This window comes from Haliotis rubra, unplaced genomic scaffold (assembly GCF_003918875.1).
Source record: "Haliotis rubra isolate DU_JTF1 unplaced genomic scaffold, ASM391887v1 Scf323, whole genome shotgun sequence".
Classification (NCBI taxonomy): domain Eukaryota; kingdom Metazoa; phylum Mollusca; class Gastropoda; order Lepetellida; family Haliotidae; genus Haliotis; species Haliotis rubra.
The window spans coordinates 986,515-1,058,603 of record NW_025766995.1 but is presented as its reverse complement, the minus strand read 5'-3'; positions in this window follow the sequence as shown (position 1 = coordinate 1,058,603).

The following is a 72,089-nucleotide window of genomic DNA, read 5'->3' as shown; positions in this document are numbered from 1 at the left end:
GTTGCATTTTTGAGACCATTTCCTGGGTTCCATTCTGAGTTTGGGATGGAATGTCTTTGCTACTTAGTATATATTGCCTACAGGGTTGAGTTGAGTTGGGCTTTACGTCACATCGGCATTATTCCAGCAATATAGTGACGAAAACAAGTCTGCATTAATAAACATTGTAAGTACATAGACAGAATGAGTTTTAATTCAAAAACATATATTCATTACATTGTCATTTAAAGACAGAAAAAGGCATGGCACTAAATTTGAAGGCAGGCAATTTGTTAGTCACATTACACAGTTACAATTTATGATACAGATCAACTTCCCTCAGGTAGTTCACTATCAGATAAAATCACTGTACAGGATCAGCAGTGGAGATGAGGGCTTGTCAAGAGCTGCTTTAGCTGCTGTGCCGACGTGACCCGGCAACCAGCAGAGGACGGTGTCAAATTGGCCAGTAGAAAAGTCGTTGTAAAGTTCTAAAATGTTCAGAATGACTGGGTGACTTGAAATAACATTTTGAAGTGCTGAAGGCAAGATTATTAGGTTTCGGAATGATTCTGCTGTTTAATGTAGGTCAAAGCTGAGTAGATAGCTTTGGCCTCAGCAGTGAAATTGAACTGTTTTGGGGAATCCTTGAGACAGTCTTAGATCCGTCTGTGAAAATGGATCTATGGGTGTCATACTTGGAACGTAACTGGTTGTATTCCTGCTGGAACACCAACGGATTTGTTTCGGACGTTTTGAGTTTAGTGAGGGTAAGGTCGACCTGTTGTTTGACCATCTGTCAGGATGGCGAAGACAGGAGTCGGTAAGATGCTATGATATTGAGATTAATTTGAGCTGCAGATATGTGTGGTTGAATTCTGATTCCAAGTGGTGGGACCAGGCTTGGCAGTTTAGGAAACAGGTTTTCACAGAGAGGGTTGAAAACACAATTGTATGCAGGATTGGACTGATTTGAACGTAATTTAGTAACATACTACAGTGAAAGTTTAATGGGGCGTTGCTCAAGGGAAGGTTCGTTAGCCTCTGCATATAGACTGTCTACCAGAGAGTTCCTAAAAGCTCCCAGGCAGAGCCTCAGGCCTTGATGGTGGATAGAATCTATTTTTTCCAAATTGCTTTTGCAGGCTCAACCATAAACAATGGAGTCTGGTTTAGAGCGAACCAAAGATCTGTATAAGTGAAGGAGGGTAGTAGAAGAGGCCAAATTCCTGGGACTCACCTGACATTCTTGCCACACATAAACTATTTGAAAACCAAGTGCTTGAAGGCTCTGGACTTACTAAAAGTCGTTTCAAATACAGAGTGGGGAGGGGATCAGACTACCCTCCTTCACTTGTACAGATCTTTGATTCACTCTAAATTAGACTACAGCTCCATTGTTTATGGTGGAGCCTGCAAAAGCAATTTAGAAAAATTAGGTTCTATCCACCACCAAGGCCTGAGGCTCTGCCTGGGAGCTTTTAGGACCTCTCCGATAGACAGTCTATATGCAGAGGCTAACGAACCTTCCCTTGAACAACGGTGCATTAAACTTTCACTGCAGTATATCACTCAACTACGTTCAAATCAGTCCAATCCAGCATACAATCGTGTTTTCAACCCTCTCTATGAAATCTTGTTTCCTAAACTGCCAAGCCTGGTTCCACCACTTGGAATCAGAAATCAACCACACATATCTGCAGCTCAAATTGATCTCAAAAGCATAGCATCTTACGGACTCCTGTCTTCACCACCCTGGCAGACGGTTAAACCGCAGGTCGATCTTACCCTTACTAAATTCCAAAAGTCTGAAACAAATCCGTTGGTGTTCCAGCAGGAATACATCCAGTTACGTTTCAAGTATGACACCCATAGATCCATTTTCAAAGACGGATGCAAGGATGAGGGCCAAGTGTCCAGTGCTACAGTCGTTGGATCTAAGACTGTCTCCTCTAGGATTCCCGACAACAGTTCCATTTTCACTGCCGAGGCCAAAGCTATCTTTTCAGCTTTGACCTATATTAAACAGCAGAATCATTCCAAAAACTTCATCGTTTTCACAGATTCATTGCCTTGCCGGCACCCATGAAGGGCCACCTCCTCGTGGTGGGTGCTGGGTCACGCTAAGCGCCCTTCAACCCCCCGTTGTGGACCCGGGGGGATATGTGGTCCACCAACCCGTTTGCCGTGGGTTGTGCCCCTGTGTCGGTGGAGGACGGGAGTCTGGTGGTTGAGGGCACTGGTTCCAGGAACAGTGTTCCTTTGCCCAACACACCACTTCGACCCTTACTTCACCTAGACGGGTGGTTGAATGGGCCCAGTTCAACCAATGGGCTGGTCATGCTAAGCCCTGTACATGCATGTTTGTTATACTAAATTTAGAAACTCTTCAATTTTTGTCAGTTGTCTTAGTTATATGATAATATATTTGCATTTCGATCAAGTAACTATAATTTAGTGTTTTGCCGAGAGTCCTATGTCAAGAAGGCAGTGGCTCATGGGCCAATCTGGTGGATTAATTACTTGTTAATTATTCTGCTTGAGTATGTCATCCGGGTATCCTTGGTGCTGCAAGTCGGAAATCCACTTGTTATAAGCATTGTCTTTATGATACTCCGTGGTGGGTGGGGAGCTCGGATGATGAATCAATATATACTCGCCATGGAATACGAAACCCCCTCTAAGAAAACAAAACGTCCTCTTGACAACGATGATGACCAACGACCCTCCACTACAGTTGATTACTGGCCACGTTTCTTGATTGTTGAGACCTTGGATAAGACTCCCTTTAAACTGAATCCTTTTGCGATTTCAAAAGGTGTTTATGGCATAGCAGGAGAAGTGAAGACCGTTAAGCGCTTGCGTTCAGGATCACTTTTAATTGAATGCAACATGAAACCACAGGCAACCAACATGCTATCGACAGATGTTTGTTGGTGTTCCCGTTCTGGTCTCTGCTCATAGAACCTTAAACACTAGCAAAGGGATTGTACGAGACAGAGATCGTCTCTTTGCAGATATGACGGAGATTGATATTGTATCTGAGATGAAGGACCAAGGAGTGTTATTTGTCAGAAGATTTACCACCCGTAAAAATAATGAAACTGTACCAACAAACACTTATCTCTTTTCGTTTTCCGCGCCAAATCCTCCAAAATCAATCAAGGCTGGTTATTGCAATGTGAACGTTGATATGTACATTCCCACTCCTCTGCGGTGTTTTAAATGCCAAAAGTATGGACATGGTGTGAATAACTGCACATTGTCTGTTACATGTGCTCACTGTGCTGAAACAGAAAATGCTCCAACTGCAACGGTAGTCATTCATCTTTTTCTAAAGATTGTCCTATGTGGAAAAAGCAGATGGAAATAAACAGGATTAAATATACGAGAAATATCAGCTTTGCTGAAGCAAAAAGGTTTGTTCTTTCTACAGAACATACTGAAACCTATGCCTCCATCGCCAGCACATCAACCGTACCAACCCATAAAGAAAGTTCTTCAACAAACAATATTCGTACTTCCTCACACTCCTGCCAAACAGACTTGACATGGTTGAACTCTGACGCTCCCAAACGCTTTTCTCCTGATCAGTCTACTCAGACGGAGAAATCACTTCCTGCACAGCAGACCCTTTCGCAGGGACAATCATCTCCTATTCCACCAGCTTCTATTCCACCAACTAGTTCTCAGCGTGAAAGAAAAGAGAAACACACCGGAAAGACCAAAATCAAATCAAGAGTAGAAACTTCAAAACCAGATCGAGCACCCAAAGGGTCAGATCAGATAAAGATGTAAAATAAATTCGGGTCACTAGAGGATATGGATGTGTCAGATAGCATCCACCCAAGGGCACATAGCTTGTCGCCCTCCAAGACAGTGCGGGGTAGATCCCCAATCAACCCCCCAAAAAGATAGTTTTTTCCAAAAATATAATACAGTGGAATTGTAGAGGACTAAGGGTTAATTTTAATGAATTACAGCTATTAGTCCAAGATTTTACGCCTTCAGCATTCTGTCTTCAGGAAACCTATCTGAAACAGACAGATACATTTAATTTACGTCAGTTCGATACCTATCATTCTTTTTCACCTCCAGGTGACAGGGCCACCGGCGGATCTTCAATACTTGTTAAACAGGATGTTATCCATTGTCCTGTGGCACTTACAACTAATCTCCAAGCTGTTGCAGTTAGACTCACGCTTCACGTTACCTTCACATTGTGATCTCTGTATATTCCGCCTTCTTCAGTACACCAGCAGTCTGATCTTCAAGCCCTCTATGACCAACTTCCGAAACCCTGTATTATAATGGGTGATCTCAATGGTCATAACCCACTCTGGGGTGGTACAAACACTAACTCTTAAGGTTAAATACTGGAACATTTTATATCCGCTAATGACTTGTGTATATACAATGACGATTCCAGCACTTATTTACATCCTGCAACTGGCACCTACACTTCTCTGGAATTGTCTCTTGCAGACTCTACTCTTCTTAATGAATTTGATTGGTCAGTCCATACCGACCTCTGTGGAAGTGACCACTTCCCAACTATACTATCAGATCGTTCTCCTTCTGATTCTCCATCTTATACAAGATGGAATTTTTCCAAGGCAGACTGGTCCTTATTTCAGACTTTATGCACATCTAAACTAAGACCCGAATTTGTCAGTGATACTGCTGATCCTATTTAGGATTTTTCTGACGTTTTAAATGTAATAGCTGATGAGTGTATACCAAAGTCCTCTACAACCCCACATGTACGGAAACCATGGTTTAATACAGATTGTAGGCAAGCCAGAAAAGCGAGGAAACAGGCAGAGAATTTTTTCCGCCATCACCTAACTGTCCACAACTTAAATAAATTTAAAATACTCAATGCGAAGGCACGTCGTCGTACCTTTAAACAAAACAAACGACAATCTTGGAGAAATTATGTCTCCAAAATTAATTCACGCACGCCAGTGTCTACGGTATGGAACATGGTTCAAAGAATTAAAGCAAAGGTTCCAAATCTGCTGTCTAAAATTGCAAATAAACTTGGCGAAACTCTTGCCGAAAATTCTTCATCGGCAAATTATGTCCCTGAGTTTCAGAGATATCAGAAACAACAGGAAAAGACAAAAACTTAATTTCGAATCAAATAACGGTGAAGATTATAATGAAGTGTTTTCATTACATGAGCTACATACTGCTCTTGAGCAAGCTCATGACACTGCAGCGGGTGATGATAATATACATTACCAGCTACTGAAACACTTACCTGAGACCATGTCTGATGACACTTTTGGATATATTTGACCAAATATGGGCGTCTTGAGACTTTCCTCCTTCATGGCATAATGCCATTGTAGTCCCAATATCAAAACCTGGCAAGGATCATGCAGATCCGTCGAATTACAGACCGATATCTCTAGCTAGCTGTGTCTGTAAATCCTTTGTTAAGAATGCTATAGTAAATAAACAACATGCTGTATCAATTTTCTTTGATCTTGAGAAAGCTTATGATACGACCTGGAAGCATGGCATTTTGAAGGATTTACATGATTTCGGTTTGAGAGGCCTTTTGCCTCTTTTTATATCACAGTTTTTAGAAGACAGACAATTTCAAGTCCGAGTGTGTTCGACCCTGTCTGATCATTATAATCAGGATCAGGGTGTCCCTCAAGGCAGTATTTTGTCTGTCACGTTATTTAGTATCAAGATAAACAGTTTATCCAAGGTTTTAAACGATTCAATCGATGGATCCCTTTTTGTGGATGACTCTAATATTTCTTGTCGTGGTAAAAATATGCATACTATTGAACGGCAATTGCAGTTATGTTTAATTAAAATAGATAAAAGGCTTGAAATTTTCCAAGTCTAAACCTAATTGTCTACACTTTTGTAGAAAATATAAGCCGCATAAAGACCCAGAACTAACTTTAAATGGCACTCCCATCAAAGCTGTCAAGGAGGCCAAGTTCTTGGGTCTAATGTTTTACTCCCATTTAACTTTTTTGCCGCATATTAAATCCCTTAGAGCTAAATGCCTGAAGGCCCTTGATTTGTTGAAAGTTGTTTCCAACTCAAAGTGGGGAGGGGATCAAGCTACCCACCTCCACCTATATCGATCATTGGTCTGCTCGAAACTTGATTATGGCGTATATGGTGGAGCCTGCAAAAGCAACCTAAAACTACTTGATTCTGTCCATCACCAAGGCCTGAGACTTTGTCGTGGGTCCTTTAGAACCTCTCCTATTGAAAGTCTCTATGTTGAGGCTGATGAGCCATCTCTTAGCCAACGTCGTATTAAATTATCATTACAGTATATTACAAAACTCTATTCTACCGAGTCTAATCCTGCATTTAACTGTGTTTTCAATTCTCTTTATGAGGATTTATACAACAAATAGTCTTCTCTTGTTCCGCCTCTTGGGCTAAGAATTAAGCCATTAATTTCTGCTGCCGGCATTGAGCTGGAAAATATATCTCCTTCCCGTCTTTTTTCTTCTCCTCCTTGGCAACTGGTTAGGCCTGAAGTTGACCTAACTCTGACAAAGTTTAAGAAATCTGAAACTAATGAATTGCAATACAAACAAGAATATAATCAATTAAAAAGTAAATATAATACATACAAATCCTTATTTACAGATGGATCCAAGGATGGTGGCGCGGTGGCATGTGCCACTGTCATTGGATCCAGAACAATATCTTCTCGACTACCAAACAACAGCTCTATTTTCACAGCAGAGGCTTAGGCCATATTAACAGCTCTTCAATATATTAATAAACACCGTAAATATAAAGAAAACATAATATTTTCCGATTCTCTTTCGTGTCTTCAGGCTATTAAAACTATTTCTTGTAAACATCCACTTTTATTAGAAATTATTGAATTGTATAATGAGCTTGCTACTGGCCAATGCGACATCATCTTTTGTTGGTTACCCAGCCACGTTGGCATTTCGGGGAATACAATGGCCGATCTTGCTGCAAAGGCAGCACTCAACAAATCTGTGACACCACTTCTTATTCCATACTCTGATTACAAAGCTAGCATTAGAACTTACATTCGCGATCTGATGCAGAAGAAGTGGGACACCAAAGTAGGTATTAATAAATTACATGAAATAAAACCCTATATTGGTTACACCTACTTGGGTTGTCAGTCCAGATTTGAAGAGGTCATCATACGACGATGTTGTATTGGCCATACAAGGTACACTCACAAATATATGTTAAAAGGTGAAAATCCTCCGTTTTGTATCCCTTGTCATGAAAGAGTCACAGTCAGGCATGTCCTGCTTGATTGTGTTGAATTCTCCATCATAAGGGATAAATATTTCAATGTTAAAACTGTTAAGAATCTTTTTAATTCTGTTCATCTTCATTTAATTCTTGCTTTTGTAAAAGAAATTGATTTAAATAATGAATTTTGATAAGTATGTTCTGTAGATAGATGAGTTTTAATGATTTGTAGTGTAGATTATCAGCTTAGATTGTTAGTGGCTGTATCCTCAAAGGGGGTTGAAGTAGCGTAAAATTATTGTCCTCCTGAGAGGGTACGCAAGTCCCAAAACTTTCAAAGTAAAATTTTCACGTCCTGTGTTTTTAAACGTAGTATTCTTGTCATTTTAATTTGTGGCTAAATTTTCCTACAATCGCCAACAGCTGAAGGGATAGTGTAAATCCATTTAGGGTCCATGCAGGTAGCAAAAGTAATGTAAGTCCCCATAGTTCCTAGGATGGTGATCTACCTTCAGTTGTTGGTGATCTATAGCCCGTTTTTATATTGTCTTCATAAATAAAATAGTTTTACATGTTTATGCCAGTTTTAGACTCCATCTGTGATACTCTAGTTATTTTACAGTACTTCGATGACTGATTATTTAGCAACTTTAATTTATTGATTATGTAAAACATTTCTCGTCACGATATGGCTGAAATATTGCCGAGGTGACGTTAAATTCAAACTCACTCACTATTACTTAATTATTTTCATCTTTGGTAGTAATTCCTCACAGTCTAAATAGTATATTTTTGTAAAGGAAGTGCTTATAGGAAGTGGTTTTCCGTGGCAAAAGCTACCGTCTTTGAATAACAACTTTCTCTTATGTTGCAGATATATAATTCCTGAGCCTAAACATAGCATACTATGGTGATAGATGATGGTAGTACATTTTCAGATACAACCTTCACACCTCCATATGCTTGAATGTCTCACCCCCCTTTGCTATCATCATTTCAGATGCAAATGCCCCATGCAATCTTCTAACTATTAGAAAGTGCTTGTCTGTGGTGCCAGTAGTAGAACATTGCTTGTCTGTGGTGGCAGGAGTACTTATACTAGTCTTTTCACTTGGGGACAATTCTACGAACAATAACATTATCTATTCCACTTTTAATATAACTAACTAATGACTACATTACTACAATATATTGGGATTATCTTGATAGGGAAATCCCATTTTGTATTCTATTTCAAACTCTTGGTTCGTAGACTTGTTTTCTTCTGACTTGTTATGTAGTAGGAGAATATGATTGTCAATCATTTTTAAATGTCATACATCTGACGTCAGGAAGAACTCCTTTATAATGTTTTTACACATGTGAAACACTAAGTCTTCAAGCCCCAAAAGCCTCGTTCCCTACATTTAAGATGTTTAAAGATCTTCCACATATATCTTTGAAAGTTGCTTCAGCAATATTTGATAGTAAGATATCCCCAATAATATTGTACGGTGGTGAAATCTGGGGGCATTCATATCGTCCTCACATTGAGAAAATCCAATGTTTCTTTGTCAAACGTTTTCTGTGTGTTAATAAAAATGTTTCTTCCAATGCTGTACTCGGTGAAATTGGCAGGACCCAATTATGTGTTAAATATTATGGCAGATGTATCAAATATTGGTGCAGAATATTACATATGGACAATAATCAAAATCCCAAATCATGTTATGAAATGTTAAAGCTGCAAGGCGATAGTTGCAGCTGCGTCTACTTTTTATTCCGAACTGGATTTTCTTACGTTTGGATTACCCAGGAATGTGGGAATATAGAAACGTTTATAAGTGAATTTAGACAAAGATGTCAAGATATTGAAATTCAAAATTGGCACTCTAGAATAACATCATCTTTTCTAAAAGACTATGGAGCAATCAAGTCCGCCCTCGAACCTGAAAAATAATACATATTGGAACTTTGTCATAACAAGGGCCTTATACGCATTTTATGCAAATTCTGCTTTTTAAGCCATAAGTTAAATGTTCAACAACAACGTTATAATAATAATGTATATTCCAATGTATTGATATGTGACAAATGTTACACAGGATGAATTATATTTTTTACTTGTGTGTCCATTCTATTGTGTACAAAGAAAACTGTACTTACCTAGTTATTACCATACTGTGCTGTAAGCTTTTTTATTCCTCAATCGTGTGGTAAATTGCTACAATAAGAAAACAGATAATTACTTATATTGCCAAAACATATTACAATCAAAGTTCTAAACACATGGGCCAAAATACACACGTTTTCCTAGCCAAAGTTAGCAGAAAGAGATTTTATGAATGCTTCATGGCATAAACTCTGAAAGAGTCTGATAGAAATTCGAACCAAATTTACATTAAATGATAGAAATATGGGTTACAATGTACTGCAAAACACTATCAAACATATTGAGTGTGTACTTACACCATGGGGAACTGGAGTTTGGCATGCAATGCCTTAAAGCCAAATTACTAAAAAACATCGCGTGTGCGATCCATAACAAACTGAAACCTAAAACCAGGATCTTCCGGTGAGTTGCGACACAGAAGATTGCGCAGTGCATACCACTAAAATAAATTGTGCAAAACATACTGCAAATACATAAGTGAGTGAGTGAGTTTTACGCCACACTCAGCAATATTCCAGCTATATGGCAGCGGTCTGAAAACAACAGTCTGGACCCGACAATCCAGTAATCAACCGCATAAGCTTTGATCCATGCAATTGGGAACCAATGACATGTGTCAACCTAGCCAGCGAGCCTGACCACCCGATCCCATTAGTCGCCTCTACAACAAGCATGGGCTACCGAAAACCAAACCTAACCCTAACACGGGTTACTAAAATAGAATACATACAAACTTGTCACATGTGACAGAACACATACGTTTCCATCAAGATTAAAATTTAAACGACTTTTAACAAATGCACATCTATTGAAGTCAATAGCATTATTTCTAAAGCGTAACTTGCCTGTATGAAAATGAACTAATTACATTGGGTTTTATTCTGTCCATCCGCACAACATTGTTCTTATATGTTTGTACTTTTGACCATGTGGCCTTAAATACTGAATTAACTTCTTCTTCTTCCTCTTCTTCGTTTGAAGAAGAAACTCTTTTGTTGACATTAAAGTCTAGTTTTGTTTTTACAAGTTTTGATTGTACCGAGTACAATCATACTCTCTTGTCTCTGAATATCATTGCCTAAATATGTTGTTCACATGCCTTTCGATCAAAGTCAACCTTTCTCATTTATGATACTGATGTTTTTTGTTGAGTGCATGTTTATATATAATATAAATGACAATGACAAAGTATATACAATAAAGCGTGAACGACATCTTCATAGACAGGGCACATCGAATAAACACGAGAAAGAAAGATTCGCCAATCATTGTTAAATTTGTAAAACCAACAGACAAGAACTTTGTATCCAGGCAGGCAAGAGAGATGTTACACAAGGACTCACAACACCGAGTAAACGAAGATTTCCCTCAACACATTCGGGAGGACAGGCGTGCTCTCTCGCACTGGTTTACACAGGCCCAAAAAATCTGGGAAACGACCCAAAGTGAGACTAAACAAGCTCATCGTTGATGGCGAAGTATTCAAGTACGACAGGGACTCAAAATCTATCGTGAGAGTAAGTCCATCAGAGCACCATAATAACAGTCCAAAGTGAGCGGACCTCGAGAGCCCAATGTGTGGACCCGGAAGTGCAGATTCGCAAAGGGAGGCCACTCCCAACCAGGCAAAGAACAGTACACAAATGTGATGCGAAGGCCCAGGTTCACTGGATATTCTTTCGTGGAACATAGAGGGGCTGAATAAATATAAAGAATGCAGTGAGGTGAAAGACTTTATCAAAATATATTTTATTGTTGCTTTTCTTGAATCATTTTCACAAACATTTTCTATCAGTCTGCAGACTTTGCCAGGAAACAATATAAACCTAACACAAGGAAACTTCAAACCCAGCTTCCATGGCGGGACCAAGAATTAGGATGACTTAAATGTAAGAAATATGTTGCTCTTAGAGCTCACAGAGACTATGGCGTTGATTTTAATGTGTTCAAATCGCTAAGATCATCGTTGAGATGCCCTTTTAAAGTGAAAAGGAGACAATACTATGAACACAAGCAACACAAACTTGTGGAAGCCAGGAAGCACCCTAAAATGTTTTGGCACTTACTAAAGTGTACTAGGAAAACACCTGTTATAAATGTTAATATTGACCAATGTGACTGGGTCAAACATTTTTCCTCTTTGTTGACTTGTGATCAAGACTTACAGTTATCTTCATGTGACATTCAAGGTGCAGTGTGTAATACTGTGTGTGATGATGACTTAAATGATGTCATAACTGAACGCGAGGTGATCTCCAATATGGACAAGTTGAAAAACAATAAATCTCCTGGGCCTGGTGGCATAGCAGCTGAATTTATTAAATCATCAAAACCATATTCTGTTCAGCATCTTACATTACGTTTTAACCGAATATTTAATACAGGCTATTTCCCAGCTGTGTGGGGTACAAGTATTATATGCCCTCTGTTTAAGTCAGGATTAAGGCAAGACCCTAGTAATTATAGGGGTATTTCTAATAATAGATTCACTTTGTAAAGTTTTTACTTGCATTCTAACATCTAGGCTGCAGAAGTTGTGTGAGCGTAATAATACAATCAGTGAGTACCAGGCTGGATTTAGAGCTAATTATAGCACTGTTGACCATATTTTTTCATGGAATACTGTTGCACAAAGAATGCTCATAAGAAAAGGGGAAGATTTTATTGTGTTTTTATAGATTTTGCAAAAGCATTTGATACAAGTAATCATAAAGTTCTATTTGACTGTCTCCAGGATGCTGGAATAACTGGTAAATTATATAATATCTTAGTGTCCATGTATTCGAACTTGGTAACCTTTGTTAGGACTTCAAATGGCCTCACTGTAATCAAGGCACCCGTCAAGGCTGCATTTTGAGTCCCCAGCTATTCATGATCTTTATCAAACAAGCTCTTTTCAGTTCTAGAAAGTTTTGGAGGAAAAGGTGTTAATATCAATATTAATGTTGATAATCTCTATGCATTAATGTTTGCTGATGATTGTGTCAGGAGTTGCTGATACTGCTCTTCAGTTGCAGAAGAGGCTAAATGCACTAGAGTTATTTTGCAGGCATACTGGTATGAACATTAATTTGGACAAAACAGAGATTATTGTGTATCGAAACTCAGGATATTTAAGGCATTATGAAAACTGGTTCTTCGAAGGTAAACAAATTGAGGTTGTGTCATTTTATAGATATCTTGGCATAGTTTTTACTCCTAGGCTATGATGGACTAAGGCTCACCATTGTTTGCTCTCTCAGGGTAATAAAGCACTTGTATCTATCTATTCCTTTCAAAGAAATTTTGGTAATCTGTCAGCTCAGGATCTCTTTAAGCTGTTTGATTCTGTCATTTTGCCTATTTTGTGTTATGGATCTGAGGTTTGGGGAACATCATATTGTAAAATTATTTAAGGTCTTCAGATTAAGATTTGCAGACAATATCTCAGAGCTGGCAGAAATGTAAGTAGTAGTATGGTTCTAGGGGAATGTGGCAGGCTTCCATTACAATTTAATTATATGTCTAGAGCGGTTAAATATTGGGGTAGGTTAATTCAGTTAGAATCACATCGACTCCCATTTCAGGGTTATAATATGTTGAAATCGCTTGATGATTCGGGTAGAACTACATGGGCTACAAGTATAAAAAGTATCTTATTTACATTCGGTTTTGGGTTTGTATGGCTCTCACATGATGTCGGTGATAGCAAGGCATTTATGCAGCAGTTTAAACTTCGGCTTTCGGATAATCTCAAACAATCATGGCCTGCCACTATTCATAACCTTTCATACCGCCTCCGTGGTGTAGTGGTTAGAGCGTCCGCCCGGAGAGCGGAAGGTCGTGGGTTCGATCCCCGACCGCGTCATACCAAAAGACGTTAAAATATCGAGCCGTTGGTCCCTGCCTGGCGCTCGGCATTAATGGCTACAACTGGTCGGCTCGGAGTCACTATAATGTGTCTGAGTGGGGTATTCATGCTTCACTGCGGCATGGTATCTCAGTGGGTTAGCACTATAAAACCAGGTTAAGTCTGGGCTAGTACAAGCAGCCGCACATACACATACACACGCATGCACGTCGTCATATGAGCGAAATATTCTCAAGTACGACGTAAAATCCAGTTTCACCGCACCTCATAACCTTTCAGATTCATTTGCCTACAAACACTTTAAATCATTACTGCATGTAGAAACCTACCTATCATTATCTATCTCTCCCTACTTAAAATATCTCCTAGCAAAGTTCAGGTGTAGCAATTTTGGGTTAGGTATAGAGGTAGGAAGATATAAGAAGAAGATACTGTACTGAAGATGAAACACACGTCCTTTTTGATTGTAAATTATATAATGATGCTAAAAACAGGTTTATTACTCCATTTGTGTATAATACTGCCAGCAAACAAAACTTAACACACATACTTAACTCATTAAGCCCGAGAGACATGTCGCTACTCAACACATGGAACCCCTCGCTGATTGCCCGACTCGTGTGCCGGCACTAATTAGTGCTAATCACACCTGATTTCCCAGGCAGGTTTCGGGGATGACAGGAAACTGTCTAGTCGTACAAACAAGTCCGGATTGTATAATTGTGTCGTAAAAATAAATGTTGAAAGAAATCAGGTGTGAATACATATCATGTATTGCAACGTTTTAGGTAATTTTATTGGATGTTTCACTTGTAGACCTTTGGCGGCTTGTACATTTATGTTTTATCAACATATGCATGTATTCTTTGTATATAAGAGATGAGTCATACATAAACAAATTCTCTCTCTCATATCATTGTGCGAGGTTTAGTTTTACAAAACATCTATGACTATGACATACTGTAAAGAAGAATTTACTTGCATACTTTATAATCTTCTACTAATTAGCGTTTTTGCCGATACATTTCTAGTGTAAGGAAAGTACTATTACGCTAGTAGGTGACTAACATAGAGCACATTCATAGCTTGGCACTTTGTTTCATACAGATTCAATGCAGAAAACATACGCGATCATACGAAGATACATATGAAAAATGTATACGCGTACTACATATTCCTTGCATAGACATAAAACAAAGAGTCACGTGATAGGGCGTCATCAAATTTCCCGAATAGAACGCTCGGTATCTAAACTGTTCAATATAGTGGCTGGTCATTTGTTATCTATGACCAATCGTATCATGAGATACCTGTCATAGAGGAAGGACAGGTGATGGTCACTCAACAGCTTGGATAGAGATTGATTATTGGCTATATTGCTAACCAGTCGATATGCTGGATTTCGGCTTTATCAACTCAAGCTATCATGTAACAGTTTGTGTATTGTAAACATACATACTGGCAACGATGTATAAAATATACACATAAGACAAATAGGCGTAGATAGACAATTTGGCGAGTTTATTTGTCCTCAGAGATCGAAAACACATTTTAGTGTTTTTTCGATAAGTAAAACAAAGCGCTTGAAATCCACCGATTGAGTAGAGATAGTATTTATTTTCATGTACATTTTATGCACACAACTAGTACATAAAACATAATGGTTTGCTGTACATGTAAATATAATCTTCACCTTGATACGAATGAATATTCAAACTAAAGTACACGTATTACAGAATGACACTATATTGAATTATTATATTGTATAAACTTGCAGTTAAATCCCCCAAAATATTTATAAAGATGGGTGTGCATATATATTTATACCGTATGCAAACGAGGTCCATAACATTACAGATGTGCATGTATGCATAAACGTTACAGAGAGGGACGTGAGTCCATAAAGCAGGTTGTCCAATGCATCTGTTTGTTTTACACTTGTCACGGGACAACCCTTTCAACAAGGGCGTAATGCCAGACCTCATACGGCCAATTTAATGCGGAATTTTCTTAGGAATGCTGGCATCAATGTCATGGAGTGGCCTCAAGGTCTCCCGACCTTAATCCCACAGAACATGTATGGGATGTGTTTGGCAGAAGACTCCGTCAAGTAAGGAACCGTCCACAAAATTTGCAGGAACTTGGTGCCATGTGCCAAGCGGTGTTCAGACGCATCATTCAATCCATAAGGAGACGTTGCGTCGCAGTTGTGAACGCTCATGGAGGGCATACGCGCTATGACATGCTTTCATCAAGTTGGAACTTACCATTTTCGTAGTATTTCCGATGGAACTGGTTACATTATGAACATGATTTTTATGGTACACCGTCCCTAATGGGTACAGAATGGAATAAAATCATTATTTAAAACCTCTTTTCATGTATGTTCAACTTATCGACCTCCAAACGAGTGTGAAGTTTCTTTTCTGACTGAGTATACTATCCAGCTTTTATTGACGATGGATCAACAGACACTGAGTTCATTGATACACGTGATATTTACACCGGATTTGATAATTGCAGAGATCAAATACAAATGTTTTACATAATGCTCATGTAAATTGCATAGAAAACTGACAATTCAAATCAACATGGAATTTCAACAGCTTGAAAAAAATTGCTTTGTGGTTTACATGTAATGTATGGTTTACATGTAATAACTTATGATATTACTTCTGTCTATGTCTAAGATTTTTTTGAATTACCAACTTACTGTGTTTTGTAAGTATGTCCTTGAAATTTCGTATATTGTTTCCTATTTATTAGAAAGTTGAAGAAAATATAATCTTCAGTAACCTCTAAGCAATTACATCTAATTCACTCAATGTACACAAGAAGTAGTTTAGTATCCATTCCAAATGGAGAGTACCAGACACTTACCTCTATAAAAACATCATAATCTCCTTTCTCGCCGACATGTGTTCATTTGCCAAACGCTGTATAAGCCTATGATAATGATTAGCAATTGCTATCAATACACTTTAAATACTTCTTCTCATTGACACTAAAGGAAGCATACCTCGAAAAAAAACCTGATATTTGCTCAGTACTACAAATTGGTTGAAATAATAGTACAGTGCGATTTTTAAAAGTACGACACACATGTGCGTCTCTCGCTGAATAGAGGTGCTTTCCCTTGACGGATATATGTGGCTCTCGCTGTGAGAAATTGCCAATTACCTGCCCCATGAACACGTCACTCGCTTTTAGGAGCTGATTAATTTGTCCCATATGTGCCGCTCTCGGCCTTAATGAGTTAGCAGTAAAGTTAAAAATATTATCATAACTTTTTTAAATGTATACATAAACTTAGAGCTGCAACTGTGAAAACATAAATCTGTCACTTTTATGTGCGCTTATTTCAACCAAATTATTTTGTATTATGGGCCTTTGGCCTTTATACTGAATAAAATGTCTGTCTGTCTTTTTATATATATATATATGTTTTACGTCGCTTCACATATCATTCATTTTCACATTTCACATTAACATTATCATCTTAGCCTTCTAGTTGTGCTCTTTCCTTGCCAACAGTTTTACAAATGCTTCATGTTGTTGATAATCATTGAAGATTATTTGCTCGTAGTTATTTATTTAGCTCGTAGTTCACATATAGTATGTCTATTGTTAACTGTGTAGATGTTATTAAACTAATTTTGCAATGATGTAATGCTTTATGCCATTAGTTTTCATCTGACTTTTATCTGTTGAGTTTGGCTTTACTTCACATCGGCATTATTCCAGCCATATAGTGACGAGAACAAGTCTTCGTAAATAAACATTGTAAGAACAGAGTCACAATGAGTTTTATTTCAAAAACATATTTTCATTACATTGTCATTTAAAACCAGAAAAAGCCATAGAACTAAATTTAAAGGCAGGCAATTTGTTAGTCACATTACACAGTTACAATTTATGATACGGATCAACTTCCCTCAGGTAGTTCACTATCAGATTAGCGCTCACGCGGGAGAACAGATCTTTCAGATTTGTTGCATCATAATGTGAGTCCCTTGCAGAAGATAAGTCCACTCAGTGAAGCAGAATATGCCTGATGCTGAAAACATCATTGGGGGGTCCATCCCCATCCGTTTTCAGCAGATAGTCATAAGTAACCGACTGTGTCCAATACGACATCGTTGTACAATTACCTCATCACGTCTTGACTGACAACCCAAGTAGGTATAGCCAATTTTTGGCTTCAGTTCATACAGTTTATTTCTTCCTACTGGAGTGTCCTACCTGTTTTGCATGAGGTCAAGGGTATAGGTTTTGATTGCGGGTTTAAAATCCCTGTACAGGATCAGCAGTGGAGATTAGGGCTTGTGTTATCTGCTGTGCCGACGTGACCCGGCAACCAGCAGAGGACGATGTCACATTGGCCAGTAGAGAGGTCGTTGTAAAGTTCACAAATGTCCAGAATGATTGGGTGACTTGAAGTAACATTTTGAAGGCTTTGAAGGCAAGATAATGAATCTGTAAAAACGATGAAGTTTTTGGAATGATTCTGCTGTTTAATATAGGTCAAAGCTGAAACGATAGCTTTGGCCTCGGCAGTTAAAATGGAACTGTTGTCGAAAATCCTAGAGGAGACAGTCTTAGATCCAATGACTGTAGCACTGGCAACTTAGCCGTTGGTGTTAAGTGGAACAGGGCTATGGAGGATGCCCTGCCTCACCAGGAAAGAAGTGCCTCCTGTAGCTATTACACCGGGAGGAGAAAAGGAGTGGTAGAACTGTACCGACGGATGTCAAATTTATCAGTCCTTTTTAGGTAAGTTTCTTGGAGACAAAACGAGGATGGTTTGAAGTCTTGAATCAATAACTGTAATTCGTGATAATTATTCTGAAGTCCTCTGCAATTCCAATGAATCATGTTTTGTGGATTCATGGTGCTTCCACTGGTGACAAGTCACGTGAACGTGAGAAAGCGTTTGATGAACTCCTATTGGTGTCTGGTGGAGATGGAGTTATGGACCTCGACGGGGATCTCTTAAGTAGAGGTGGCCTTTGGCTTTGTGTTTGGCAGTTGCTCAAGCTGCTTTAGTCTCTCTAGCCTCTATTTTTCGATTTTGTTGCGCGCAGTTCCTGTTTCTGGTTTTGGCATTTGTTCTGGTGTTTGTGATTCAGAAGTTTTGGCTTTGGAGATGGAGTGGCTGAGATCGGCTGAGTTGTGTTGAGTTGAGTTGGCTGAGAAGGCATGACCCATGTCAGGTCGGTCTGACATGAGATAGATGCAGTAGTGATAGAAGGAAGGGGGGCAGCAGAAGAGTAGGTAATGGTTGAAGTGGCTGCAGTTAGACCTGCAACCCCCTTTTTAGCTTCATGAAAGGAGACATGTTCTTTGTGCTTGATCTTTAGGATCTCGGATTCGCGTTTCCACACTGGACAAAACTTGGAAGAGGCCATATGGTTACCACCGCAGTTTGTGCATTTTACTTCCTTAATACAGTCATTGCCCTCATGCTTGTCACTGCATCAGTAACAAACAACAGAGGACTTGGATCCATGTCCAAACTTTTGGCAGTTGTAGCACCGGAGTGGATTGGGGACATACCACACCAATGCTACAATAACCAGCTAGAAACGAGTCAGGAATCTTTGCTCGCACGAACGTAAAGAGATAGGTGTTTGTTGGTTGAACAACACCGTCCTTTTTTGAAAGTGAATCTGTTACCAGTCAGAAGATCTGATGTCCTACTATGCTGAAACTTTATGATAAGGGAGTCAAGTACACATGTTTTAAATAATGGAAAAGTAATAGTGTTTAGATATGACAGTTACTTCCTACTTCACTTAATTTAACATATATACTTTCAGTCATGCCTTCAAGTGACAGAAAGAACCGGGCCAAGGACAGACAAAGGAAAGCTGCTGCTCATACACCCACAACACAAGGCCTCTGTTCTGCCTCCATTGTCTCTCATGGTGCTATCTCCACTGCAAACATTAGTAGTTCCTTACAGAGTGCACCTGCCACTCGTCAAAGGACAGACGCAACCACCACCACCTCCAAGAGCACACCTGGTGCTCATCTAAGGACAAAGCGACCACCACCACGTCCAAGAGCACACCTGGTGCTCATCAAAGGGCAGACCCAACCACCACCACAACCACCACCTCCAAGATCACACCTGGTGCTCATCAAAGGACAAATGCAACCACCACCACCTGCAGGAGCACACCTTGTGCTCATCAAAGGACAAAGCAACCACCACCACGTCCAAGAGCACACCTGGTGCTCATCAAAGGACAAACGCAACCACAACCACCTCAAAGAGCACACCTGGTGCTCATCAAAGGACAAATGCAACCACCACCACCTCCAAGAGCACACCTGCCACTCGTCAAAGGACAGACCCAACCACCACCACGACCAAGAGCACATCTGGTGCTCATCAAAGGACACAGCAACCACCACCAAGTCCAAGAGCACACCTGGTGCTCATCAAAGGACAAATGCAACCACCACCACCACCTCCAAGAGCACACCTGCCACTCGCCAAAGGACAGACCCAACCACCACCACCTCCAAGAGCACACCTTTGTGCTCATCAAAGGACAGATCCAACCACCACCACCACCACCACCTCCAAGAGCACACCTGGTGCCCATTAAAGGACAGACGAAAACACTATAGTCCGTTTGGCTCAAAAGCGGACCGATGAATTGCAATCTAACTCGAAAACTAATAAACATAACATGCTCAGTGAAACGCTGATCATAATCAAAACATCATACCCACTCTGTGAGGCTTTTGCCGAATTTTTGTCCTAAAAATAATAAAGTTGTTTAACAAACTATCATTAAAATATTGACACAGTTCACTGTTTGTTACGAGGGAGGAATGCAGAGAAAGGGACAACCAAGTGTTCGTGAAGCACGTTCACAGACAAAGTTATTTATTCATTAACCTGTGCTGTGCTGTGCTGTGCTGTGCTGTCTCCATCCTTTCTCGTTAAACAACTTCTTTATTTACAGCATCGTTCTGTGCAACTGGGATAGGATAGCATGTGTCAATTGAGTCAGCGGGCCTGACCACCTGATCCTGTTAGTCCCGGTGAAGCATGGGTTGCTGAAAACAAGTGTGAACTCGGATCTAAAGGTTACCGATGTGCACCGAGTGAATGAGTTTTACGCCGCATTCAGCAATGTTCCAGCTATATGGCGTCGGTCAGTAAATAATCGGATCTGGACCAGACAATCTAGGGATCAATAGCATGAACATCAGTCTTCGCAATTGGGATACGATGATATATATACTGGATGTAACAATGTAACAAAGAAAACAACTCTTCCACGCCTGTCCTTTGTCTGCTCTCTGGCTTCATCAGCTTTCTGCCTAGCCAATTATGTTAATTATGTTGTTTTCTTTGTTACATTCAGTATATATATATACTTCCCCTTCTTCATGTTCCATTATGCTTGACAACGGTACAATAACCTGTATCAAAATGTCGCACTCACGAATAAAAAGAAGTTGTTATCCATAAAGTTTGTTCTATAATGAGTACAGTGATGTAACAAGGAATACTCAAGAGCCAGTTTCCGGTGTACCCCACCGTGATACTGCTAGAATAGTGATAAAATCAGCATAAAACGATACTCACACACTGTCGAGGCAGTTAAGACACTAAGTGTGTTTCTAGGTAACATTATATGATGGATAAGCCTTTCAGCTAACGTGATGCGTTACAGAGTGTGTACTTTTTGTGTACACGTTTTGTTGACAACAACGTTTAAAAGGGTATTACAGTGACCTGCTAAACGTTCCTCGACACATCAGACAGTTAAATATAATAAACTAGGAGACGATGCCTCAAACTGAACTAGCGTCCTATATCACTAACTAGCTGTGTTTGTAAAACCATGGAGCGCATGGTCAACAATCGATTAATCTGGTACCTGGAGACCTATAACCTCCTTAGTGACCTCATAAAGTGGTTTCCGAAAAAAATCGAAGTACCATTGACCATCTGGTGCGTCTGGGATCTTTCATAAAAAATTCCATCGTCAACAAACAACGTACCGTATCTATCTTCTTCGATTTAGAAAAACCATACGATACAACGTGGAAACATTGTATCTTAAAAGATTTACATGAATTTGGATTGAGGGGCAGATTACCTCAGTTCGTATCTCAGTTTTTAAACAACAGACAATTTCAAGTACGGGCAGGTTCCACATTGTCTGATTATTTCCACCAAGATCAGGGCGTCCCTCAAGTTTTCAAAATCCAAAACAAATTGTCTTCACTTTTGTCATAAATACAGACCACACAAGGATCCAGACCTATCTTTAGATAGTACTCCCATCAAGGTAGTAGAAGAGGCCAAATTCCTGGGACTCATATTCGACCGCCCCCCTGACGTTCTTGCCACACATAAAATATTTGAAAACCAAGTGCTTGAAGGCTCTGGACTTACTAAATGTCGTTTCAAATACAGAGTGGGGAGGGGATCAGATTACTCTCCTTCACTTGTACAGATCTTTGGTTCGCTCAAAACTAGACTACGGCTCCATTGGTTATGGTGGAGCCTGCAAAAGCAATTTAGAAAAATTAGATTCTATCCACCACAAAGGCCTGAGGCTCTGCCTGGGAGCTTTTAGGACCTCTCCGGTAGACAGTCTATATGCAGAGGCTAACGAACCTTCCCTTGAGCAACGGTGCATTAAACTTTCACTGCAGTATATCTCTAAACTACGTTCAAATCAGTCCAATCCAGCATACAATTGTGTTTTCAACCCTCTCTATGAAAACCTGTTTCCACCAAGCCAAGCCTGCTTCCACCACTTGGAATCAGAATTCAGCCACACATATCTGCAGCTAAAATTGATCTCAATAGCATAGCACCTTACCGACTCCTGTCTTCACCACCCTGGCAGATGGTGAAACCACAGATCTATCTTACCCTCACTAAATTCAAAAAGTCTGAAACAAATCCCTTGGTGTTCCAGCAGGAATACATCCAGTTACGTTTAAGTATGACACCCATAGATCTATTTTCACAGACGGTTCCAAGGATGAGGGCCAAGTCGCCAGTGCTAGAGTCATCTAAGACTGTCTCCTCTAGGATTCCCGACAACAGTTCCATTTTCGCTGCCGAGGCCAAAGCTATCTTTTCAGCTTTGACCTATATTAAACAGCAGAATCTTTCCAAAAACTTCATCGTTTTCACTGATTCATTATCTTGCCTTGAAGCACTTCAAAACGTTACTTCAAGTCACCCCATCATTCTGGACATTTTGGAACTTTACAACGACCTCTCTACTGCCTAATGCGACATCGTCCTCTGCTGATTGCCGGGCCACGTCGGCATAGCAGGTAACACAAAAGCCGATGCTGCAGCAAAAGCAGCTCTTGACAAGCCCTTATCTCCACTGCTGATCCCGTACAGTGATTTCAAACCCACTATCAAAAGCTATACTCGGGACCTCATGCAAAAACGATGGGACACTCAATTAGGAAGGAAGAATTAGTAGGAAGAAATAAACTGTATGAATTGAAACCAACAATTGGTTATACCTACTTGGCTTGTCAGTCAAGACGTGATGAGGTAATTTTACGACGATGTCGTATTGGACACAGCCGATTTATTCATGACTGTATGCTGAAAACGGATGGGGATGGACCCCCCATGTGTTTCTCTTGCGATGAGGTTTTCACCATCAGGCATATTCTGCTTAAATGCGTGGACGTCTGCAAGGGACTCACACTATGATGCAACAAACCTAAAAGATCTGTTCTCCCGCGTGAGCGCTCATCTGATAGTGAACTACCTGAGGGAAGTTGAACTGTATCATAAATTGTAACTGTGAAATGTAACTATAATAAATTGTAACTGTGAAATATCACTAACAAGTTGCCTGTCTTTAAATTTGATGCTATGACTTTTTCTGCTTTTAAATGACAATGTAATGAATATATGTTTTTGAAATAAAACTCATACCGAGTATGTACTTAGAATGTTTATTAATGCAAACTTGTTCTCGTCACTATATTGCTGGAATAATGCCGATGTGACGCAAAACCCAACCCAACTACGACAACCAACAACAACTACTCAAACTGAACTCCTCAGAAATGTAATTGATTAAGTCTGGATAGAAAACGCAAACATAAACAGACAATTGTTTGATGTTTTTTCTCCAAACTGAAGGTATGCCCAGAGTTTAATCATTTTGTTATGATTGTAGTGACTAATGGCCTCAGTAACTGATTTGTTGATTGTGTAATTGTTTAAGACTTACTTTAATAGCAAACTAGCTATTATTCCAGTTGAGTAACCAAAATGCCCCTCGAGGAAATGTATAACAGCAGTCTGGACTAGTCAATGCAGTGAGGAATCCGGTTCGAATGAATCAATTAAGGAATGAAATACGAGCGGTATCAACCAGGGCCCCGTTCCTCAAAGCGATCGCAGCGCTACGACAGTCGTAAGTCTATGTTAAAGTATGGGAGTTACGATCACCTTAGCGCTACGATCGCTTTGAAGAACGGGGCCCTGGTCGTGTGGCCTGACGTCTCGATTCTGCCAGTCGTCTCCTATGCCAAGTATGATTCGCTGAAGACCGATACTAACCCGGATATTCAAGTGACATCGTGATGTTTTGCTCATGATATGTCACGGTTATGTACACACAACATATACAGTGGTGTGAGACAACCAGCGAACTGAGATATTGAATTGATAACTTTCGATTTTTATTACAACTGAATTTTGGATTAGAGTCCGAAATAATCCTGACGCTACAGTGAGTGAGCGAGTTATTGTTTACATCGGCAATATTGCAGCCATTTAGCGATTGAAACAAGGTAATCAATTTAAATTATCTGTCGACAAAAGACAGTAAACACAAATGTACTATCACAGATATATATTTAACACTAGTAATTAAATCTAAAACACTTTAACTATAGATGACGATACAATATAGAAACAGGCTATATATCGCCAACAACTGAAGGTAGATCACCATACCAGGGACTATGATGACTTACAGTGCCTTTGCTACTTGTGTGACTCTAGTTGGATTTACACCATCCCTTCAGCCGCTGGCGATTGTAGACAATATTTAGCCAAACTTTAAGAGAACAAAAATACTACGCTTTAAAAATATGGTAGGTTTAAATGTAGCTTTGAAAGTTTTGGGACTTACGTATCCTCTCAGGAAGACAATAATTGTACGATACTTTAACCCCCTTCGAGGATGCAGCCGCTAACACTTGCAGTTCATAATTGATACTACCATCTGTAAAATACCATTTATCTATTGAAGAAGCCTGGTCGTGATAGACCACGCCCAATAATTGCTAAACTTGTGCTCACCGACGACAAGGTAGGATTGTAGGAAATATTTAGCCAAACTTTAAAAGAACAAAAAATACTACATTTTAAAAATCTGGTATCCTGACCTTACAGAGGGACAGTGGCAGTGGCTTGACCAGAATGCGTTTTGAAGGACACCTTTTTGACCTGGAGAACATACGGGGGATGGTAGTTGCGTCTTTTTCTGCAAATCCCTGAAACATGTTCAAGTGTTGGAACATTTCATTTGAGAAATTCCACTGAACCGAATATCACGACTTTCAAGGATCTTATCTACATTTGTTTAAGACGCTCCTCACCTGTGAGTTGTATGGAGATCTACTTTCATCTGGTGGCAATATATAGCCTGTTGGTACCCTGTATTGTCATCTATAGTTAAACTGTTTCAGATTTAATTACTAGTTTTAAATTCGAATTTGTGATAATGTATACTCTGCAAAAAAAAGAAACGCACAGGTGATAATGAAATTTAAAATTAACTTTATTTTATTTCTATGCAAACAAAACCCGGTTACTTTAACCAAACATAATGTATACTTGTTCATATCCATTAAGTATCGCTCAAACACACCATTTCATGAAATATTGTTGTTTGATGATGGTTTTTGAAAATATCATGAAATTTTCACGTGTAAATGACACTTCGAACGATATGCACGTGAAAGTTGCTTCACCTATGCACCAGTGTGTAGGGTATATGAGGAAGGCAGTTTAACGTGTTCAATTCACTTTCAACGCCAGTTTACTGACGAATTCAACATGCCACGACTTAGCGAAGCTGACCGGAACATCGCCATCGGACGTCTTGAGGCTGGCGAATCTCAGTCATCAGTTGCAAGACACTTCAACGTGCATCACACAACAATTTCCCGTTTATGGAGGCGCTACAATCAACTGGGCTCGACCCGCGACCGACCTCGGAGTGGTAGACCACGGGTAACCAATGCTGCACAGGACCGCTACATCCGGGTGTTCCATTTACGTAACCGGGCCGTCCCAGCAACACAAACAGCAGAGAACGTCCCAGGTCTTCGCCGCGTCTCCGCCCAGACCATCAGAAATCGCCTCAGACAGCACGGGATACGCCCTCGACGACCTCACGTAGGATGCACACTACGACCTCATCATCGCCTGGCACGTGTTCGATGGTGCAGGAACGTCCAGAGATGGAATTGGAGACATTGGCAGCGAATTTGGTTCAGCGACGAATCTCGTTTCCAACTTCAAAGACACGATGGTAGGACGAGGGTCTACAGACGGAGAAACGAACGTTACGCCCGTAATTGTGTAGTTGAAGCGGACAGATTTGGAGGGGGAAGTGTGATGGTATGGGGGGCCATTTCTTACAACGGGAGAAGTGACTTGGTGCACGTCCGTGGTAACCTGACTGCAATTCGTTACAGGGATGAAATTCTGCAACGTCATCTTTTACCTGTCATCAACCCTCAACGTCACGTTTTCCAACAGGACAACGCCAGACCGCACGTGGCTCGCATCACGATGGACTACCTGACGAATCAGAACATCACAGTTCTTCCCTGGCCTTCAAAATCCCCCGATTTGAACCCAATAGAGCATTTGTGGGACCAGCTTGGGAAACGCGTTCGACGTCGTCAGCCTCAACCCCAAACGTTGCAACAACTGTCTCAAGCCTTGCAGGAGGAATGGAGGAGGATCCCCCCCAAGCACGGATTCAAAGACTGATCATGTCCATGGACAGGAGGTGCCAAGCTGTGTTGCAAGCTCGAGGTGGTCACAACAGGTACTGACCTCCACGCCATCTGTACGCCCGGTGCAATGGTTTCAGAGACAAATGATAGCTGCATGTTGTAAAGCTGACTCTTGACAACATCCATGTGAAATTTTACGTTCGTGCGATCATTAGTTAAAGTTTTATTTGGAAACAAAATAAAGTGTTTACATTCCTGAGTTTTCACCTGTGCGTTTCTTTTTTTGCAGAGTATATTTTTTTTTTACTGTCCTGCGTCGACAGGTTTTTTACCATTTACCATTCATTGCTATGTATAAAATTAATTGTTCTCGTCACGATATGGCTGAAATATTGCCGATGTGACGATAAATTTTAACTCACTCACTCACTACTAGTTTTAAGTATATATCTGTGATAGTCTAGTTGGCTCTACTGACCTTCGTCGAGAGCTATTTATATTGATTACATTGTTTTCATCGCTATATGGCTGTAATATTGCCAATGCGATTTAAAATTTTAACTCACTCATCTGTGAGTTAACCCTGTCTCCCTCGAACCATTTTAGTGAGTGTTTTATCTACGTTTCTTTCTGTTTGATCATCAGACTATTGTTCGTAGCTTCATTTTGACTTTCTTCTGATATAGTGTTACCTTGTACTGACTTCAGGTCTTAGTTAATTTATAACTTCTTTCACTTATTCCCAGTTAGCTTTTTATATTCAACTTTTGAATCCAAACGTCACACAAATAAATGAATATCGCCATAAACTATAGTAAAAATGGACTGTGGGAAATGTGACGCTAATGGTTCTGACGAAAGATTAAGTTTGCAACAACAATATATCGATTTGTGAATTCACCAAAATGTAACGCATAAAACAACAGCCCTGTGATCAACAGAGGCATAACTTGCCACACTTACTGACACGAACTTTACCTTTAGGCTTCAATTAGTGTGGTAATAACACTGTTGTGTCTAATGCGACTGCACTTTACCCATATGCTTAGTGTTGAATGATGTATGTGATCCATTGGAAACACGACTTCAAGCTGAACGCAATCCTTTGTCCAAAACACATAATGATCATATCAACTCAGCCGTATAAACCTTAAAAGCGCTCATGACATATTTGAAAGGGAAATAAGAAAGGGAAATAAGAACGCATGATTAAAAAAATGAGTTGAATGTAGTGCACGCGATGAAGTAGATATCATCAGGAAAAACAAAGCACAGGCTTATTGCTTGTACTTACGAAATGATAAAATTCATGGGATCTATCCGACTCAAATAATATGTTTGGTATATTGTAAGTTGTTCACTGGTCTCGAGGGGGACATGGGCTGATGTACTCTCGATGTTTGTTTTCGTTGTTTGAACATAAAGGGACCAGTGAACAACGTATAAATTTATCTTACCGAACACCTGAATGGTAATTTTGAACTGTTTGAAGCATGGTTATCGGATCATAGTATGAAGTAGCAGACAACAAGACAAGAAAAACAATCTAGAGTTATCTCCCTACCATAGATTTGCATTCGCAAAACATCGGTAATTTCCGTACATCATACGTGATTCAATGCTATTCGAGCTAAAGAATACTGCTACGAAGTACCAAATGAGTTCGGCATTCCGAGCGGTGTACATAGTAAATGTTACTTGCTTGTAAGTGGGATACATTGAAAATGATAGAAGAGCGCTCAGCCAATCAGAAAACGGCAAATATGTGTGAGGCAAAATAATGACAGTGATAACATTAAGCTAACTTTTTTGGTTAAAAAAACCAATTTGATTGAGCGATGAATAAGATCAATAAGAACAGCAATTGCGTGAACTCATCATACTTATTTGATATGCAATTTATGTGTCGACATTGAAAATGGAACCATTAACCTTCGGCTCCTTTATCCACCGAACGACACAGGTATTCTTTTTGAAGAAACCTCCGTATTAATAGACGATTGCTTTGGGCAAATATGGACAACAAAGAAAAAAACATTTACCTACAGATCGCATCTTTACCTTATATGCATTAAAATGGTTATGGTACATATGGTTTTGTATGAATGAGTAATTATCGTAAAATAAACATGAATTTCAATTATTTTGTCTTTTATTTATGAGTCAAAGGATCATACGGGTCAAAGGATCAAGGATCAGATATTCACTTGAATGTCAAGGTCATCTGTGGCAAACAATTGAGTATGATTGCTGATGATGTTGGAAAGAAAATGCCAGCCTCCTGTCGAGGAAATGATATGTAGATGTTGCAAAAACTTTTTACACCTGTGGAATACCGCTGCCGATCAAATCTAGTCCTACATAGCTGCTGTCAACGTGCCTGGAATTAATAAACATATTTGAATGGTGAGTTCACAGGACAAAAAAGCCTTTGTCTTATCAAAGCAATATTACACTGATATAGCACACATCGAAAGTCTGTTTATAATTTCGGAACTCAGATCATGCAGATGTCACCGTTCTTCAGTCTCATCTCCATGCTGTGTTGTATCGCAGCATCCCACAAGTCGGTGCATGTGATACGCATTAAGGAGTGCGACGGCAAGAAGATATCACAGTGTGAACTACATACTTTCACAAATGTGACCAAGATCAACTGTTGTGCTGCATGTAGCAGAGAGAAGTACTGCCAGAGTTTTCACTTCTATCCTGATGGTCCAACGTGTGGCATCTTGCGAGAACATTTTGAACATGTTACTGTGACGTCAAGTGCTGTCCCTGGATATCAGTTTTTTCAGACTGATAAAAGTAAGTATGAAGTGTGATTTTCTTAAGATGATAACACGCTTGTTTTACTGGAATGACCCTTTATCAAACATGTGTGAACAAGTATTCAAATGAACATATTGAGTCAGTGTTATTACTTGTTTTCCAAAGGTCTCCGGAAGATGCGGAGGCATGTTACGGCGTGTGGAATATTTTTGCCCACATGTTTATCACAGCGGTGCAGTAGTCACAAAACTAAGGCCAAAAGTATGGTCAAGGTGTAAACACTTGCACATTGTCTGTTGTGTATGCTCACTGCGGTGAGAAGACACACAACAGAAGTTGTAAAAGTAATTACAAGAAATGAAGCAACTGACCAGTCTTCTTTCTCGAAAGAGTGTCGGATTTTTAAGCAGCAGATGGAGATTAAGAAGGTCAAATTCACCCAAAATGTTAGTTTTGCCGAAGCCAAACAGCTTTTTCAAAGAATTAACAGAAATATATGCTTAAAAAACCTCGTCTACAACTAAAGTACCTACGTTTTCGACACGATATGACTGAGATATTGCCAATGTGACGTTAAATATTAACTCAGTCACTCACTAAAGTACCTAAATCATCTTCAATCTGTCAAACTAACTTGACGTTGGTGAAAAACGATTCTCCGAAGATTTGTTTACCTACAGTTTCCACCCAAACTGCAGAGCCACTTCCTGGCATGTCCCAAAACCAATCAGTCAGTTTTTAATCATGATACATCATCCCAGTCAGCTAGAAGGTCTCAATAATTATGTAATCCCCCAAAAGATAGGTTATTCCAATAATATTCTACAGTGGAATTACAGAGGACTAAGGCATAATTACAATGATTTACAATTATTAGTCCGTGATTGTACGCCATCAGCATTCTGTCTGCAGGAGACCTATTGAAAAGAGACGGATGCTTTTTTCAATGCATATAATTATTTTATTGACTGTGGTATATATACTGAGTCAACAAAGAAACTTCACATTCTTTCTTCAGGGCACTATAAAAGAACAAAAGATGGTAAGATGGTTAAATTGTTATTATTTCATTGCTGAGATCTGTGTGATGTACTCGATACACTGACAGTGCCATAATCAGTTCCATTAGGCTACACCGCCGTTCCAAAACATGGGTATACAGAATGTCAAGTCACAAGAATAAAAATGCGACATCTCTCAGTTTAATATCGTGTATGGCCGCCCCGCTCATTCACCACTGCCAAACACCGTCTCCTCATCGACTGCCTGATGCTTGTGAACCCGTGGTTGGGGATTCTGCGCCATTGCTCTTGCAAGGCAGTGCCAAGTTCCTGCAAATTCTGAGGTTGGTTCCTACGACCACGAAGCCTTCTACCAAGTGCAGTCCAAACGTGCTCTATTGGATTGAGGTCAGGGGACCTCGATGGCCAGTCCATGACTTTGATTCCAGCGTTTTGAAGGAAATTTCACGTCAACATCGCGGTAAGCGGCCGAGCATTATCATGCTGGAACTGTAGACCTGGGCCATGAGCCGCCATGAAAGGAACGAGACCAGAAGGCGGGAACGGTTGTTCCCACAGAAAGCACCCCACACCATGCAACTTCCGCCCCCGAATCTGTCGACCTCCTGTGCACAACATTGGGCCATACCGTTCACGACATCGTCTCCAGACTCTATGCCTGCCGTCCGCGAACTTTGACGTTGATGAAATGGCGTCAATATTGGCCCACGATATGGACGTCGAGAATGGAGATTGGCAGCCCGCAACCGATTTCGAATGGTCTGTGAGGACAGTCGACCTTTAAACATCTCAGCCCTGGTTCGTGTAGCCGGCAGAAATCTGTCACGTAGGTGACGTAAGACGATTTGACGGTCTTCTGCTCGTGACGGCACACGTGGACGACCAGACCTTGTGCGATCAGAAGTGGTGCCAGCTTGTTGTAGACGACCTCGCAAGTCATACACAGTATGACGGCTGCATCCCATTGCTCTTGCGACGTCAATAACTGATCTTCCCGCTTGCAACATGTCAACGGCACGTTCACGTTGCACATTTGACAATCGTGGCATTTCAAGTACCGTTAGAACTGTGGTTTAAAAGTGCTTTTTCAATTCTTGAGGCCAATGCAAACACGTGCATATGAAGAAAACTTCGATGCGAAGATCACGTGATCGACTGCACGTGCAAAACCTGATTTGGCACTAATGTCATTTGCACAACGAATGGATGGGTTTGAGTGGGTTTTGCTAACGTTTTTAGCGAGTCGAAAAATAGGGATCCCAATTCGGGGACATTGCTGTATCATCAGAGAAAATTTATTCATTATTTTTCAAATTACATTTTGTGAAGTTTCTTTTTTGACTCAGTATATTTCAAATCACGAACTATGAAGGATCTTTTTAATAATATAAGTTTTTTTATGTTATTACTGCATTTTTAAAAGAATGAGATTTGTTAAATGATATGTAAATATATACATATTTTATTATTGGTAGTTTAAATTACTAACTGTGATTGTTAGTGGCTGTACCCTCAAAGCAGGTTGCGGGGTAGAATAGGTCTTCAGCAACCCATGTGCTTGCCATATAAAGGCGACTATCTTGTCGTACGAGGCGACTAACGGGATCGGGTGGTCAGGCTCGCTGACTTGGTTGACACATGTCATCGGTTCCCAATTGCGCAGATCGATGCTCATGCTGTTGAACACTGGATTGTCTGGTCCAGACTCGATTATTTACAGACCGCCGCCATACAGCTGGAATATTGCTGAGTGCGGCGTAAAACTAAACTCACTCACTCACTCACTCAAAGCGGGTTGAAGTAGCGTAAAAGTATTTTTAAAGATGGCCGCCATTTTCTTGAACTCGACCATCTGTCGACAACAATAATGCTACAGCTAAAACTATAGACATGTGGGGTGAAATATTCTCAGTATTCAATTGCCCATATTTTGATATGTATTTTGTGGGGATTCAGCATGATTATGTTTTTAAACATTGGGGAGAAATGTATGAAAAAATACAATTTTCCCCTAAATAAGCAGATATTTTGTTATTTTCTGGGAAAAATAGTGACCTCTGAGAGGAGAACTTACATAATTCTGAAAGCCTATGACTCTAAGTATACATTTGGTTCCATTTAATATTCAAATCTAAATTAAAATAGACTTTTAATCAGGTTTAAAATGCAGGTCCTATTTTTCACTGAATGGCGGCCACTCACCAAGAAATGACCATCACCCTTCGAAAACAATGACCCATGTTAAACTAAAAGCTTGAAGTAGGTTATGTCCCAACACTGGTCGCCGCAAAATGGCGAGTTATGAGTTATAGCGAGTTATATTAAGTAATGAGTTTTTAGCAGGAAATAAAACTCACTTTCCTGTAAACATCAGAACATTGTAATACATCCATATGCTCTCAAAACCTGTCTTATTGTGAGGGGCAAGCTCAAATATAGTGAAGCCATACACGACCAGATATCCTGCACAACATCGATCAATTCATTTCTGTTTTGAATTTCGCGCACTCTCCGTTGCAAGATAATTTTGATATTTCTCCTCACATTTCCAATGATATCAATAACAGGGCTTTCGGCTGGCCACATCATCGTGGGTAAATGTTTGTTGTTTTCCACTGCCTCGTGAACCTAGACGTGTGGGGTGTCGGTCGCATTACCTGAACAATCCACGGGCCCTGTGGCAAAATCTTTGCAACTACAGGCCGTAAATGTTCCTCTAATATATTTACATATTTTCGTATATTTATACTCAGCAGCGAAAAAAACACATCAGAACGAATTCAAAATGAGATAGGCACTGTAATCAAATCATTACAGGAATGGAGATAATAAGCGGATCAAAAACATTTTTGGGTACAATATCTTGACACATTAATGAATAACAATTTCAAGACATTACGTGAACGTTTGCAGTCAATTTAGACTCTTGACTTCAGTATCTAGTGTGACCACCACGAGCGGCAATAATTGCAGCACAGCGTCTATGCATGGAGTGTACCAATCGATTGATTAAGGCCATTGGCACCTGGAACCTCTAAGAAAGGCTTGGCGCAATAAATCGGCTGTGTTCGGCCTTGGGTTTAAATCAGGACTAAAGACGGAACACTGCATAATGTTGACACTATCCTGCTGTAGGAAGTCTCGACTAGCTCTGGCAGTATGGGCCAGGGCGTTATCAAGCTGAAAAACGTTGTTCCGGTTACATGCGAAATGTGGAATGACGTGGGTCTGAGACTTTGGTCGATGTAGGGCACCTCTGTGATGCTGCCTACAGTCACTTGACCAAGGTTCTGGAACGCCACAGGACCCGCTTCCTGGTTCAGGCCTAATCCACCCAATACCATGATGCTTGCACCTCCCCATAAGTATTTCCATAACACATTGGTCTGAGTAACGCTGGCCATGTCGTCGCCATATTTTTGTTCTGCCATCTGCAGTTGATACGCAATTCTGACTCTCATCTGTGAACAGAAAAGTTCTCCATTGCCTGTATCGCCAGTTGTGGTGTTGTAGGGCAAACTGTAGACGTTCACGCCGATGACGAGAGGTGAGGATAGGTCCACGGTCAGGTCTACGGCGATGGAGATTCCCGCTGTTAAGACGTCGGCGTACTGTATCAGTACTGATTGGTCTTCCGTGTGATCCCACTGTCTGGCGTGCTGTTTCGGATGCCTGCATGAAGGGATTCTGTACAAGCTGTCACACAACATGGCGCTCTTGTCGTCTTGTGGTCACCCTTGGTCTGTCTGTACGGGGGCGATCATTTGTGGTGCTGGTGGCACGTAAACGTGGCTGCAGCCTGTAGATGGTCCGAACGTTGACTTGGCAACGGCTTGTGCAGTGTGGCCAGCTTCAAGTCTTCCTAGCGCCTGGTTCCTCTCAGCTGTCGTGAGTTGCGGCATCCTGCTGATGTAATGTGAACGTTTCAACCAGGTTTGGGGGATGTAATTTATAGGGCTGGTGCTTGTGAACAGCACGTTCAGCATGAGTTGCATAAAAAAACATGGAGAACACCGTACCATCTCCGAGAACAGGTTGCATTTTTGAGACCATTTCCTGGGTTCCATTCTGAGTTTGGGAAGGAATGTCTTTGCTACTTAGTATATATTGCCTACAGGGTTGAGTTGAGTTGGGCTTTACGTCACATCGGCATTATTCCAGCAATATAGTGACGAAAACAAGTCTGCATTAATAAACATTGTAAGTACACAGACAGAATGAGTTTTAATTCAAAAACATATATTCATTACATTGTCATTTAAAGACAGAAAAAGGCATGGCACTAAATTTGAAGGCAGGCAATTTGTTAGTCACATTACACAGTTACAATTTATGATACAGATCAACTTCCCTCAGGTAGTTCACTATCAGATAAAATCACTGTACAGGATCAGCAGTGGAGATGCGGGCTTGTCAAGAGCTGCTTTAGCTGCTGTGCCGACGTGACCCGGCAACCAGCAGAGGACGGTGTCAAATTGGCCCAGTAGAAAAGTCGTTGTAAAGTTCTAAAATGTCCAGAATGACTGGGTGACTTGAAGTAACATTTTGAAGTGCTGAAGGCAAGATTATTAGGTTTCGGAATGATTCTGCTGTTTAATGTAGGTCAAAGCTGAGTAGATAGCTTTGGCCTCGGCAGCGAAAATTGAACTGTTGTCGGGAATCCTTGAGACAATCTTAGATCCGTCTGTGAAAATGGATCTATGAGTGTCATACTTGGAACGTAACTGGTTGTATTCCTGCTGGAACACCAACGGATTTGTTTCGGACGTTTTGAGTTTAGTGAGGGTAAGGTCGACCTGTGGTTTGACCTTCTGTCAGGGTGGCGAAGACAGGAGTCGGTAAGATGCTATGATATTGAGATTAATTTGAGCTGCAGATATGTGTGGTTGAATTCTGATTCCAAGTGGTGGGACCAGGCTTGGCAGTTTAGGAAACAGGTTTTCATAGAGAGGGTTGAAAACACAATTGTATGCAGGATTGGACTGATTTGAACGTAATTTAGTAATATACTACAGTGAAAGTTTAATGGGGCGTTGCTCAAGGGAAGGTTCGTTAGCCTCTGCATATAGACTGTCTACCGGAGAGTTCCTAAAAGCTCCCAGGCAGTGCCTCAGGCCTTGGTGGTGGATAGAATCTATTTTTTCTAAATTGCTTTTGCAGGCTCCACCATAAACAATGGAGTCTAGTTTAGAGCGAACCAAAGATCTGTATAAGTGAAGGAGGGTAGTAGAAGAGGCCAAATTCCTGGGACTCATATTCGACCGTCACCTGACATTCTTGCCACACATAAACTATTTGAAAACCAAGTGCTTGAAGGCTCTGGACTTACTAAAAGTCGTTTCAAATACACTGTGGGGAGGGGATCAGACTACCCTCCTTCACTTGTACAGATCTTTGATTCACTCTAAATTAGACTACAGCTCCATTGTGTATGGTGGAGCCTGCAAAAGCAATTTAGAAAAATTAGATTCTATCCACCACCAAGGCCTGAGGCTCTGCCTGGGAGCTTTTAGGACCTCTCCGATAGACAGTCTATATGCAGAGGCTAACGAACCTTCCCTTGAACAACAATGCATTAAACTTTCACTGCAGTATATCACTAAACTACGTTCAAATCAGTCCAATCCAGCATACAATTGTGTTTTCAACCCTCTCTATGAAATCTTGTTTCCTAAACTGCCAAGCCTGGTTCCACCACTTGGAATCAGAAATTAACCACACATATCTGCAGCTCAAATTGATCTCAAAAGCATAGCATCTTACCGACTCCTGTCTTCACCACCCTGGCAGACGGTGAAACCGCAGGTCGATCTTACCCTTACTAAATTCCAAAAGTCTGAAACAAATCCCTTGGTGTTCCAGCATGAATACATCCAGTTACGTATCAAATATGACACCCATAGATCCATTTTCACAGACGGATGCAAGGATGAGGGCCAAGTGTCCAGTGCTACAGTCGTTGGATCTAAGACTGTCTCCTCTAGGATTCCCGACAACAGTTCCATTTTCACTGCCGAGGCCAAAGCTATCTTTTCAGCTTTGACCTATATTAAACAGCAGAATCATTCCAAAAACTTCATCGTTTTCACAGATTCATTGTCTTGCCGGCACCCATGAAGGGCCACCTCCTCGTGGTGGGTGCTGGGTCACGCTAAGCGCCCTTCAACCCCCTGTTGATGACCCGGGGGGATATTTGGTCCACCAACCCGTTTGCCGTGGGTTGCGCCCCTGTGTCGGTGGAGGACGGGAGTCTGGTGGTTGAGGGCACTGGTTCCAGGAACAGTGTTCCTTTGCCCAACACACCACTTCGACCCTTACTTCACCTAGACGGGTGGTTGAATGGGCCCAGTTCAACCAATGGGCTGGTCATGCTAAGCCCTGTACATGCATGTTTGTTATACTAAATTTAGAAACTATTCAATTTTTGTCAGTTGTTATATGATAATATATTTGCATTTCGATCAAGTAACTATAATTTAGTGTTTTGCCTAGAGTCCTATGTCCAGAAGGCAGTGGCTCATGGGCCAATCTGGTGGATTAATTACTTGTTAATTATTCTGCTTGAGTATGTCATTCAGGTATCCTTGGTGCTGCAAGTCGGAAATCCACTTGTTATAAGCATTGTCTTTATGATACTCCGTGGTGGGTGGGGAGCTCGGATGATGAAGCAATATATACTCGCAATGGAATACGAAACGTCCTCTTGACAACGATGATGACCAACGACCCTCCACTACAGTTGATTACTGGCCACGTTTCTTGATTGTTGAGACCTTGGATAAGACTCCCTTTAAACTGAATCCTTTTGCGATTTCAAAAGGTGTTTATGGCATAGCAGGAGAAGTGAAGACCGTTAAGCGCTTGCGTTCAGGATCACTTTTAATTGAATGCAACATGAAACCGCAGGCAACCAACCTGCTATCGACAGATGTTTGTTGGTGTTCCCGTTCTGGTCTCTGCTCATAGAACCTTAAATATTAGCAAAGGGATTGTACGAGACAGAGATCGTCTCTTTGCAGATATGACGGAGATTGATATCGTATCTGAGATGAAGGACCAAGGAGTGTTATTTGTCAGAAGATTTACCACCCGTAAAAATAATGAAACTGTACCAACAAACACTTATCTCTTTTCGTTTTCCGCGCCAAATCCTCCAAAATCAATCAAGGCTGGTTATTGCAATGTGAACGTTGATATGTACATCCCCACTCCTCTGCGGTGTTTTAAATGCCAAAAGTATGGACATGGTGTGAATAACTGCACATTGTCTGTTACATGTGCTCACTGTGCTGAGAATACACATGTAACAGAAGATTGTGACAATAGTTAAAAAAAATGCGCCAACTGCAACGGTAGTCATTCATCTTTTTCTAAAGATTGTTCTATGTGGAAAAAGCAGATGGAAATAAACAGGATTAAATATACCAGAAATATCAGCTTTGCTGAAGCAAAAAAAGTTTGTTCTTTCTACAGAACATACTGAAACCTATCCCTCCATCGCCAGCACATCAACCGTACCAACCCATAAAGAAAGTTCTTCAACAAACAATATTCTTACTTCCTCACACTCCTGCCAAACAGACTTGACATGGTTGAACTCTGACGCTCCCAAACGCTTTTCTCCTGATCAGTCTACTCAGACGGAGAAATCACTTCCTGCACAGCAGACCCTCTCGCAGGGACAATCATCTCCTATTCCACCAGCTTCTATTCCACCAACTAGTTCTCAGCGTGAAAGAAAAGAGAAACACACCGGAAAGACCAAAATCAAATCAAGAGTAGAAACTTCAAAACCAGATCGAGCACCCAAAGGGTCAGATCAGATAAAGATGTAAAATAAATTCGGGTCACTAGAGGATATGGATCTGTCTGATAGCATCCACCCAAGGGCACATAGCTTGTCGCCCTCCAAGACAGTGCGGGGTAGATCCCCAATCAACCCCCCAAAAAGATAGTTGTTTCCAAAAATATAATACAGTGCAATTGTAGAGGACTAAGGGTTAATTTTAATGAATTACAGCTATTAGTCCAAGATTTTACGCCTTCAGCATTCTGTCTTCAGGAAACCTATCTGAAACAGACAGATACATTTAATTTACGTCAGTTCGATACCTATCATTCTTTTTCACCTCCAGGTGACAGGGCCACCGGCGGATCTTCAATACTTGTTAAACAGGATGTTATCCATAGTCCTGTGGCACTTACAACTAATCTCAAAGCTGTTACAGTTAGACTCACGCTTCACGTTACCTTTACATTGTGCTCTCTGTATATTCCGCCTTCTTCAGTACACCAGCAGTCTGATCTTCAAGCCCTCTATGACCAACTTCCGACACCCTGTATTCTAATGGGTGATCTCAATGGTCATAACCCAATCTGGGGTGGTACAAGCACGAACACTAAAGGTAAAATACTGGAAGATTTTATATCCAATAATGACTTGTGTATATATAATGACGATTCCAGCACTTATCTCCATCCTGCAACCGGCACTTACTCTTCTTTGTCTCTTGCAGACTCTAACCTCCTCAATGAATTTGATTGGTCAGTCCACAATGATCTCTGTGGAAGTGACCACTTTCCAACTATCCTATCAGAAATTTATCCCTCTGATTCTACATCTTATACAAGATGGAATTTATCCAAGGCGGACTGGCCCCTATTTCAAACTTTGTCCACATCTAAACTAAAAACTGAATATTTCAGTGATATAACTGATCCTATTGAGGTTTATTCTGACGTCTTAAATAAAATAGCTGATGAGTGTATACCAAAGTCCTCTACGACTCCCCATGTTTGGAAACCATGGTTTAATACAGACTGTTGGCAAGCCAGAAAAGCGAGGACAAAGGCAGAGCGTTATTTCCGCCATCGTCCAACTGTCCATAACCTAAATAAATTTAAAATACTCAATGCAAAGGCGCGTCGTACCTTTAAACAAAACAAACGACAATCTTGGAGAAATTATGTCTCCAAAATCAATTCACGTACGCCAATGTCCAGAGTATGGAACATGGTTCAAAGAATTAAAGGCAAAGGTTCCAAATCTGCTGTTCATCATCTTAAAGATGGTGATAATTTAATTAATGACAAGTCTAAAATTGCAGATAAAATTGGCGAAACTCTTGCCAAAAATTCTTCATCGGCAAATTATGTCCCTGAGTTTCAGAGATACCAGAGATAACAGGAAACGACTAAACTTAATTTCGAATCAAATAACGGTGAAGATTATAATGAAGTGTTTTCATTACATGAGCTACATACTGCTCTGGAGCAAGCTCATGACACTGCAGCGGGTGATAATCATATCCATAACCAGCTACTGAAACACTTACCGGAACCATGTGTGATGACACTTTTAGATTTTTTGACCAAATATGGACATCCGGAAATTTTCCTCCCTCGTGGCGTAATGCCATTGTAGTACCAATACCAAAACCTGGCAAGGATCATACAGATCCGTCAAATTACAGAGCAATATCTCTGACTAGCTGTGTCTGTAAAACCATGGAACGTATGGTGAATAATAGACTAACTTCGTATCTTCAAACCAATAACCTTATAACAAATATTCAATGTGGTTTCAGGAAAAATCGTAGTACCATTGATCATTTGGTACGTTTAGAATCCTTTGTTAAAAATGCTATAGTAAACAAACAACATGCTGTATCAATTTTGTTTGATCTTGAGAAAGCTTATGATACGACCTGGAAGCATGGCATTTTGAAGGATTTACATGATTTTGGTTTGAGGGGTCGTTTACCTCTTTTTATATCACAGTTTTTAAGAGGCAGGCAATTTCAAGTCCGAGTGGGTTCTACCCTGTCTGACCATTATAATCAGGATCAGGGTGTCCCTCAAGGCAGTATTTTGTCTGTCATTTTATTTAGTATCAAGATTAACAGTTTGTCAAAAGTTTTAAATGATTCAGTTGATGGATCTCTATTTGTGGATGATTTTAATATTTCTTGTCGCGGTAAGAATATGCATACTGTTGAACGGCAAATGCAGCTGTGTTTAAATAAAATAAATAAATGGTGTCTTGAAAACGGCTTTAAATTTTCTAAATCAAAAACTAATTGTATACATTTTTGTAGAAAATATAAACCGCATAAAGACCCAGAACTGTTTCTCAATGGCACTCCCATCAAAGTTGTAAAGGAGGCCAAGTTCTTGGGTTTAATATTTGATTCTCATTTAACGTTTCTTCCGCATATTAAATCCCTTAAAACTAAATGCCTGAAGGCACTTGATTTATTGAAAGTCGTTTCAAATTCTAAGTGGGGATGGGATCAAGCCAATCTCCTACATCTATATCGATCATTGGTCCGCTCGAAACTTGATTATGGCTCCATCGTATATGGTGGAGCCTGCAAAAGCAACCTTCAACTTTTAGATTCTGTCCACCACCAAGGCCTGAGACTTCGTCTTGGGTCCTTTCGAACTTCTCCTATTGACAGTCTCTGTGTCGAGGCCGATGAGCCTTCTCTTCAACAACGGCGTATAAAATTATCCTTACAGTATTTAACAAAACTATATTCTAACGAGTCTAATCCTGCATTTAACTGTGTTTTCAATCCTCTTTATGAGGATTTGTACAACAAAAAGACTGCTCTTGTTCCGCCTCTTGGGCTAAGAATTAAACCATTCATTTCTTGCCTGCGGCATTGATCTTGAAACTATATCTCCTTCCCGTTTTCTTTCTTCTCCGCCTTGGCAATTGGTTAGGCCACAAGTTGACCTAACATTAACTACATTTAAAAAATCAGAAACAAATGAATTACAGTATAAACAAGAATTTAGTCAATTAAGAAATAAATATAATACATACAAATCCTTATTTACAGATGGGTCCAAGGATGGTGGCGCAGTGGCATGTGCCACTGTCATTGGATCCAGAGCAATATCTTCTAGAATACCGGATAACAGCTCTATATTTACAGCAGAAGCAAACGCCATCTTAACAGCTCTTAAATATATTCAACGACATCCTAAACATAAACAGTACATAATCTTTTCCGATTCTCTTTCGTGCCTTCAGGCTATTAAAAATATTTCTTGTAAACATCCACTTATATTAGAAGTTATTGAATTCTATAATGAACTTGCCACTGGCCAATGCGACATCGTCTTCTGTTGGTTACCCAGCCACGTTGGCATTTCTGGGAACACAATGGCTGATCATGCTGCCAAGGCAGCACTAAACAAATCTGACACCACTTCTTATTCCATATTCTGATTATAAAGCTGGCATTAGAACATACATCCGTGATCTGATGCAGAAGAAGTGGGACAACCAAGTAGGTATTAATAAACTACATGCAATAAAACCTTATATTGGTTACACCTACTTGGGTTGTCAGTCCAGATTTGAGGAGGTCATTATGCGACGATGTCGCATTGGCCATACGCGTTATACTCAGATACCTATTGAAAGGTGAGGATCCTCCGTTTTGTATCCCTTGTGATGAGAGAACCACGGTCAAGCATATCCTGCTTGACTGTGTTGAATTCTCCATCATAAGGGATAGATATTTTAATGTCAAAACAATAAAGGACCTTTTTAGTAATGTTAATTATCATTTAATCATTGATTTTTTAAGGGAGATAGATCTGTTAAATGAATTTTGATATGTGTTTTGTAAATAGATAAGGTTTTATAATTGGTGGTTTAGATTATCAACTTAGATTGTTAGTGGCTGTACCCTCAAAGGGGGTTGAAGTATTGTAAAATTATTGTCCTCCTGAGGGGGTACGTAAGTCCCAACACATTTAGAGTAAATGTAGGCTTACCACGTTTTTAATCGTAGAATATGTGTGCTCTTAATTTATGGCTAGATTTCTCTTCTGTCGCCAATGGCTGAAGGGATGATGTAAATTCAGCTAGGGTCCATGCAGGTAGCAAAAGTAATGTAAGTCCCCATGGGCCTTAGTATGGTGATCATCGTCCTCTGCTGGTTGCCGGGTCACGTCGGCATAGCAGGTAATACAAAAGCCGATGCTGCAGCAAAAGCAGCTCTTGACAAGTCCTTATCTCCACTGCTGATCTCGTACAGTGATTTCAAACCCACTATCAAAAGCTGTACTCGGGACCTAATGCAAAAACGATGGAACACTCAAGTAGGAAGAAATAAACTGTATGAATTGAAACCAACAATTGGTTATACCTACTTGGGTTGTCAGTCAAGACGTGATGAGGTAATTTTACGACGATGTCGTATTGGACACAGTCGGTTTACACATGACTATCTGCTGAAGACGGATGGGGATGGACCCCCCATGTGTGTCTCTTGCGATGAGGTTTTCACCATCAAGAATATTCTGCTTGAATGCGTGGACTTATCTTCTGCAAGGGACTCACATTATGATGCAACAAACCTAAACGATCTGTTCTCCCGCGTGAGCGCTCATCTGATAGTGAACTACCCGAGGGAAGTTGATCTGTATCATAAATTGTAACTGTGAAATGTAACTATCATAAATTGTAACTGTGAAATGTGACTAACAAATTGCCTGCCTTTAAATTTGATGCTATGACTTTTTCTGCTTTAAATAACAATGTAATGAATATATGTTTTTGAAATAAAACTCATTCCGAGTATGTACTTACAATATTTATTAATGCAAACTTGTTCTCGTCACTATATGGCTGGAATAATGCCGATGTGACGCAAAACCCAAGTCAACTAAACTGGTTACATTTTCCAGAGAAAAATGAAATATTTACACGTATACATTATATTCAAAATTTGCTCACCCGTCTATAAGACGAAGCTACTCCTAGACATCTGCTCAATGCGTGACAGGTGCCTAGATGCTAATACAATAAAACGAAAATCACAATGCACCCACCACTAGCACACAGAAGTGAACCTCATATCCTCAACAGTTGCCACCACAGCGCGCACAGACTACGCGCAAGACACCCATCCAAGAAAATATTTATAATAGCAATCCAATTGACGCATAAAAACTTTACAGCCTATCATGGATTAGCACAACATATTTACACATCCAAACTGCCAACATTATTTAATATTAATAGACGTTTTTAGTCTAGAACTCTATTTTATATGCATTACTGAGATATTATAACCTAAAACTTTAGAAACCATTCTACAACCAAATATAACTAACCTGGTGACTCCTCTGACTCGACTCCACATTATCAGCTCTCAGAATGCAATGAAAATCACAAGACACCACAAGGTATAATCATGTTGAAGCAGGCGATCCAATCAACCAATCAAAATCGTCCGTGTTGTAACAAAGATTCCCATAAACATGAAATGCATGTGAAATGCATATTCATTAACCTGGCCTAAATAGGACAAGCACAAATAATACTGTTGGCCACAAAACTGTATAACACCACCAAGAAATGTTTTTATATGATTTGTTTATTGACATTTTAAATTGAACAAAATATGTAATACAAAGTGAAATGTCACTGCTACACACTCCCCCCTGTTCAAGAATGACGTCCTCGTCATGTACGGTATCCGCATTAAAGAGTAGCAACAACCTGTACTAATGACTTAGTTATGACTGTAAGAAGAGCATTAGAAAGCTTATCTGGAAGATTCGTGAATACATCCCTTGAAGCCAATGATTCTAGAAACTGAGCTTCTTCCATCCACTAAGGAACACCTCTATTCTGTGACATTACGTACTGTCCACTTGTCATCCAATTAGGTTTCCTTCTGTTCCGGGAGGATCGACGGGGTAAAACTTACTCTTGTACTTCCAAGTCTGTTGCCACCTCAGTGTCATTGCTATCCATACTTTCTACTTGAGGTGCCTGTGTCTCTGTCTCTGTTACTGACACTGCATGTTCAGCAGTCTCCGTTACTGTTTGAGCAACAGTTTCTGGGACAGTCACATTAGATCCTGTCTTATCTGTTCCCTCCCCCTTCTTATCAGATTCAAAGGTACTGTAAGTCCCCATGGTCCCTAGTATGGTGATCTACCTTTCAGTTCTTGGCGATTTATAGCCTGTTTTTATATTGTATTGTCCAACTAGTGCTATTGGTTTTAACTATTTGTCTTAAATCTTGTATCAACAAAATATATGTACATAAACAATTTCAATCACAAATATAGTTGCAAGCAACGATGAAGGCTCCTTGGCTGTAGTTCTATCTATTGCATTTGAGGGCTAGAAATCATCGTCCAAAACGGAGCCAGAACACATTTTTGACAGGCGAGCGGATCTTCCAAATACAGCCGGGGTCGCGGGGGTGATGTACCTTTTTAAGAAGTTCTCGAGAAGAAATAGTCCCCTCTTTAAAAGGGTGTATCTCATTTGTTCTTGGGTCTATGGTCAAAACAATTAGTGTTCTGGAATCATCAAGACTTCATCTACCATACTGGCAGGATTTGCACAATGGATACTGGACATCAGTTGTGGAAAGTTTGGAATGTCTAGAGCTGATGGTTCGAGCTCAGCATATTTTTGGAGCAAACTACTTTGAAAACTGCTGAAAAACATGGCCCAAAATTGAAAGCAAAAATAATTTTAGCGACTTGATCCGTCCAGGCAAGATTATTGGGAATTCTTAATTTTGAATTATCTCCCCTTTGCTATTTGGCCTAGAGCCTAAATATTGTTAAGGGGAATATCTTCACCCTGGTGGGAATCTGTGTGATTGTTTGTAAGCGATTCGGAGCATTGGTTTAGGAGGTATGTTTCGTACAAAAATAGGCGGAATAATAATAGATAATATTAATAATAATGAGACTTGACTGATCCCTATCACATGTTTGAATAAACAATACAAAATATTCACAGGGTGTTTGACAAACCTCGTGTCATCGTACTGCTCTTCCAATGACATAATTTACAGAGAGCAGAAGGGAGCGAGAAAGGGATGTTTGGGGTGCAAGGATCAACTTCTTGTACAGAAAATGATTTTGGAAGAGGCTAAAACATATCACCGCAACCTCCCCATTTGCTGGATTGACTACACAAAAGCATACAACTCGTAAGTCGATTCTGAAGTCTCTGCGTTGTATTGACCTCCCGGAGCGACTACTTGATTTACTCAAATCTTTAATGAGTTGCTGGTCGACTCACCTTGAGATGTACTCGCAAGGGCAGGTGCAGACTTCGGAATCTATTCTTATCAGAAGGGGAATTTTCCAGGGGGACTCCTTCAGTCCTTTGCCTTTTTGTTTGTCTTTAAATCCTTTGAGCTTTCTGTTCAACAGAGAGGACAGTTCCCCAACACCGCTTACTCATCTCCTTTACATCGATGACAATGAGCTCCTTGCCAAAGGAGATACCAATTTGAAAGAACAGGTTCTCCTTGTCGAGTCCTATTCTAATGATATTGGCTCGACAAATGTAATACTCGTCATCTGAAACGTGGCAAGGTAGTTAATGGTGGATCGGTCAAGCTACAGGAGGGAGGAGTTATTGAGCATCTTGTGCAAGATCAGGCCAACACCTATCTTGGAATGCAAGTTCGACACAAGCTCCAGAATGCCAAAAATTCAAGACAAACTTCGTGGCGAGTACAAATCTCGTTTCAAGAAAGTCACAAAACTGCATGGTTCAGTACTAGTCGAAGGTAACCGTGTCAGCTCAACAATTCGGCACGCTGTCGTGCCGGTTTAGGCAGAATTAACTCTGAGGTTGTTACGATTATTTGTAATATTTCTAAAAATACTACGCTGTAATTTACATTTATCATTTGGCACAATTGTTTCCCATTCCATTCCCTTGCTTTATGCTAGGTTTACACTATGTTCCCGGCGGCCACAACAGCCCTGTTTACCCGAATCCAAGTGCGCCGTGGGGTTTTGGCCATTTTTTAGCCCCTGCTAAGTTTTCTCATGGTCTATCACGGTCCCGAAAGCTCAAAGGCGCACTACGGTTTGGCACGCAAGTCCATAACTGGTGTCATTACATTTCCTCCTAGTGTGTCTAGTTCTGATGGGTTCATCAAGGTTTTGACACGTTTTGCACGTTCTATCATGATGAAACGTGGACGCCGGCCAGCTTTGAACCACGTTTGTGCCGACGGTATAAAAATAAGGCCTCCAAAGTGATAGCAGCCATAGTATCCTGAATTACAAAAGCCGCATGAACCCCCAGGATGAAGAACATTTTGTGTTTGTATGCTTGCTGGGGGCATACATCGAGTCCTTGCGTCAGCAAGAAGGCCAGCATCAGCTGCAGAGAGGGAATGCCAGAGAACGCAACGTGCCGTATCTCGCCGGCCCTGTAAACAGTACCACGCCTGTAGGCGCTTTGGTGAACGGTACGAATCGGCTACCATACAACATAGCTTGCCCTGAGAACCGTGACAAAACTGGAAACAAGCGTGAAACAACAGTCAAAAAACGACCAAACAAGCGTGGCCGACCGTGATAAGACTTACAAAGGACCATGATATGCTGGGGTATACAGATGCCACACGTCCCACTACACACCGGGAAGGTTTGTCACGGGCTATTACGTGCTGTGACGTTTTGTGACGTTTTGTTGCGTTCCTTCCGTTTTACTACGGCCTACTAGGTTTCTCATAAGTATTGTTACTGCACATTAGTTGACATTAGTTTACATTCCCTTTAACTCTGGGTTGGCTAAAGTTTTGAGGGCATATTTAAATTAACCAACAACTAAATACCAAATATCCTCATACGCAATTATGGGTAGCACCTCAATTTCCCGATGAACAGACAGAAATGTAGTCTTACCTTTGGTATTATCTGGCGTCTTTGTGGAAGTGACTCCCTCTGAAAAAAATGTATATCATACTGCTATCATCCTGATAACAATCCACACTATGAACACTGTGATCGGTAGTTTCCGCCTTGGGTCGACAAGTGCTTGTCCAATTTCTTTCAAGGTTCATTCATCTTTATTCGAACTCATGTTCCCAGCTCATTAAAGTTGAGCTTGTTCGGGTTCGAGTCTGGGAACGGAAACACTGTTTTCCACGCATTATGACCATTTTTCCCTTCAGTCGTCAAGGCTGTGTTCAAACAGCCTTCGTCATTGTCGAGTGTATGGCTCAAGAAACGAAAAAATAACAACTATTATCAATAATGCGGGTGTCGAGTATAAATGGCCTTCTTCTTATTTATATCCTCAGTTTTGTACAAAACTCACCACAACTGCAATTATATTGGGAACAAGAACAAAATATCAGCAATATTCACTATTTATTAATCCAAAGCATTTTTACATTTTTAACGAGTATCGAAAGATAAATACCACAGAAATTCCACGAGTTTCGAAAGATAAATACGATAGGAATTTCACCACATTCGGGAGATAAATGCAATAGGAATTTCAAAAGTTTCGAAAGGTAAATGCGAAAGGAATTTCACGAGTTTCGCAAAGTCGGATACGACTGGAAAGCCAGAGGTCAAGTACATAAATAAATTCTATACATAGAATGAAAACTACATACACAGACCTATGCATAATATAAAATACACCTACACACCTACAGTAATACCTACAAACATACAATAGAACATATGTACAAATAATACCAACATACAAATATATCAACGAACATACATTCAATGATACATACAAACATACACTAGAACATATGTACAAATAATACCAACATACAAATATATCAACGAACATACATTCAATGATACATACAAACATACACTAGAACATATGTACAAATAATACCAACATACAAATATATCAACGAACATACATTCAATGATACATACAAACATACACTAGAACATATGTACAAATAATACCAACATACAAATATATCAACGAACATACATTCAATGATACATACAAACATCCAATGGTTCCTACTAACAATGCCTACACATATACAGTTATACTTACGCATATACTTACAATGATACCTACATACAGTAATACCTACCTACATACATACATAGCATTATGTGTTCAAGAAACATATCTGAAAAATGCAGATAATTATAGGATTATTTACGGCAGTACAGTGATCATAAGTCATTCTCTCCTCCAACAGATAAAGCGAGTGGAGGTGCTTCTAGTATTGGTGCGGCGGGGTATAATACCTAGCCTCTGAATACAAACTTTTAAACTGTAGCTGTTCTTTTGACCCTGACGTTGCGTTGACACTGTGTAGTTTATATATCCCTCCCTCTTCCGATATCCGACAGTTGGATATTCTTCCGAAATCATGTATCATCATAGGCGATCTGAACGAACACAACCTACTTTGGGGAAGTGTCCATACTATCAATAAAGGTAACATCCTTCAGCAATTTATTTCAGAGAATGATCTCTGTATATTAATATTTAATGATGAATCAAACATCTACATCCAGCTACTGGAACATATTCTGCCCTTGTCTTGGGTCTTTTAAAACCTCCCCTGTTGACAGTTTCTACGTCAAAGCGGATGAGCCACCCCTTAACCAACGCCGCGTATACAACTATCCTTACAGTACATAACCAAATTATATTCCAATGAGTCTAACCGTGCATTTCAATCTGTGAGGATTTGTACAACAAGAAGTCATCTCTTATTCCACCTCTAGAAATGAGAATAAACAAATTCCGTTCTGCGGCTGGCATTGAGCTACAAATTATAGCTGCTCCTCGTCTTAATTCTTCTCCTTGGCAATTGGTGAGACAACAAGTTGACCTAACACTGATAACTTGTAGAAAATCCGAAACTAATGAATTACAATATAAAAAAGAATTTAATCAATTAAAAAAGTAAATATGATACATACTAATCCTAATTTACAGATGGGTCCAAGGATGGTGGGGCAGTTTCCTGTGCTACTATCAATGGATCCAGAACAATATCTTCTAGAGTACAAGACAACAGCTCTATTTTTACAGTAGAAGCAAAGGCAATATTAACGACTCTTAAATATCAAGACACACCCTACATATAAACAATATATAACATTTTCAGATTCCCTTTCGTGTATAGATGGCGCTGCACCGCAGCGACACGCATCGTTACAGCTCTCCAGAAGAAAAGATTGTGTTATTAATATCTCGGACGAGTTAACATCATAAACGTATACAGTTTTGAATCTCAAACCATGGAGAAAATGAATAAGCGAAAATGGATTTGCGCAGCATTGGCAGTAACCTGTTTTTTCCAACAAATTGCTTCCGTAGCTACCAGTGGCGTCTATGACAACCATCATGGCCGTTACGGCCGTTACGACGCGATTCCCTTTGGGAGGGAGCAGCTCCTTCAATTCCAAGGATTGAATGATGTAAGTCATTTGAAAATGTATCTGCCAGCGGAATGTGCATGCAACAATGATAACAGTAAAGGAAACGAGGAAAGCGAGGGGGACTTTGCCAAAGGTGAGAACCCGGAAGTACAAACCGCCTCTCCCAACAATTTTTCTATCACATGTCAGAAGTCTACGTCGCCAAATAAATGAAATTGAGGCTCGTGTAAAGTGTATGTATGAGTTCCGAGAAAGCTGTCTCCCGTGCTTGTGGACAACACAAGTTTGGAACTCAGTGGATTCGGATCGCCGATTCGGCTGGATAGGGATGCGGCAAAGACCGGGAAAAGTGTCTGAGGAGGTGTGTGCGTTTAGGTAAACGAACGCTGGTGCAAGCAGGTTAGAAAATCTATCTGCATCAAGGACATTGAACTTTTGTGCATTTCACTCAGGCCATATTATCTTCCTAGAGAATTCGGACAAGATTTTGTGACCACTGTATATTTTCCGCCGGATGCTAATGTGAAACGAACTGCCGACACTATTCAAACCACTATGGACAAACTTAACGGTTTTTCACCAGAGGCACCAGCATTCATACTCGGAGATTTCAGTGCATGTGACTTAAAACATGTTCTGCCATCATACCCTCAGTATGTAAAGTGTCCGACAAGATCTAGAAAATCTATTCACTTGTGCTATGGTAGTGTGAATCATGCCTACAAATCTTTTGCAAATGCTCCGATGGGGACTTCTGATCACAATACTGTTGATTAAGTTCCTTTGTATTGTCAAAAATTAAAGTCAGAAAACATTGTGCCAGTCAAATGTATTAAAATATTTCCTAATAACAAGCCTTGGGTAACTAAATGGTTCAAATCAGTTTAAATGAAAAGAAAAGGGCTTTTGTGCTGGGGACAAGGTCAAGGTTAAAGAGATTCAGAAAGAGATTGCTTGTTTAACAAGGAAAAGTAAAGATGAATACAAAACAAAGATTGAAAGACAATTTTCGGTAAACAATTTACGTAATGCATGGAGTGACATCAAAACTATCATTGGATCAAATATTAGGCCTCGACAGTTGGAATCCAGTGATTACTTATCTTTTTCAAATGAGTTAAACTCATTCTACTCCCGATTTGATACTGGGAATTTTGAGATGAAAGTTGTATTGGAATCGCTTATTGGAAAAAGTGAAATGTTAAATATATCGACAGAGGATGTGATTAGTTTATTCGCTAAGATAAATCCACATAAATGTTGTGGGTCTGATAACTTCCTAGGGATTGTTCTTAAGGAATGTAGAGTTCAACTGGCTGTTATTTTTCAAAAGCTATTTCAGATATCAATTAATTCTCATAGTGTTCCCATTCTTTGGAAAACCTCTAAAATTATTCCATTGCCGAAAAGGAAAAATCCCTCTGTTAATAATGACTTCAGACAAGTGGCCCTAACCTCTATTGCCATGAAATGTTTGGAACGTATTGTTAAGATATCATTGTTGAATGTGAAGTCAGCCATGTTCTTGACCCATTACAATTTGCATACAGAACATGGCGTGGGGTAGATGATGCAACAATCACTCTGTTAAACAATGTCGATAAGCATTTAGAAAACTATGGTACTTATGTGAGAATAAGGGTTGTTGATTTTTCATCTGCCTTTAATACTATTCAACCTCATTGTTAATTGATAAACTTTTCAAAATGAATGTTAATTCTAACATCATCAAATGGATTAATTCATTTCTAGCTAACAGACAACAATTTGTACAGGTTAATAATGTGAAATCATCAATTGTAAACACATCAACTGGCGATCCACAAGGTTGCATTATTTCACCAATTTTGTTTATATAGTATAACCAATGACTGTGTATCCAACACAGAAACATACTTTACAGTCAAATTCGCGGATGCTGCTGCGTTGGTAAGCTTTGTTTGGGAATCAGAACTTAGTTACAGAGCTGAAATTTCAAAATTAGTAGAATGGTGTAAATAAAAAAAAATATTTTTGAATGTGCAAAAACCCAAAGAAATGACCATAGATTTTAGAAAAGCTAAGTCACAAATAAATGCTGTAACTGTTGAAGTTATGAAATCGAAATAATAACTGAATACACATATTTGGGTACTGTCTTAGATCGAAACTCTCCTGGAACAAAAACACTGAGAAAATATATAAAAAAGGATAGCAACGCTTGCATTTTTTGTGGAAGTTGAAACATTTTAAAATCGACCAAACTATCATGATGTTATTTTACAAAAACCTTTATTCAAAATGTCATAAACTTTAATTTTTTGAGTTGGTTTCGGAACCTGTTCAGAATGAAAACAAACTTTCAAAAATCGTAAACACTGCGTCTAAAATTATTGGGCTTGTTATCGAAAGTATCGGCAGTTGTTATGAGCAACAAATTTGAAAAATGGCAAACAAAATTTTAAGTGATCCTACTCACATACTCTTTTCCGAATATTCATCATTACCTTCTGGTCGCAGGCTGCGTATGCCGACTTTTCGAACAAACAGGGTTCGCCACTCATTTGTTCCAGCTAGTATTAGATGCATTAACAACAAATTATGTGAATGACTTGCCTTTTAATTGTCCAAATTCTATTCAATATCTATTCTTGTGTACTAAATTGATGTATTTATATGCTGATTATTTCAAGATTACCAATTGCAATGTTATGTATGGCTGCTTTATGAATGAAAAACTGGAGAACGTATGATTAATAACAAATTTCCCTTGGGATAATAACGCATTATCTTACATACCACATGTCAAATATCACATATTAATTACTGTCATATCGGCAGTATTTCAGCCATATCGTGACTATATCAAGTTATCTCTTTATAATAATTATAGCTAAATTATAAAAACCTGTCAGCGAAACACAGTAAAACAACACGTTTATCACAGATATAAATTTTAAAAACTAGTAATCAATTTTAAAACATTTTACTATACAAGACGATACAATATAAAAACAGGGTACAGACTACCAACAACCGCGGATAGATCACCATACTAGAGACGATGGGGACTTACAGAAAAGAGTAGGGGGAGTAAGTGAGTGGATGAGTTACAATTACAGTCAAAACGGCATTATTTCAGCCATATCGTAACTACAACAAGTTATGTTGTAAACTCTGTCGACAAAAGCAGTGTATGAAATAAGCCAAAAACCCAGCCTGACATCTGGGCTTGTAACTTCAAACTTACCAGCCCAGAAGAGATTTAACCAGTCCTTCTTAAATACTAAATAGACAGTGCCAGTGGACACGTTATCTGAATATTTTTTTTCACCCGTCCATCGGGCTGGCTAGCTGTAAAATTAGACAGCCCGGCAGAACTCTAGCCCGTCTCGGGCTGGCGGACGGGCCTTATTTCATACACTGACAAAAGACATTAAAGAACTAGACTATCACCGTTAGGTAACTAAAACTGGCATGGATCTTTAAAATGGACACTATAATTTAAAAACGGGCTGGTGACACGATGGACAAGCTCACAAACCATACTGTCACTATGGACCTTACAACGCAAGCCAGTGTGGGCAAGAGGAATAGATAATAATAGTCCTGAAACTCAGTTTAGTAAATTCCACAGACGTAATATTGATTCAAAGCACAAGTGTTTGCCACTAACATGTCAATGTCCACCGCCGCTAAAGAATGGAATAATCATAACATATTTACTGCTTTTAATGTTTTCCTCACATTCAAGATGCCTGAAATGACTGGTGTCTGTATATCACCCAATGTAGGCAGTCGACATAATTGAAGACACTGGGTACAACAGTTCATGCCATATCTTGTTAACAAGAATCGGGACTTACGTACGGACGGACGGACGCCGCTGAAAACATAGTCCCCCGTTCCGCGTTGCGGCGGGGGAAAATCGAACTCAGCAATTTTGTACATAACTTTATGTTTAAAATTATGCTTAGAAATTATGGGAAGGGGAGGGGGGTCATTGATTGTGTACATGACATGCTGGGGGGTCACTTATTTTGTACATTAATTTTAGGGGGGTTAATTCACATTGTACATGCTTCTACATAAAAATCATCATCACTCCGCCTCGCCATACATTATGTACGGTCCCGTAATTGAGTTTAGTAAATTTCACAAATGAAATATTGATTCGAAGTACAAGGACAATCATTCCACTTGAAGTCATAGAATTTTCTAAGTTGGATGCAATCACCATCACCATAAGGTTCGTCGGGCCCCCATGGTGGTGATGTGACGGTGGTGTTGTCAAGCCACTGCCACTTCTTCACATCATCATTAAATCGGGCTCCAATCCAAAATCCGTCATCATGGGCAGCTGCAAATTGTCAAATTATGAAGTTATTTTGCTGGATTGTTTCACACCACATTATATTTATTGTAGATTAAGACAAAATAGAGAGAGTTTGGGTGGTCTTGGTACACTCGGGCTTATCATTATATCAGGAAACCATGCCCTACACGTAACCCAGACAACCGGCCAGACTGCTGGTTTTGCACACTCTGAATGTGAGGATTGTAGGTGTTGCGCCCAGTATATTTTTGCACCGGTTCTTGGCCTCTCCCTAGGAGTACATGTTTCTCCATGAAAACCATCTGTCATCTGACAGTTACTTAAAGTCCAGCTTGGTTATCTTTTAGACTAAGTCGAAATCGTTTCCATGGAAATCATGAGTAATATCAATGCCAAAAATATGTTAATAGCAAAAGGTACCATTTCAAAATGTGCCTCATATATCTGCCAAGTTATGTTAAAAGATATTGAGCGCTTTTCAAGTTGGGCTCCGGAAACGAAACCCGCCCGTCCGTTTTGAGACTAAGTCCGAATCGTTTCCATGGAGACCAGGAAAAATAAAAATGCCAAAAATCTGCAAATAGCAAAAGGCACCACTTAAGGTTCTGTCTCATATATCTGCCAAGTTTGGCTGAAATATATGAAGAAGTTCTCGAGCTGTGCTCCGGAAACGAAGCCCACCCCTCCCTTTTGGGACTAAGTCCGAATCGTTTCCATGGAAACTGGGAAAAATAAAAATGCCAACAACGAGCGGCCAACGAGTGAGATGGCCGCGGGCAACATGGAGGACAATGGTGTTCTCAGATGAGTCTTGGTTTCTTCCCAGACATGCTGATGGACGTTCACGTGTATAAAGACGTCGGAAAGAACGTGTGTGGGTGTGTGTGGGTGTGTGTGGGGGGGTGTGGGTGTGGGTGTGTGGGTGTGTGTGTGTATATCCATCATAATGGCCACACAGCTCTTGTGCAGTTTCTTGAGAATCATGTTGAAGATTAATAAATGCCTTTAAGTATTCATCAGACATATACGTGTGACAGAATATAATGGGTTACACCAAGGATTTCGATGGTTGATCAATGTTTCATACGTAAAGCTCTTTTAAGTTTATTTGACTGTATTGATTTTTCCATCACAAGGAATAAATATTTCAATGTCAAAACAGGGAAGGATCTCTTTAATGTTAGTTGTCATTTAGTTATTGCATTTCTAAAATAAATATAATTGCTAGATATATTTTAATAAGTGGTTTGTAAATAGCTAAATATCTTATTATTGGTTGTTTAGATTAGTAACTGAGAATGTTAGTGGCTGTACCCTCAAAGGTGGTTGAAGGATTGCAAAATTATTGTCCTCCTGAGAGGGTACGTAAGTCCAAAACATTCAAAGTCAGTTTAAATCTATCCAACCTTTTTAATCGTAGAATATGTGTATTTTTAATGTATGACCAAGTGTGTCTAAGCTGCTAACGGCTGAAGGGATGGTGTAAATCCAGATTGGGTCCATGCAGGAAGCAAGTATACTGTAAGTCCCTAGTATGGTGATCTACCTTCAACTGTTGGCAATCTATACATTGTCTTGTCATTTATAGTAAAAATGTTTTAGATTTTATGACTAGTTTTAAATGGATATCTGTGATACACTAGTCGTTTTCCTGTTCTTCGTCAACAGGTTTTAATTTCTATTTGTATTGATATATGACATAATCATTAATTATTCTCGTCACGATATGGCTGAAATATTGCCAATGTGACGATAAATATTAACTCACTCACACTTTTAAGTTTAAATGTTATTTGTGTAGAGGAACTTCTACTTTGTGAGTGTGTGAGTTAATATTTAACATCACATCGGCAATGTACGTATGTATGTATGTATGTATGTATGTATGTATGTATGTATGTATGTATGTATGTATGTATGTAAGTATGTATGTATGTATGTATGTATGAGTGAGTGAGTTAAAATTTATCGTCACATCGGCAATATTTCAGCCATATCGTGACGAGAACAATTAATTGGTACACATAGTAAGTAACAGTAAATTATAAAAGCCTGCCGACGAAGGACAGTAAAATAACTAGATTATCACAAAGAATAATTTAAAAACTAGTAATTATATCTAAAAACAGTTTAACTATAGTTGACAATACAATATAAAACCGGGCTATAGATTGCTAACAACTGAAGTTAGATCACCATACTAGGGACCATGGGGACTTACAGTACTGTTGCTTCCTGCATGGACCCTAGCTGGATTTACACCATCCCTCAGCTATTAGCAATTTTAGATATTCAAGCCACAAATTAAAAGAACATATATTCTACGATTAAAAATAACAGTAGATTCAAATTTACATTGAATGCTTTGGGACTTACGTACCCTCTCAGGAGGACAATAATTTTACCCTACTTCAACCCCCTTTGAGGGCACAGCCACTAACAATCTCAGTTATTAATCTAAACTACCAACAATAAAATATTTAACTATTTACAGGTCAGTAAGCAAATCTAATTCTTTTAAAAATTCAACTATTAAATAATAATTAACATTATAAAAAAGATCCTTCAAAGTTTTGACATTGAAATACTTATCCCTTGTGATGGAATACTCAACACAGTCACAAGGGATGCAAAACGGAGGATCTTCGCCTTTCAGTAAATACTGGTGAGTATATCTAGTGTGGCCAATGCGACATCGTCGCATAATGACCTCTTCAAATCTGGACTGACAACCCAAGTAGGTGTAACCAATGTAGGGTTTTATTGCATGTAATTTATTAATACCTACTTGGGTGTCCCACGTCTTTTGCATTAGATCGCGGATGTATGTTCTAATGCTTGCTTTATAATCAGAGTATGGGATAAGAAGTGGTGTCACAGCTTTGTTGAGGGCTGCCTTAGCAGCAATATCAGCCATCGTGTTCCCAGAAATGCCAACGTGGCTGGGTAACCAACAAAAGACGATGTCGCATTGGCCAGTAGCAAGCTCATTATATAATTCGATTATTTCAATTAAAAGTGGATGTTTGCAAGAAAGATTTTTAATAGCCTGAGGGCAAGAAAGAGAGTCAGAAAATATTATATATTGTTTATGTTTGGGATGTCGTTGAATATATTTAAGAGCTGTTAAGATTGCGTTTGCTTCTGCTGTAAATATAGAGCTGTTATCAGGTATTCTAGAAGATATTGTTCTGGATCCAATGACAGTGGTACATGCCACTGCGCCACCGTCTTTGGACCCATCTGTAAATAAGGATTTGTGTGTATTATATTTAGTTTTTAGTTGATTATATTCTTGTTTATACTGTAATTCATTAGTTTCAGATTTCTTAAACTTTGTCAGAGTTAGGTCAACTTCGGGCCTAACCAGTTGCCAAGGAGGAGAAGAAAAAAGACGGGAAGGAGCTATATTTTCCAGCTCAATGCTGGCAGCAGAACGGAAAGGTTTCACTCTTATACCAAGAGGCGGAACAAGAGAAGGCTTCTTGTTATACAGTTCTGCATATAGGGGATTAAAGACACAGTTATATGCAGGGTTTGACTCATTTGAATAAAGTTTTGTAATATACTGTAAAGTTAATTTTATACGGCGTTGTGTAAGAGATGGCTCATCAGCCTCGATGTAGAGGCTGTCAACAGGTGAAGTTCTAAAGGAACCAAGACATAGTCGTAGACCTTGGTGGTGGACAGAATCTAAAAGTTTTAGATTACTGTTGCAGGCTCCACCATAAACGATGGAGCCATAATCAAGTTTGGAACGTACCAATGATCGATATAATTTTAGGAGGGTAGCTTGATCCCCTCCCCACTTAGAATTGGAAACAACTTTCAACAAATCAAGTGCCTTCAAGCATTCAGTTTTTAGGGACTTGATATGGGGAAGAAAAGTTAGATGCGAGTCAAAAATTAAACCCAAGAACTTGGCTTCCTTAACGACTTTAATGGGAGAGCCATTTAGAGACAGTTCAGGGTCTTTATGTGGTTTATATTTTCTACAAATTTGGATACAATTAGTTTTGGATTTAGAAAATTTAAAGCCGTTTTCAAGACACCATTTATCTATTTTGTTTAAACACAACTGCAGTTGCCGTTCAATAGTATGCATACTTTTACCACCACAAGAAATATTAAAATCATCCACAAAAAGTGACCCATCGATTGAATCACTTAAGACCTTTGATAAACTGTTGATCTTAACACTAAACAATGTGACAGACAAAATACTACCTTGTGGGACACCCTGATCCTGCTCATAATGGTCAGACAGGGTAGAACCCACGCGGACTTGAAATTGCCTGTCAGTTAAAAACTCGGATATAAACTGAGGCAAACGGCCTCGTAAACCAAAATCATGTAAATATTTTAAAATGCCGTGCTTCCATGTTGTGTCATAAGCTTTCTCTAAATCGAAAAATATTGACACTGCATGTTGCCTGTTAATAATGGCATTCTTTACGAATGACTCCAATCGAACTAAATGGTCAATGGTACTGCGATTTTTACGAAAACCACATTGAATATTTGTGATTAAATTATTTGATTCTAAGTACCACGTTAATCTGTTATTGACCATGCGTTCCATGGTTTTGCAAACGCAGCTAGTCAAAGAAATGGGCCTATAATTAGAGGGATCCGTATGATCACGTCCAGGTTTAGGTATGGGTACAACAATGGCATCACGCCAGGAGGAAGGAAATTTGCGAGATGTCCAAATGTCATCAAAAATATTCAGTAGTGTCTCTAAACAGGATTCCGGTAAGTGTTTCAGGAGCTGATAATGAATGTTATCAGCTCCTGTTGCAGTATTGTGAGCTTGGTCAAGAGCAGTATGAAGCTCGTGGATAGAAAAAATTTCATTATAGTCTTCCCCATTATCCGAATGAAAATTGATTTTGTTCTTTTCCTGCTGTTGTTGGTATTTTTGAAATTTAGGAACATAGTTAGACGAGGAAGAATGTTTTTGAAGTGTTTCACCCAGTTTGTTTGCGATATCAGATGTATCTGTTAACAATTGATCTCCAGTTTTGAGATGATGTATGCTTGATTTGGTACCCTTACCTTTAATTTTGTGGATCATGTTCCACACCTTTGACATCGGCGTACGGGAATTTATCTTTGAAACATACCTTTGCCAAGACTGGCGTTTATTTTGTTTAAAGGTACGCCGGGCTTTAGCATTTAATACTTTATAGTTATTGAAGTTATGGACCATTGGATGGCGACGGAAATATTGTTCAGCCTTCTTCCGTACCTTCCTAGCCTGTTTGCAATCAACAGTAAACCATGGCTTACGTATGTGAGCATTTGGAGAGGACTTCGGAATGCTCATCGGAGAAGCGTTGTATAGAGTCAGGAGCATCAACAAAAACATCAGGTGTTAGATGTTTAGAAGAAAGAGTTGTATGTATGTATGTATGTATGTATGTGTGTGTGTGTGTGTGTGTGTGTGTGTGTGTGTGTGTGTGTGTGTGTGTGTGTGTGTGTGTGTGTGTGTGTGTGTGTGTGTGTGTGTGTGTGTGTGTGTGTGTGTGTGTGTGTAATGGATGGATGGATGGATGAATGGATGGATGTTTAGATTAAGGCTGCGCAATATAACCGGTTCAGACATGAAAACGATACGTATTGCGATAAGTTGATCAAAAACCGGTATTTTGACATGCTTTCGGAAAACTCCGATATTTCCTTGTTTCATTTGTATCAAATATTATTTACATTTTTATTTTGTCATGATTGACAGTTTTTATTTAAGCTTAATCAGTCATAGTGATTTTATTGTGTTTTTGCTTTATAAATCAAGCATTAACTCGATTATAAGTAGTTTTTATTTAAAAAATACTTCTTACAATGTATTACAATACACATCGCAATATATACTTTTGCAATATGAAAATTCTCTGCAATACTCGACCCTAGTATATATGTTTGTACGTACGTACGTACGTACGTACGTACGTACGTACGTATGTATGTATGTATGTATGTATGTATGTATGTATGTATGTATGTATGTATGTTATAAAATATTATAAAACCTGTCGTCAAAGGACCTTAAAGCAACTAGACTACCTCAGATCTCCTTTGTGTTATGTTTCCTACGTATTTACATGATATAAGTATGAAATGTTTCATACGTGAATCAATTTCCCTTAGAAGATTCCTCAATGTGTCAGTCTTGTTAGCATTGTCAGGTCTAATGAGATGTCCGTGGCTCATGGTGCAGTTTCTTTCAGCCTCAGCCCAGGTCTTCTTCACTCTTCTTTCAATCATGTAGCACATGGCAGTGTCGGAATCCCATGTGTAGCCAGACGACGATGCACAGGCCACTAAAGAATAAACAATAATATGCAGCTTCATGCTCCCCAAACCATTGCTTATATTTTCTGCACAATATTAATTTTGCATATTGGTCTTGACACATTCTACTGTAATGGTATTGTATATCCCAGTTTAACAGTTTAAATGTATGTAAAACCTCAAAGTCAGGCACACCGTGGTGCAGAGGTTAAGTGAGCAAATTGCCTTACTTAAAAAAATATCCACTTTTCAATTTCTGCCAAACAAATTTACTTAATGTTGAATCAACTATGTTAAATTTTAGACTATTTTTTACGGAGACAAAAACATTATGTCGCACACTATAATTGCTTTCAACTGATTCAGTTCCAAGGGTTGTAACTGCCAATAATTTTCTAAATAACACCAGTGCATCTGAAAATATGGAATGTTGGCGAAGAATAAGTAGGTTTTGAGAATCAGGGTGTTCATGAAAATTAATTTATCCATATGGTGAAACATAACCAGTGTCATATATATCATATGTGCACATATCACTTTTGCCTAGCAACTACTGTTTCCGTATATTATCGTCTGTGATGTCATTTAACAATTGAACGTGACGTCAATGAACAGGGCTGTTAAACTTGCTTACCGTGTTTTACTGCACAAATGTACATCAATAAAAAGGATAATAAAGAAATTATTACACCCGCAAGTGTGCCACACGACTGATACGAAACTCGTGCAAAAATTGCGTATTGCCCTCGTTCCCGCTCGGGCAATACAAAATTTCACACTCGACTCGTATAGGTCATATGAGACACTTGCTCGAGTATTAATCTCATTTTATATAGTCTCACTGAGTTTATTGGAGGCACCCTGATCAACAAGCAAAACCTGCTAAACAGTTGAGTGTACCTTTGACATTGCGACATGTGTTACCACGAAGGTTGTACCCAATGTCACAACTACAGGCACCTTGGTGACAACGAGAGTTGAGAAGCGTCTTGCAATCCACGTCCAATTCACAGCCAGAACCAAACCTTGGCAAATCTGAAAGAGTGGTATTACATTTTTAATTTGGACCCTGTGTACTTTTCTTGCTATCTGTCGTTTGAAGAAAGTCTAGAAATAACCTTGCTGAAACATAATCATAAGTAAGGTACTGAACGTGTCACCAACTGATGATTTGTTTGTTATTTAACGCCACACTCAGCAACATTGACGGTATATGTCAGATAATCCAGTGATCAACAATCTAATTTTAAGATCCTCTCATGCTTGGTTTTTCTGAACCGTACATTGTGCTTTCATTTGTTTCGCCATAGTGGGAACACTTCGATCTTATCGGATTGTCCTCCCTGAAGATACTGATATCGATCCTACCACTGTGCTGACGCTTTAAGTAGGCTTCTTGCTCATCAGTGACGAACTCTTTCGGTATACAGATGTATCTGTCACCTAGATCAACTTCTCACGTTATTGTATTGGTGTTTGGGCTGTTATGGATGGAGCAGAATATAAGATGACAATAAAAAAACAAACATCATGAACATCGATCTACGCAATTGGGATTAATTTTGTTCATTTTGTTTGTGCTGAATGATGTCGCGGCTGTTCAATTAGTCTCCGGGTTTTACGTTTGGATGAATAAATAAACAGAGTTAGTATTTGTCACAAACAAACGTGAAGATAGTGAGCTATGTGAAAATACACAGCGTGTGCGTGTCATATCCTTTGTTTTGAGAAACGCCGAACATAAGTCAAATCAGTCGAAAGTATAGTCCATGATATGCAAAGTTTGATTCCATGAAGAAAAATTAATACTTGAAAAAATATTCAAAGTTTGAGTGTTTAAGTGAACACCACCACTATTGGAATATTACAGACCAGCATGAAATCCAACTCTCACTAACTCTGCCCTGAGGTGGAAATAGGTGGCTAACACTGTTAACATTCACGCTGATCGCTGTTTACATGAGAATATCTTATAGTCACAACACAAAACCTCTTTATTGAATGGCCACTTTTACGTTAAATCCAGCTTCACTGACAGGTGCTTGTGTGTCGCAAATGTTCTTTTCTCAAAACAATCAAACATTCACTATCAATACATCACTTTACTTTTGATACAGTTCAGGGCCCCGTTTCACAAAGCTCTCAAAATCTTAAGATCTCGTAACTTTTCACGTAGCATTCGTACCTCCTATGTTACAGTATAGGAGGTACGAATGCTACGAGAAAAGTTACGAGATCTTAGGCTTACGAGAGGTTTTTGAAACGGGGCCCTGAGCTTGAAATAAGTAACAACATATTTCCATATAAAGATACAAACCCAAAAGGAACAAGGTTATTGATAATATACACATCCAGATCACGTTCCAGCCCTGACTGAGTGCCATTATCTCATCCCCGTTAAATATGATTTAATTATAGCACTATTGCTACCTTTTGCTTTCAAACCCATTTGACAAAAACGGGGATTTATTCAAAGTTTATGGATTTTGCTGGGGTGAATATTGTCTCAATTTCCGTACTCGTACGTTACTGCTAATAGTTTCCGATTAAAATAAACTCAAATTCAGGGCATCGTTATTGAGTATTTTGGTATGTTTGTTGTTTAACACGGCACTATGCAATATGACAGCGGCCTGGACCAGACAGATTAGTGATCGACAGCCTGAGCATCGAACTACGCAGTTCTGATACGATGACAGGTGTCAAACAAGTCACTGAGCCTAACCACCCGATTCCGTTAGTCGCCTCTTACCACGCGCATGGGATACTCAAGACCAATTCCAACCAGGATCTTCACGGGTACCAACTATGAAGAAAGGGCAAGGCAGGGACTATACAAAGCATGATGATCATCACATACAATACTGGTCTTCTTGTGACTTCTTGTTATGTAAGATGAGAGGCAAGACTTAATGCCCCGTATATACCTACGAAAAAGATGATTCTGCTATAAGGTCCAGATAATTCTGTCTTTTCTAGTACATATATAAATATAGCACAAAACCGTTGCTCTATAAATATGACACATCCAGTGTAAACATAGCATAACATTTAACAGTATTTCGATATGGCTGCAATATTGCCGATGTGACGTAAAACTGTAGTTTGTTAACATTTTAGTTATGACCTCCTTTAAATTATATTGCAGATCTGTTTGACTGTAACATAAATAAGATTCTGTAATGAATGTGATCCTGCTGTCCTCAGCAACCCATGCTCGTGGTGAGAAGAGACATCACAGAATCTGTTGGTCAGACTCCCTGACTTGGTTGACACATGTCATCGTATCCCCAATATATCGATGCTCATGTTGTAGACCACTGGATTGTCTGGTCAAGACTCGTATATTTAAAGACCGTCGCCATATAGTAGAAATATTGCTGCGTCTAGCGTTAAACAACAAACAAATACATTTGTAAGCATAAATTTCACGTCCCATTTTCCTCAATTGTCCTCAGAAGTGGGTACGTAAGACCACGTCATTCAATGTATGTTGGTCATTGCCAGAATGATAGAATGTTTGTAGATTTAATTTAAGGTTAAATTGCTCATAATTCGTCAACAGCTGAATGGATGGTGTAAATCCAGCTTGGGCCCCTGCAGATATGAAAAGTAATGTAAGTCCCCATGGTCCCTAGAATGGTGATCTACTTTCCGTTGGTGGTGATCTATAGCCCGTGTTTTATACTGTAGTGTCTGCTTTAATTAAAATGTTTGTTTTCCATGCTAGTTTTCACTGGAAAAGAAATCCATCTTTCCAAGCTTGGAAATGTCTTGGAAAGATGATGTTTCCAAGACATTTCCAATTTTGGAAAGATGATGTTTCCAAGACTTTCCAATTGTGGAAAGATGATGTTTCCAAGACATTTCCAATTTTGGAAAGATGGTGTTTCCAAAATCTTCCAATCTTGGAAATATCCACAAGGGGAGATAACTGGTGGGTGATGGTAAATTATTATTCTGCATGGGCTAATTGCAATAGTGGCATGGGGCGGCATGAGTGTTTCATGGGGTCGTTAAGGCGACTGGCGGTAGTCTTTGATGTTTGGTGTTGTTTTAGTAATGATTGTTTAAGGGGTTAACGAAAGGATTATCGACTTGACTAGTCGCAATTGCAGTGAACACATTTTAAGTGTTCAATGTTGTGGGTGAAAAGTGAATTTGTCACGTTGAGTTTAAATATGTATCATCATAAGCTTATATCTAGTCAGTGAGAGTTAATTTCGTACAAGGGCCACCGACCCGTTTTACAATTATAAAGATGAAAATACAATCCAGCGCGATATATAATATTAAAGGTCACATGCAACGTTAAACACAACTTTGCAGATTCTGATACCTTTCGGTATGGACTTACCGAAACAAAGCGTCAAAAATGCAAATTCAACTTATAAAGTTGAAAAATAACGCGATGAAAAAAACCGCGCGAAATCGGAGTTCAAACGTTTCACTAATTTTCCCCAGACTTTTCTGGGGAATACGGGTTTCAACAGCTGGGCTGCGCTCATAGCACGTGCGCAGTGAAATAGGTTCGCGCAACCTGGAAGCGGGCTGTCTGGTGAATACTCGGTGAAGGCTTTGGTGTGAGCTATTTTCATAATGTTTTGTTGATATCTCACAGGCGCGAGCTTTTTATATGTTATGATGGTAAATAAACTGTTGATATAATTTCATTTGTCTATTTCACCACACGTTCTTCTTACCGAGTCACTTTCTCAGTTCGATACTTAAAAGCAATGTCATTATTTAGCGTTGACACAATTTCTAACTGTGATATAGATATGTCGTTGTCACAGACAAAGCTCAATGTCTTGCTTTATTGACACCTATGTGTCTGCCTGCCTGTCTGCTAATGACAATATTCAATACACAACTGCGATCACTGACCACATGCAATTTGAACTTAACACCAATCAGGCTATACAACATAAACAAAACGCATTGATTTATGGCCCGAGTTCGGTCTCTGTCAAATTATGTAATTACACGGACAGGCAGGTGTGATACTTGAACACATGACATGTTATGATGTCTGCTGATTGCAAAATGTTATACACAAAAAAAGAGCATGTATTTACAAAACCCAACATCTCTATATATACACAATGAGCCGGCGGTATCTGTTAATGAACCAGCCGTTACACTTGAGTGCACACCCACCCGCTCTGACTGGGTTCGGTATCCCGGCTGCTTCGTTTCGAGGGAGGTAAACCTAAGTACAAAATATTGCACTTTTGATTTGCGATTATACGCTTATAATTTTGTTTATTTGTTTTTTCATAATCAGCAATGCATATTATATGTCATGAATAAGTGATAATTGTGTTTTAATTATGTTTGATTTTTTGGTTGCATGTGACCTTTAAGCTGTATGCTAACGTGTACAATGTCTCATTTTATCTTATACTCTATATTCAAAAACTTCGCTCTTTTTGTCAATGTTTCACATGGATTATTTATGTAGTATTGTGGGAGAAGGCTGTTTCTCAGATCACAGTAAAATGAACATTCAATAAAGAATTGGTACTCTGATTCAATTGTAAGTACATTACACAGAGGGTAGAATCACTCGTGTTGTTTTATATTTACTTTTCGCCCTTATTCCAACATTAAAGGATGGTCTGAAAAACGAAACTTACTCAAAGCAAAACGAATCGTTGCGTTGCTGTCAATCGTTGCGTTGCCGTCCTGGGGGGTCGAGTGATGGTGTCACCATGCACTAATTTCCACCGGACCCCGCAGTTCGTGCTAAATCATTTAGTAAATGGGTTATGTTTGTGAGTGCGAAGCGAGCGTTGTGGAAGTTTGGAACGATATCTTAAATTTGTCCAGATCGCTTCGCGGAAGTTAAAGAATCAAACTACTAACTACTTGTAGTACAATATATATATGATTGATGACCAAAAAAAATTTCCATGACACAACTTGAAGCATAAAGATTTCTTTCTCGGCAGCGAGGTCGTGGTGGAAGTGACAATAATATTGTAAGTAGTGTTATATTGACACCCACCTCGCTTCCTCGAGAGAAATTGTTATGATATAAGATATGTCACGCAAAATCATATTGGACATCAATCAAATACATATTGTACTACCAGTAGAAAGTAGTTTTGATTTTGTAACTCGGTGAAAACAAACCTAAATAGCATTTATTCTCAGACTCGCGGATGTTTGCGACAGGGCGCTGCCATTTTTAATAATCGTAACATGACGGGCTAAAGTCTGTTAAAGAATTAATGAAATTATGGTTTGTTTTGATCAAGTTAGAAAAGCAAAACTACTTTCTACTCGTAGTTAAATATGTATTGGAATCATGGCCAACAGGATTTGGCATGACACAACTTATAACATAACGATTTCTTCCTCGGAAGCGAGGTGGGGGTCGAAGTGACATACTGCGCAATACATATCTTGCTACATTCCCATGGTTAATGTCCACTCACCAGTATGTAGATACTAGTCAACGTGCGTCTTTCTATTTGGTCTTATAATCCTAATTAGTTTATTATCATACTTATGTGCATTTTGAAGCTATATAAAAATCAGGCGATCTACCTTTACTTATAACTTGAATATCTAGACATTGTAAATCATAATTCGCACACACGCCCTAGTGTATCTTGTCTGTCTCATTACTTCACGACGAAATCATGGATTCTGTGGAATGCTGCGACAAATGAATAAAAACAAAATGCAATTATTAAAACTAAAACAGGTAGTTATAATGATGTCAGGCTATTATTTTGTTCGAGGAATGTATCCATCAATATCCACAAAAACGAGCCGTATGCCATTCACCTGCAGCTGTTCCAAATGATGTGTCTTTTAACAGTCTAATACATGTTCACGAAAAGTGATATATCGTTTCAGGTATTTTACATAGGTATATAGTCTCATTGGTCACCCAAGATAGCACACCTGGCCACTAATTGCATAATGTCCGCCATTCTTTACAAAAAGTAATTTAGTTAGCCAATAATGAGCAATCAATCAATGTCTTGGCGGTTAATCCTTCGAAAGAAGGAAGTTGTTTTACGCAGACACAGACACGACAGAGTGTATTCAGTATTGATTAGTTAATCTACATACATAAACAATACCTTTTGACAAATCCGCTGTGTAAGATAAAAGTAATTAATCAATCAGCGTGTTATCCGTTAATCCTTTGATCGATGTATATTATATTGGGTATTTACTCCAGACACAAGAAATGCAAAATGGGAACCTTTGTCGGGTTATCTAAGTGGTGTAACCTGTTTTAAATTCATTAACTGACCATCAAGTGAATGATGACAAATAACATGTGTAGGTTTATACCACCTAACACGGGTTAGAACATGGGAGTATTAATTGCTGTATTGCATGTGTAAACCTATGGGCCGACACTATTTTGAGAATACGGACAGAACTTCATTGTTGCATAAGAAATACATATAAGCATTTGCTGTGTGCTATAACTGTATGTACCTATTTACCTAAGTAAATTTTCAGAGCCTTCTAGCAATGGCAAAGTGGGGTTGTTTAGTTTACGGATTCAAATGGATCAAATGTCATTTTTTAATATTATACGTCATATTGTTACATGACGTGAATAAATATCGAAGTAAAAAACCCACAGAAATGGGATCAATTATGATGAGTCAATGTACCATCCACGCATTAGAAAACCTGCAAAAGCCCACACTGCTTTGATACTTTAATACAATCAGACAAGAACTACCGTGGAAATGTTCAAATAACGGCATCTGATGGGCATCCACCCTTCCTACTGTCGCACTGTTAAGGTTGAAAAAATTAACCGTAACCGAGATGAGCGAGGCTGACCATAGTTTTCACTATCACTAGCGACTGGTCTCGAACAAATAAGGCCCAGCGACACCAGGCAATTACGACAGAATCGTTTATGAAAACAAGTAGTAACTCGGAAAGGGAGCAGGACAAAAGCCACCCAGTTATTTTACAGAGAGGACAATTACCACCCATATTGATTTTAATGTATACTTTGATGAATAATTTGGTTTCTTAAAAACTGTATTCACTCTGATAAACATACAGCTTTCATTTTTCACAACAATTGTCACGATTTCTGTTCCTGCTGAGCTGTAGGCTCGTTCGATATCTCGCGATTTCATTATCGCGATAATGCACCGAGGAGATTATCAAAGGGGTGGATTGCTTAAGCGGTGCAACTTGTATTGTGTTGGATTTAGTTGATTGTGTGAATAAGGAAGTTATCATAATATAACACTGAAATCAAGCTGATGTTAGCTTGATAGTGTTCCATGGTCAACATAGCAATGTTGATGAAAATGGTATTGTATTATACGCAATTTACTTTAATACTCCCGACTTTCATGCAAATGAAAGGATCCAAAAAACAAACGGATAGTGTCATACTTAAAACTGATGTTTATTTATATTCGGAAAAGAATTTTCAGATTGCACATATGTTGCCAAGAAGACAGAGAAAGATTAAATTTCATAAAAACATACCATGTACAAATTTACAAAAATATGTTACACAAATTTACATTTTCTTCAAAGCATACCGAGGCGGTTGGGGTAGGGTACATTATTGTCAATTACTATTTATGCTACAAACAATTACTTGATAATTACCGGAGAAATTATCTCTAATCAAATGTCAGCAAGCTTTTATAAACATGACTGTAGTTCAAAGTTGAAACAAATGGTTTGGGTAGCCTAGTGGTTAAGGCGTTGGCTCGTTACTCCACAAAGACCCGGTTCGATTCCCCACATGGGTACAATGGGTGGAGCCCATTTCTGGTTTCCTGCATCGTGATATTGCTGGAATATTGGATGCGGCGTAGAACTATCCTCACTCTAAAGCATTCCATATTCCGTGTTGACCCATGAAAGATCCTTCTTCATGACCGGTAATTCTGATTTAGATGGCGGACCACGCACGCGTCTGGTCTTTGGGATGGCTCCTTGTCCTTCTAATGTTCGAAAACTTGCATCTGCAAGCCTCTTTGCTGTCATTAGTTCGCTTGATTCCACCTTCGGTCTTACTATGAAGAATTTGACGCCATCGTCGTTCATGTCACTTTCCTCTCATGACATCAATTGCGTCTTCTTTAGGGCTTGTTCATATTTGTCTCTCTTGTATTCTCTTGTATAATATTTAACATATCTTATTAATGACCTTCAGCTGTAAACAATTAAATATGTCCTTCTTTCAAAGGGTTAACTGCCAAAAGATTGATTGCTCTTTTTTGGCAAGGGTGTTTTCTATTATCTACATAATAAATGATACAAATATATAAAACATAATATATACAAACTTATAAGAAGTTTATAGCACTAACACAAGCAAATTTGTTTTGAACGTTCTTGATAAATCATATTGTTAAAGGTCACATGCAACTAAAACATCAAACATAATTAAAACACAATTATCACTTATTCATGACATAATATACATTGCTGATTATGAAAAAACATATAAACAAAATTATAAGCGTACAATCGCAAAATCAAAAGTGCAATATTTTGTACTTGGGTTTACTTCCCAAGAAACGAAGCAGCCGGGATACCGAACCCAGTCAGAGCGAGTGGGTGTGCACTCAAGTGTAACGGCTGGTTCATTTGCAGACGCCCCCTCACGGTTCATTATGTGTGTATATACCGAGATGTTAGATTTTGTAAATACATCCTCATTTTTTTGTGTATAACATTTTGCAATCAACAGACATCATAACATGTCATGTGTACAAGTATCACACCTGCCTGTCTGTGTAATTACATAATGTGACAGAGACCGAACGCCATTAATCAATACGTTTTGTTTATGGTGTATAGCCTGATAGGTGTTAAGTTCAAATTGCATGTGATCGAAGCTGTGTATTGAACATTGTCATTAGCAGAAAGGCAGGCAGACACATAGGCGTCAATAAAACAGACACTTGTCTGCGACAACGACATATCTGTGTCACAGTTAGCTATTCTGTCAACGCTAAATAATGACATTGCTTTTAAGTATCGAACTGAGAAAGTGACTCGGTAAGAAGAACGTGGTGAAATAGACAAATGAAATTATATAAACTGTTAAATTGGTAATATACTGTCATAACATTAAAAGCTCGCGCCTGTGAAATATAAACGAAACATTTAAAAAAATAGCTCACACCAAAGCCTTCACCGAGTATTCACCGGACAACCCGCTGCGCGAACCTATCGTTTTTGTCATCGCATTATTTTTCAACTTTATAAGTTGAATTTGCATTTTTGATGATTTGTTTCGGTAAATCCATACCGAAAGGTATCAGAATCTGCAAAGTTGTGTTTTACGTTGCATGTGACCTTTAACATAACGCTAGGAACACTACTTACATTTTTTAAAATGTGTTATTTTGTTACAATCTATTTGAGATTTGATTTTCCTTGACTTCGTTGTAGAGATTATGTCGTTCAATGTTGAGACTGTTGCTCTGCATGCGCAGTCTTTCTGACTCCATCTCCATGAGATCCATTCTCTCCTATCTCTTGTTCAGAATGAAGATATACCGGTAACCGTTTACACATAGATATCGTCAACCACGAAAAGTAGGAAGAAACTTCATCTAACTGTGCATTTAGCACAACTGAATTTGTGGAAATAATGGTGAAAACTGTCATTTCCAAAGTTCTTATAGCAAGTTTCTGCAATAAAATGAATACCTCACATCTTGAGTGAACTAATTTATAAATCAAAGTGACTGTGTGAACTCACTAACATGGATTCAATCTCATACTGTTAGTCTGGTATACATGTCTTATTTCTTTCCTTGAGTGAACACGTTTTTTCATCTTGTAGAATCCCTTAAAACAACACCGTAGTCAAAACATCAAACCTTTTTACCTTGACCCAAATGTCTAACGTACCATTAACCTCGATAATGATACAAGAATGAATATGGGAACCCTTACTCTATGCATCGACAAGAATACCCGTCAAACAAGCATGGAGTTGCTATTGGCGTGGCGTCGTGTTCTCATTGCAGGTTTTAACATTTTCAAACGTATATAATTGTCACCACAACGACAAACCTATTTTACAGTTGAGTAGAATGCATCCAACCTGACCTCACAATGAGCGGTGTGATAATTCAAGACATAGATAATCACAAGCATCTACACTTGACCCTTCAAAATAACTGTAACTGGGATATTAACATAAATTCCATTGGCTGGCGTATTATGAAATTAATCTCTTGTATAAACTGAAATCTTTCAAATGTATATTTGTCTCTGGAATCATATCTTGTGGGCTTGTGGGCTGATTACCTTGATCTAAAATGAATGTTTTATTAAAACATTCAGTAACGTTTTGCTTGTAAATGATCACATTAATCTAGATAGACTTATGATTCAGTAAATAGGGAATTCATTTGAGTATCTGCTTCAATCCGCACATGTTTGGACAACACAACCAATTTTCTATTGACAAGTTAAAGAAATTTTCGTGAATACGCCCATTGCATAACACCGTTATTGAGCACAAACTCAAATGGCCTCTCCCTTGTGACAGGTGTTAATTGGAGAATGTATTCTACTACGATTAGTTCCCATGAAGTAGACTTGTAAATATATAGAGTGATTACCTCCAAGACCTGGTGATCTCGAACAAAGGCCAGTTAATGTTTTAACAGGCACAAGGTTGATACAAAAGTTGAAGGGGTAAAGAAATGAAATAAGCCTAAACTGAATTTGACATTTTCATGACATAATATATTTGGTGTTGCCACAATTAATCATCGGAAGATGAAACATATCATTTGAAATATATCTCAACTATCATTTGGAGGGCCTTTAGCGATCTTCTTAAATCTGCCATGCCAACACCCCAAGTAATAATAAGATACATAATTTTCAAATCATGTATGACCTATTTCAACTTATTACTGACCCTACGAAGGTCACCCAAAACTCTAGCACTTTGTTAGATATTAGTAGATTAATCAATAACTCTCGCGAGACGTAGACCGTATCATCCCTGTAGACGTTCAGTGAACACATGAATCAGTATCATTATAATCTCAGTGAGCTAAACTCAGTAAATTCGATCACATTTCAAAACAAGTTCAGATTTTTATAGCACCCAGTCTCTTATTCCCGTATAACAACACCGACGCAACATGAACGAGATTATACTGTAATAACAAAATCCTACTTCACGGGAATACCCCATTACGCCATGGCACGGGTTCCCTTTCATGGCATGTAATACACTCAGTCAGTCACTGTCATATAGTCCATATAGCTTAGGTGTATTGAATTTGTATTCATACG